The sequence below is a fragment of the Lactuca sativa genome, chromosome 8 (assembly GCF_002870075.4).
Source record: "Lactuca sativa cultivar Salinas chromosome 8, Lsat_Salinas_v11, whole genome shotgun sequence".
In the NCBI taxonomy this organism is placed as follows: domain Eukaryota; kingdom Viridiplantae; phylum Streptophyta; class Magnoliopsida; order Asterales; family Asteraceae; genus Lactuca; species Lactuca sativa.
In genome coordinates, this window is record NC_056630.2 from 125,558,396 (window position 1) to 125,629,247 (window position 70,852).

At 33.3% G+C, this 70,852-nt stretch overlaps 7 protein-coding genes, 2 long non-coding RNA genes and 1 other non-coding gene across 11 annotated transcripts; 4 read left to right on the forward strand and 6 right to left on the reverse strand.

Annotated features, from left to right (window-relative positions):
* Positions 1–5,799: 5,799 nt before the first annotated feature.
* LOC111889256 (condensin-1 complex subunit CAP-D2) lies at positions 5,800–11,635 on the reverse strand. The gene is made up of 17 exons (XM_023885391.3): positions 11,393–11,635; positions 10,959–11,302; positions 10,546–10,706; positions 9,272–10,451; positions 9,009–9,200; positions 8,308–8,928; positions 8,058–8,234; positions 7,902–7,969; positions 7,580–7,802; positions 7,401–7,500; positions 7,213–7,328; positions 7,076–7,133; positions 6,840–6,991; positions 6,548–6,761; positions 6,270–6,470; positions 6,081–6,186; positions 5,800–6,007 (listed from the first exon to the last, which is right to left on the reverse strand). The coding sequence occupies exons 1-17, from the start codon at positions 11,529–11,531 to the stop codon at positions 6,004–6,006; spliced, it is 4,056 nt and encodes a 1,351-aa protein (XP_023741159.1). The 5' UTR covers positions 11,532–11,635; the 3' UTR covers positions 5,800–6,003.
* Positions 11,636–22,081: 10,446 nt separating this feature from the next.
* LOC111889234 (uncharacterized) lies at positions 22,082–24,869 on the forward strand. Its single transcript, XM_023885369.3, has 5 exons — positions 22,082–22,313; positions 22,802–23,009; positions 23,103–23,439; positions 23,651–24,433; positions 24,511–24,869. The coding sequence occupies exons 1-5, from the start codon at positions 22,210–22,212 to the stop codon at positions 24,600–24,602; spliced, it is 1,524 nt and encodes a 507-aa protein (XP_023741137.1). The 5' UTR covers positions 22,082–22,209; the 3' UTR covers positions 24,603–24,869.
* A 771-nt stretch (positions 24,870–25,640) lies between these two features.
* LOC122194427 (dolichyl-diphosphooligosaccharide--protein glycosyltransferase subunit 4A) lies at positions 25,641–25,915 on the reverse strand. The gene has a single exon (XM_042896911.1). The coding sequence runs from the start codon at positions 25,913–25,915 to the stop codon at positions 25,802–25,804; it is 114 nt and encodes a 37-aa protein (XP_042752845.1). The 3' UTR covers positions 25,641–25,801.
* A 238-nt stretch (positions 25,916–26,153) lies between these two features.
* On the reverse strand, positions 26,154–26,532 carry LOC111889235 (uncharacterized). Its single transcript, XR_002849460.2, has 2 exons — positions 26,377–26,532; positions 26,154–26,272 (listed from the first exon to the last, which is right to left on the reverse strand). It is a non-coding gene; the product is annotated as an uncharacterized LOC111889235 (transcript).
* Positions 26,533–30,745: 4,213 nt separating this feature from the next.
* LOC111889250 (beta-glucuronosyltransferase GlcAT14C) lies at positions 30,746–32,443 on the forward strand. Its single transcript, XM_023885384.3, has 4 exons — positions 30,746–31,413; positions 31,506–31,581; positions 31,673–31,788; positions 31,860–32,443. The coding sequence occupies exons 1-4, from the start codon at positions 30,876–30,878 to the stop codon at positions 32,330–32,332; spliced, it is 1,203 nt and encodes a 400-aa protein (XP_023741152.1). The 5' UTR covers positions 30,746–30,875; the 3' UTR covers positions 32,333–32,443.
* A 9,537-nt stretch (positions 32,444–41,980) lies between these two features.
* Positions 41,981–45,336, forward strand: LOC111889266 (uncharacterized). Its single transcript, XM_023885402.3, has 6 exons — positions 41,981–43,561; positions 43,650–43,740; positions 43,833–44,042; positions 44,125–44,207; positions 44,306–44,399; positions 44,474–45,336. The coding sequence occupies exons 1-6, from the start codon at positions 42,113–42,115 to the stop codon at positions 45,103–45,105; spliced, it is 2,559 nt and encodes an 852-aa protein (XP_023741170.1). The 5' UTR covers positions 41,981–42,112; the 3' UTR covers positions 45,106–45,336.
* Positions 45,337–46,954: 1,618 nt separating this feature from the next.
* Positions 46,955–50,111, reverse strand: LOC111889255 (uncharacterized). Its single transcript, XR_002849465.3, has 3 exons — positions 48,953–50,111; positions 47,746–47,874; positions 46,955–47,089 (listed from the first exon to the last, which is right to left on the reverse strand). It is a non-coding gene; the product is annotated as an uncharacterized LOC111889255 (long non-coding RNA).
* A 1,183-nt stretch (positions 50,112–51,294) lies between these two features.
* On the reverse strand, positions 51,295–53,041 carry LOC128127514 (uncharacterized). The gene is made up of 2 exons (XR_008225302.1): positions 52,932–53,041; positions 51,295–51,769 (listed from the first exon to the last, which is right to left on the reverse strand). It is a non-coding gene; the product is annotated as an uncharacterized LOC128127514 (long non-coding RNA).
* Positions 52,949–54,932, forward strand: LOC111889240 (uncharacterized). The gene is made up of 5 exons (XM_023885376.3): positions 52,949–53,583; positions 54,231–54,288; positions 54,377–54,494; positions 54,577–54,694; positions 54,775–54,932. Exons 1-5 carry the CDS (start codon positions 53,068–53,070, stop codon positions 54,823–54,825), a joined length of 861 nt encoding a protein of 286 aa, XP_023741144.1. The 5' UTR covers positions 52,949–53,067; the 3' UTR covers positions 54,826–54,932.
* Positions 54,933–54,952: 20 nt separating this feature from the next.
* On the reverse strand, positions 54,953–58,742 carry LOC111889239 (transcription factor MYB3R-3). 2 transcript variants are annotated; one of them, XM_023885374.3, is made up of 9 exons: positions 58,578–58,742; positions 57,990–58,164; positions 57,589–57,640; positions 57,433–57,490; positions 57,169–57,263; positions 56,969–57,072; positions 56,756–56,884; positions 55,631–56,672; positions 54,953–55,326 (listed from the first exon to the last, which is right to left on the reverse strand). In XM_023885374.3, exons 2-8 carry the CDS (start codon positions 58,136–58,138, stop codon positions 55,634–55,636), a joined length of 1,626 nt encoding a protein of 541 aa, XP_023741142.1. In that variant the 5' UTR covers positions 58,139–58,164; positions 58,578–58,742; the 3' UTR covers positions 54,953–55,326; positions 55,631–55,633. The 2 variants fall into 2 exon arrangements, with proteins under 2 accessions (XP_023741142.1, XP_042752846.1); XM_042896912.2 differs by lacking the exon at positions 54,953–55,326 and adding an exon at positions 55,359–55,513.
* Positions 58,743–70,852: the final 12,110 nt, after the last annotated feature.

A 70,852-nucleotide genomic window follows, 5' to 3' on the forward strand; every position in this document is an offset into this window, starting at 1 on the left:
TATTTTTAACTATTTATATATTAAATTTCTTTAAAACTATAAAATTGTCAAATATTTAAATGGCCTAGTTACTAAATGTTATTGTAATTTGTAAGGTAGTCTCATGGCAGAGAAAATGGATTAGATGGTGCATACTTAAGTAATATTCATGGCTTTCAATACGGGAAAATGCATCTGTAAGTTCTTTTATATTTGTAATTTATGCTAAAAGTTTAAAACTATACATACTGTTAACATGCGACGTGATTTTATAGTTTAAAATTTTCCCTTACATATGAATATTGGCCCATTGATCCACGTTTCAATTTCTTTATGGTTTTGTTGTTTAATACGGCGAAAATTTTGTTTTAGATGATCGTTTAAAAGATAAAAACCCAACATTTTTATATAGACAAAAAAAATATGTCGATTTTTATTTCAAATTTTACTGTGAGTTAAAAAGCACATATTATTATTTAATCATTATATTAGATGTTTTAGTTGGTTAAAAACAACACCGACATGTTCATATGTTAAGTCAGTTTGTTTTTTATGCCTAATCTATATTATCTAGGAAATTTTAGTGGTCCTTGACAATGACTTACCTAAAGTCACAATATGAGTTTTGAGTGAACAACAATTCATTTTTCTTTTGTAGTTAACTTGTCCATTTAATGAACATAATGCAAGATAAAATGTTTGTGTTGCAAATGCTAATAATAATAAGTTATGTTATATTAGACCTTCATGAGCTAGTACACAAAAGGCTTCAAGTTTCATTGAAAGTCTTTTGAATTATAGTAAATTAACATCAAGTTTTTTAATCGATTAAATATCATAAGTGAATGAACTTTTTGAGTTGTATTAATTAAATGATAAATTAATATTTGAGTACTTAGTAAATAGTAATTATAAATTATAAGTTAAAAAAAAATTCGAATGGTTTTGATTAATTGGTTGAAATGTGAAAGTTTGTGGACATTCCAAATGAATATGGTGCAGGAATATAGTCTATCTTAAAATATATTTATTTGGATAACCTTTATTATACAACTAGGCAAATCCTTACGCATTGCAAATGGATATATATTTATATAGATAACTAATAACAATTTATGATTTCTAATTATCTAATTATTATATTTAGATTTTAGACATTTAAAATAATATTTATTAACTAATATTTATCCTATCTTTTTGAATAACGCAAGAAAATCCAAAAATCATATTTCAGGCAGTCGGCACGACGTGGCAGAGGGCTGCCCACATCGTGGCCAAAACAAATTTCGATTTCTTAATTAGTTTTCTGGTTTCATCTTTATGTATTGCTAATTGAACAAGCTACGCTCTGATACCACTATTGAGAATTTTAGGTCATCAATCACATGTACTTGCGGAATTTCACTTAACATTTAAGGGTACATGCAACCTAAAATAAAATATATGGTTTTTCACTATTAATAGCAACATACTTTATGAAACAAAACTAAAGCTTCATAAATCGAAAATCATAGACAAAGAATCCATACCTTTGTGCTTAATTCAAATTAAGCAAACAATCACTTGAAGATCTCTTTGGAAAACCTAGATCGATTGTGTGGTAGCCTCGAATAAGGAGACGGGAGAGATAAGAAATTCAGGTTTCTCTATGTGTGTAGATAGGTGCCGAAAATCCTAGAAACCCTATATTTGAATTTAAAATAATAATATTTTAATCCAATAATTATCTAGTTTCCTTTTATCAATTGGAGGCTTCCAGAAAGTTTGGTTGTTAAGATCCCGATCTTGATCTTAAGAACTTACAATTTGAAGATCCTACAAGACGAAAATGATCTTGATATCACTAAGATCTATATGAAGCAAGATTTATAGTGGGATCTTATGATCCCGACTATGATCTTAAGATCTTAACATTATCTGATTCCACATCTCTAGTTTTATTATATAGCTGAACCTAAAAAATTCATCTATTCAACTTGAAATCGAGCATCACAAGTTGCAAGAAGCCTCATAGAGCATCATCACTTGATCAATTCATCACAAATTAGGCATGTTACTTACACTCATGATAATCCATTTGTGATCTTAAAACTTTAGTTGTGGATCGTAATGATCTTATTTCTTTTTGTAATTGAGATGTTTTCTTCCTAATATTTACGGTTTGCAACAACAAAAATTATGTTTCATGTTTAAAATATTAAAGTTGGCTCCTTATATACATCTTAATCGACATCAAGTAATAATGTATACTACACACCCAAGATTGTATGTGTACATTTGAATATGAGTTTATTTTGGTAGGATCTTCCGATCCCGATCCGATCTTACGATCACGGTTTTGCAACACACAAAACAATCTTATGTAAGATCCCGATCTTGACAGGCTTAACAAAAACCTTATCTAGGGCCTCAAAACCATCCTCTTCCTAGGGAGATTCTAAATCATCTCTTCTATTCAACTATTGAACAATTGTAGCTCAACCACAACACCTTTAATTCATTCTAGTTAACCCAGAATTAATTCCAAATGAATTATGATTAATTCTTAATTAATTATTACTATTTCCAATTAATATATTAATAAATCATTTATATCTCTGCTATAATCAATCCAAACCGTTTACCGGTTATGAAGACAACCCTAAAAGGACTTTAATTTTATTCTGCATATTATATCATTTTAGTTAAGAGCTTAGACATTTTAATCGAACATAACTATCATAAGTTAGAAAACCGAGTAAATGCTATTAATTAGGTGAAAGTGAAAAGTTATATAGGTTTCGAATAAATATGATGTAAGGATATGACCTACCTTGAAGCACATTCATTTAAGTGGTCTTTTTTATAAGTTTCATTAATTCTCAAAACTCTAACAACATAATCTACTATTAATCTACTAATATATATATATATATATATATATATATATATATATCATATTAGTACCATCAACTATTATAAGTTAGAAAACTTTTGAGTAATTATTATTAATTAGGTGAAAGTGAAAAGTTGTATCGACTTCAAATAAATATGGTGCAAGGATATGGTCTATCTTGAAAAACATTCTTTTGAATGACCTTTTTTAAGATTGATAATGATAAAGATATAGATATAGATAATAGGTCACATACAATGTAAAAACAATGTAAAACGAACATTGAAGCGGCATTGGTTCTCCATCATGTCTTTGACCATTCATTGGTAGCATGTTGATGAAATGTTGTCTAGTATACATTGATATCTTTTTATTGAAAGAGATTGCAAACTAACAGATTTTTCAAAACAATTGTTCATGATTGTTAAGGATGGAAAACAGAACATGCATCCGGGAAACCCGATACGTGAACCTAACTTGACCATGGAATCTCCAAGTTGACCGACGAGGATGAGATGGGGCATCTATGGATTAAAAACCCAAGGTCGTGTCTAATACCCTTTGTCCCTAATTCCAGTAAATATTAAAATTTTAAGAAAATGATCTAAAATTTATATTTATATGACAAACATACAATACCTAAAATTTAATTCCAAATATCTCAAGTCGGTTGAAATTATATCTTTCTTTTTTCTTGATTTATCTAGAAATTAAAAGTGCTTTCTTTATTTACCTATTTTTAACTTACATGACTTTTATCTTCTATCAAATGTTTTGTTCTTTTTATATTTTATACTAGCTGTAAAACTCATGTGTTACATGGGTTCATTTAAAAGAAAAATTATATATGAAGTTCTAAATATTTAAAAGTTTGAATTTATAAGAAAATTAGAAAAATATTTAATTATTAAAATTAATGTTTTTTTAAAATTTAAGCAAATAATTTAGATAAATAAACAAAGGAAACTAATTAGGTTTTAATTTATAAATTTAAAATTAAAAGGAAAGTCAATTAATGAAATTGATATCCATTTATTATTACATTTATTATAATTATTACATTTAAATATTGTGTAGAATTTGATAAAATGAAAAAAAAAAAAAAAAAAAAAAAGAAACACAAAATGCCATGTGGAAAAAATTTAATTGAAAATAACCACAAAATGACATGTGGCCAAATTAATAAGAGTATGACATGTGGCAAAAAGATTTTCATTTATTAGAGTAGATTTATTTATTTGTGCTATTAAAGAACGAATACCAAATACTAGGTATCACATATCATAAGTTTATTTTCTAGCATAGATAATTTAAGTAGGTTGTAAAACATTAGTCATGTTTAATAAAATGTGCATGTCTTTTATTAAAAAAAACAACATAATATGTTAGTATCTTGTTACAAATAAATAATCAAAAGTACCAAGTAATTGCAAAAAAATTATATTAATTTTTGGAAATTAACTGATATTTACTTTCAACTTACTTGTTATATATGGTTTCACTATCGATGTTTTAAAAACTGATTTTTAAGTTGAACCGTTCTGATGACTAGTTCCCGGTTCGACCCTCAATTCAATCGATTCAACCGTCAGTCTGCATCTAGTAGTGGTGATCATCGTTCTTCGAGTTATGTATACTTCGGATAACTTGATCGATCAAGTTATTCAATTTTTCTTTGGAAGTAGACTGTTTTTTTAATGACCTAAGTGAAATCGAACTATCAAAGTCCAATAAACCGGTTTAAATGTTTTTTATCAGTTTTATCACACCGGTTCAACCCAGTTTTTGATGAAAACCTTTCGTTTCAATCCGGTCTATAATTTAACATAAAACCGGTCGTTAAACCATTCTCTTCTACGGAAACCGATCCAACTGGCCTTGTTTGAACCAGTTTTTAAATTATTGTTTATTACTTGCAAATTTCTTCAAGTTTTACTTGACGACCTTTCGCCATCTTCATGTGTAGATTTTCATTTTCGTTTTATTGTCTCCTCATTCGAATATATTCAACTTTATTATCACAAATTGACATCTTTTCCATAAATATATTATGTATGGATAACTTCAATGCGAACATTATTTCGAAAATTTTACTTTTCTTATTTATTTGTATTTATTTTTTATTTCCTTCTTATCTGACATCTTCTAGGGAAAAGTCTCTCAACCCTACCTTGAGAAGTGATACCAACTAGGCCTGACAATCGTGTCGTGTTCGGGTTGGCGTGTCGCGGGTTGGCAGGTTGGCGGGTCAAAATATGTCAACCCAAACACAACCCATTTAAATATACAGGTCACGGGTTGGCGGATTTGGAACATAAACCCGTATATGACCCACCAACCCATTTATTTATACAAATTCACAAGTTGGCGGGTTCGTGAGTCAGATTTGGGTTCGTGGGTCCGAATTTTAGATATTTAAGTCTTAAACATCCAAATGAAAATTAAAAACATTTATAGAAACATGTTACAAACTTAGCCTTATAGGTTACAACTTATGACCTTAGACCATCCATCACAAGTCAGAATATCAAAACAGTCAAATGGTCTATGAATAAATGATATATATTATATAATATTTATTAAACATTAATACTTGATACATAAATACATTTAAAAATAAAATAATTTTTTTATTAAGAATATAAACGGGTTGGCGTGTCAACCCGTTTATTTTTTGAGAAACTCATATATGACCCGTTTAATAAACGGGTTGGCGGGTTGGCAGGTTAGCGGGTTGACGGGTTGAAAAACTCAACCCAAACCCATTTATTTCGTGTCGTGTCGCGGGTCGTGTCGCGTGTCGTGTCGAGAATTGCCAGCCCTAATACCAACCATTGTACATCCTTATTACCTCATTTGCATGGGACCAATAATGTTGTTTTATTTTTGCAAGAAATTGTTTTAGAATAAAAAAAACACTAGCTATATTGTTAAAAATGAAGGTGTTACCTCAATAATAAATATGAATTAGATGTATATATTATGGTGAGATGTTCCACAATAGTTTTAGAATAAAAATGAAGTAAATTACAAGCGATTATAATGTTCCCAACAACAGAGTATGTTGACATAAAACACCCAAAATGCATACATTACAAGAAACACAACCAATGCAATAGGAGGCTGAGAAAGCCTCATTCATCAACTAACTACCTGCAAAGCAATAAACAAGTCAAATAATGGGGGGTATGTTGGTAATTTAATAAAAGACATCTGGAATGCTCACCTTCTTCTAGACCTTGTAACTCTCACACTCACACTTGGGACATGAGAATCAGCCACCTTCTTTTCAGATACACCGTTGCTTTTCTTGGCTCTAGTCTTTGTTGTTCCTGCACCATGAATACATTCTTTGTATTTATATTTTATTTCATAACAAAAAAAAAAAAAAAATCATTAAAATTCATATTATTACCTTTTGGAATAACTTGTGGTGATTGGACCTCATCATCAAATGATGATTCTGACTGAATCACTTGACTAGAAGCATCATGTGAAGTTTCTTCAAACTCCACACTTTTTGGAGCTGGACCATGTTCCTCTTTATTAACACCAACATTTTCATTCTCATTCTCATTCTCATTCTCATCCATTGGAGGATCCATAACCTCACCATCTGTTTTGTTATCATTTTAACAATAACAAATCAAATAATTGTACAAAACTTTTAACTAATCAATCACACAAACAAACCTTCATCAGCTTCAGATTTTTCTTTTTCATTTTCATTTTCCTTTTCGAGATTCGTATCAACAATGATGTTCTTGATGGCATCAGCTTTCTGTTGATGAGCAGCTGCATTTCTTGCTGTGATTTCTTGCTCCTTTTTATCCTCGTGAAACTTGCTGATTTTTCCCTCAAACTCCTCAATGCATGACTTGAGTTCTTGTTTGGCAAATTTCTTTCCCTATAAAATAATAAAATGCAGTTACTTCTTGTTTAGAAGAAAGTCTTTGAACATATAAATAGTGGAATTCAAAAGTACCTTATTTATGATGGTTCTAAAATGGTCCATCACGGTTTCATTGGATAGAACATGCTCATAAACTTTGAATAAATCTATCAGTTTCTTGATACCCTTGTCAGTAAATGATAGCTGTGCAAGACAGTATGATATGTTTTCCCATTGCTTAGCATCTGCAATTAAAAAAAAAAAACAAATTAGATTAAATCATAAAAGAAAATGTTAATTAAAAAAAAACAACTGTTGAAAGATTTTACCTGTCACACCGCTAAATCTATGGCATAGCTTTTCAACAAGAGCTTCCATTTGCTTGTCCTGAAAATTTACAAAAACTCAAAACTTTGACTTTATTGTATAACTCATCACTTCCATAAAAACCAATCTGCTTCTCTACCTTCTTGATTGACCCAATCAAAAACTGCATGATGTTGAAGAAAGATTCTCTTTTCAAATCCTGGTTTGATAGCTTTCCGAGAATATCCGGTAATAAATTATATATCGGATTATTCCCTGAAAAAGGTAAAATGAGTAATTAATAATGACACTTCAAAAATGCAACTATTCATAAGGGTTAAGATTTACCTTTCTTTGAGAGCTCATTAAAGAAAAGTTTTGCAAGATTAGAAATCCTTTCATTTTCATCTTCTAGTCGCATTGCCATCTCATTTATATGGCCTTTAACCTAACCAATAAAAACAACCATATTCAAAATGATTTTAAAAACTGTTGTAATGAGTTAGGTAATTAGAAAGATGTAGAACCTTCATCATGTCATTGAGGATGAGATGAGAGAGAACTAAAACAGCATTTGTCCTGACAGAAACTGAAGGATCATGAAGCCTGGAGTACATGTTTTCAGTCCATGGTTCTAGAAGATTTGGAAACCGAACTGCCAGGTCACCAAGAGAAATTGTACAGTTGGAGCGAACAGTTTCTGATGGAGCATTCTCAACCACAGTGAATAGAAGCTGGAGATTTGCCTCGCTGCCAAGTAGATCACACACATTTTTATATTTTTTTAGAAAATTAAAAAAGAAAGACAGAATATGAAATATGAAGAGGGTAAAAAGAAAGAGGTCCTACCAAAAGTTGGCGTCTATAATCATCAATCTGCTTAAGGCAAGCATCCCGGATGCCTGCAATTCAGGATACTGAGATACAGAATGTAAACCATGTTAGCAGCTATATAAAATAAAACTTATAAACCAAATCAAAATAGCAAATGTTCAAATTAATCACCTTCTGCAACAAACCAAAGTTTCTACAAAGTTTTGACAAAAACGGTGCACAGTGTCCAATCAAGTTCTTTTCATTAGAAGCTCCATAAACAATTTCCTTTTCTGCCCTTTCAGAAAGTATGTCAAGCAAAGCATCCTCAGAAGCAGCAACACCTAATTCCGCATTTATACCATCCTCCTATAAAAAAAAAATTTTAAAAAAGTAAAAAAAGATGAAAGGAAACAAAGTAGCTAAAAAGACGAGGTTTCACCTTTTGTTCAGGTTTGTCGACATGTTGACCTTCTGCCATCAGTTTATCTTTCTTTGCTTTCTCTTTTTGGATCTTTCTAACACAAGACTCAATATAAACCAACTGGTTCATGGCAACATGGCTTGTAACATACAGAAACCTACTTAGTTTCGAAGCCTGAACTACAGTAAGGGCATCCGTGTCATTTTGCAACTCATCAACTCCAACAACAGAATGATAAGACTTCAACACCAAATCAGCTGCTAGGGTTTCTGGGGAAGGATGGATAGCATAGATTGTACTGATTGCTCTATCTGCAGCAGCATACCAAATGTGTTCTGGAAGCCAAGATCCAGTAACTAAACTATCCAAAACACCAAACACCCTGCTTCCATGATTAGTCAACAGATTTTTTTGGTCATCAAGGGTCAACCTTTGAAGTGCAATACAAGCTGTTCTTGCAAGCAAAGGTTCTACCTTTGCCCACCTACCAAAACCAATATCTATAATGTCTTGTAGATGAGAACTTAGAACTTCAGGTGATGATTTTGCAGCCATACATAACACAGATAGGGCCCCACGGCTGCGTTCTGCACTTGTTCCACTCACATTGAAACAGAAGTAATCCCACAATGCTGCCACCTGTCACCAAACAAGAACTCTGTCTTATGGTTCATAACTTTATACGAGTAAGATTAGTGATTTAAGATTTAAGACCATACCATGCTAGCAGAGATGTCCCCTTTAGAGACCAATGCACCAATAATGAACTCCAATGCTGCAAGATCTCCAACATTTGAATCAATGGCAAGTGTTATAAGATTTTTAGCAGTTTCGGTTGGGTTCTTTGTTATGTAGATTGTAATAAATGCATTCTCCACAGCTTCATAAATTGATTTGTCTTGGGAAAATACCTTCAGACATGAAAACCAAAATGAGAAGAAAAATACCTACAAAGGAAAGGCTCAAAAGCATTAATGCTTACCAGTGGCAACATCTTTCTAAGACAAGCTTCTGACTCATCAATCTGGAACTGTTTACATCTCATAAGCAATAAGATTGTGTTTTCAACATCAGATGCTGATGAAGAAGCCATTAACTGAACAAGAATCGGCATAGTGGCAGATATACATTTGGAAAATCTCAAGCCTGCTTCAAGTGATGCAATCAAAGTCCTGGTTTGCTCCAAATTCCCAACATCTGGTACTGAACTATCCATTTGAGTGCTTTGCTCTTCCTCTTGAACCATACAGCTGTCAGTCAAACTATCCTGCTTCTTGACGTTATCATTGTCATCAACTATTTCACCATCATCACTTCCAGAATCACTATTCAATGGTATTCCATCCAAAACACTTTCTGATGACACATTTGGTTCTAATTCATTCAACTTCTTCCTGTACTGCTTTAATGTTGCTTCAAATGAAGCTACACGAAGTTGTGGCCCAAAAGGGTTATGTTGCAGCATCATAATGAGTAAATTCAGTGCAGATTTTCTAACTATGGCACTCTTATCCTCTAACCTCCCAGCAGCTACTACAGCAACTTCATTCCATAAACCAATAGATACAGAATGTTCTTCACATAATTCAACCCAAACCTGTAGTACTTTACTTCTAGTATAAGCTGAAACATCCCTAGCACGTTCTAGAAGGATTTCCAACATTGCTTGTTTGGTTCGAAGGCGAATAGACTTTGAACTTACTTCACCTTCAATATCATTAAAAGCTTTAGCCACCAGCTTTCCCATTACTGCAACAAGAGCATTCCTAATCTTGTATGACTCTCCACCAAAATGAGGAACCAATAAACCAATGTTGGTTGAGATTAACTTTGGGATACGATCAGCAAGCTCTACAAGAAATCGCCCAATATTTTCAGCTCCAACAGTGTCTTTCACATAATCTTTTGGGTTAGTTCTTCCTATTTCTCTAATGAGAGAGATTGACAGGCTTCCATCAGAGTACTTTTTCTCTGCCCAAGCAACAGCATCAGCTAAATGTAGAACAACAAAGTCATGTTTATGAAGGATGTGTAGGATTGAAGCACAAGATTGTGCCAAATAGTGGTATTTGGTAGCACAAGTTCCAATCATGCGACATAAAGCTTCCTTTGCATCAGAATCTTTCAACAGTGTAGCGTTCTCAAACATAGAAAGTGCATTTCTACAACCACAGAAATCAGGCATATGTAATTGGAATAATCTTTGAATTTATAAAATAGATGGATATATTCAAGCTAATTAGATAGCTGGCATACCTCACAACAAAGGATAAATAATTTTCATCTGGGTCTGATGAGCCAAAGAGTGATGAGAGGTTGATCTCCAGGGAATTTGCAATCAAACTTAGTATACGTCCCCTTTGGGCCTCCCAATTCCAAGAGCTAGAAAGATGTTTCTTTCTGTTACTTGGCAGCACCTAAAATAGAAGGATGTTAATCCTCTTAACGGAACATACATCTCAGCTTCTTGATGAAAAAGCAAACACAAATCTAAGCGTCTAAAGACAATGGGCACTACTAAACCTAACGTGAACCGAATCACAGTTGTATGCAAATACATGTTGATCTTTTTAGGAAGAAAAAAAAAAGTACATATTGATCCTAACGTTAGGAAACAATAAGCACCGATAACACAATCAGCTATTAGTAAAAGATATAGATAGAAATACTTTGGTAGTGTTGCTGGAAGCACTGTTTGATTCCTGGGCTAGGACAACATGGATAAGAAAGAATGTATAAATCTTGAATGCATTCCGATGAGAATTAACTCGACCGAGTACTCTACCACCATCATCAGAATCGCGACCGTCGTTAGTCGGTGATGCTGGAACCCTAAAAAGAGAATCGATGTTCGGAAGCAAAACACTGAAGTTTGACCGGAGACTCTCGACTATATTCAACTTACAACCAGGAGTTAGGTCACCAAAACACTTAATCAATGAGTAAATCCGGTCGAATATTTCTTGCTCTTCAACACAAAACAGCTCTTTGTCGGACAAATCAAACGACACGCCTGCAATTCAAAATTTGGGGGGGCATTCAATTCAACTTCATTGAAATAGAATGAAATGGTTCAAGTAAAGCAGGTAAACGAAGATGGTACCTTTGACGAATTCTTCCAGATCTGAAGGTCGGAGAGATGAAATAGAGGTGAGGTTTTGGACGGATAGATGACCGGCGTCGTCTCCGGAGTCTTCTTCAAGGACGATTAGGTTTTGGGGAAACACGAACGGAGGAGACATGAGGGAATCTGGTGAAGAGAGAAATGAGATATTTCTGTGTGCTGTATTTGAAAGGGGAGATTTTGAAACGCTTGCAGGAGCGGGAAATGAAATAATGTAAGAGGAAGAAGAAGAAGAGAAAGGTGAAGTTGCTTAAAGCAACCTTTTAAATTAGACAAAACTTCACAAATGCTACATACGGTTTTCCAAAATCTGGAATTCAGTCCTTTAACTTTTTTTTTATCTTCAAGAAGGGTCTGATTTAAAAACTTTTCACATATATTCTTTTTGGATCGATTATGTGCTTTTTGTTTTTCAGAAACAAAAATTTTTGAAATCTGTGGACCATCTCTGTAATTCTCTACAGTAGAAGAGGTGAGACCAAACGGCTAAAGACTTTATTAAAATAAACTGATTCAAATAAGAAGCGTATTTGTTTTTTTTTTTACATTTGCATGTTGTTGTAGATATTAAAAAATTAAAATAAACTGATTTTATAAACTGAAAATAGTTTTTTAATACCAAAAAGTTAATAATGTATGACATTTTGGTAAGAATTTATGATATTTTATCAAAAAATAATGAGAATTCAACAATATATATATATATATATATATATATATATATATATATATATATATATTAGCAAAAAAAAAATCATCAAGAAATTATTATTATTCAATATAAAAAACGAAAAAATAAATCAACAAAAAAATAAACAAAAAAAACGAAAAAAAAAATGTGAAATAAGATAACAACAACATGGAAAAAAAATTGGAAGAGACAATATAACTGTTACGCCAAACAGAACACGTACAGAGGTTTTTTACTTTGAATGCTTCTAAAAAACACACAGTTGCGATATGAAAAGTGTAGTGCATGTACTGCTGTGACATCCCCATTTTCACGGCCAGAAAAGACCGATTTGTTTATGCTTTATTTTGGAAATCAGAGTATCCTTTAAAAAAAATGTTGCGAAATTTGTTCCCAGAAAACATGATAAATATATTATCAAAGCATTTCCGAAGAAATGTATTTTATTCATTTTAAAACATTGGGATGTCATCATCAGTACAGAAACATAAGCATAAACATACTTTACATTCATTTATATTAATGATCTACATTTCCTTAATCTCTCAGTGTAATGTAACTTCATATCAACATATGTGATACAAATAAACTCGAGTGGGTCAGGTTGGGAAACTTAGTGAGTACATAGGGTTTTCAACCCACAATAATATAATTATGTTTAATCATTAAACAATCAACCCAATTACCCATCATCATTATCTTTTTTATTTCTTATGGATCTACCATAAGAATCATTTATCATTCACCCATTAAGTCCAAAGGATTTTCCTAAGGAGTAGGCACAGCGTCCATCGTTGCCAATGACATAGTTGTCAGTATTATCTATTAAGCACAGCTGTCAATATTATCATTTAGGCACAGCTGCCAGAATTGTGACATTATCTATTAGGCGCAGCTGTCATGGCTATGAATTATGATGTTCTCTATTAGGCGCAGCTACCGATGCTATCCTTAAAGCGCAGATGCTAGGATGTTTAGAGTATATCGTATATCAAAAACATTTACAGGTTATGACGCAACTGCCAATGCTTATCTATAGGGTACTAGGTCCATTGTTGCCAATGTTCACCTATATGGCACTATGTTTATACTGTCAATGCTCCTTTATATCAACTTTCATTCCTCATCATTCATCTACCCATGTTTTGCCCAACATATTTTGTAGATATAAAATACATATACAGTTTAAATCATTTAAAACATGTATAAAATCGTTCATCCAGCATAGATAGCAAGTATACAGATAACACATAGCACGTAATTTATATAAAATACTTCATATATATGTGTAATATGAAAGTAACTATGCACTTATTTGTCAAAGTGATGATTCCAAGCTCAGGCAACGCTTCGCTTCTAACGATTATATTTTCCTTCGATAAAACCTAGCATTATTATCGCTAAGTTTTAGTCTAATCTTTATTGCGACTAATTATTAGTCTAGATTCATCATTAACTCGAAGTCTACTTTCATGATCTATGAAGTGAGGAACAACTAGGTAGGATCATATCGGAGGTAGGTCCCGTTTGGTATACGAAGTATATTGTTTGGAAATCTCACTTTAAACACCTCACTAAATCACAGCCTAGACATCATCCCCGTAAGTAGATCAATCAGTATAATGACTTTGAATCATTGATAAATCTTATTTATAGGTTCATCATAGTGATATTAAAGTAGAGTGGGCATAACTCACTTATATTGGAGTTTAGCGAAGAAACCGGACTCTGCACGGGCAGAACTTTTGAGCCGAAAACTCTTCTTCCCGGGGTCTTTTGGCCCTCTGGGACTCGCTACTAACTCCTAAGAAAAGCTAGAGAAAAGCCTTGAGGCTTTGGGGGTACTTGGGAGAGAAGCTGAGAAAAGGTGTGAAGAAAAATGAGGAAAAACGCCTCTATTTATAGGTTGTCAGCGTTGAGTACGCTGAGCGTACTCAAGAATTACGCTGAGCGTAATGGGTTTTTAAGGGTTACGCTAAGCGTACTCAAAATTACGTTGGGCGTAATTTGCCATGTGTCACGATCTCATGCAAAGCCATGGGGAAGAAGGTGATTGCGCCCACGTGTCACTCGCTGGTTACTCTAAAAACTAATTATCTTCTAAAATATGTAACTTTTGCATACGAGCTTCGTTTTTTACGTTCTTTATATCCGCGCGTAGGCGGAACCATACTCTACAACTTTCATTTAGACTCCATCAGTTAATTAAAATTATTTTTAACAGACCTGGACAAGTAAAGTCCGTTGAAAATTCATAACTTTGTCATCCGACGTCCGTTTTCGTCTGTCTTTTTATCGTTGAGATCCTATTAACGAGATATTTGATTCTCGTTTAAATTGTATCAGCTAAAAATCGTTCGATCTAAAATTCGAAATTCAGGTTATGCATTGCTATGCTAAATCATAGAAAAATCATAACTTCCTCATATGAAGTCAGATTTTGACATTCTTTTTATGTACATTCTCGGTTTAACATATACTACGAATTTTGTTTAGATTCCTAAGGCTAAAAAGTAGTTTATCAAAAAATCACTTTTTACGATTCCCAGTACCATACAGGTTTTGCCGTAAAACTTCGACAGGTCATAACTTATTCGTTATAACTCGGATTTCAGCGTTTGTTATTTGTAAGGAACCCTTGTGACATATACTATAACTTGGTTAATATTATTTAGTCTAAATAATATTCTATTAAAAATTCATTTTTTTACGCTTATTGTCTATAAATTGACTAGCCCGAATATGCAGGCGTTACAACTGCACCGCGCAATAATAAGAGGTCTGAAGAGGTTATTTACAAAAAAAACAAACAACACCTTACTCACTCTACACTTTTGGTCCATCCTGAGTAAATCACGTGAGGAAAAGTACGTTTTTTACACTCCTTAGGATAAGAGGAGTGGTAACACTCCTAACACCATGTCACGTCAGATCTTGTATGCATGTATTAAAGAGAATTTAACAATAATTTAATCATTAATTAAATTAATAAGGGCATATTAGTAATATTACATATATGTATTAATTAATATCCAAATTTATCCATTGATATCCCTTATTGTGGGACCAGTTGTTTACGTATTAAAACCCTAGACATCGAATCACGACTCAAAGGAAATTGATCTTTCTTCCTCGCAGAACAATCAATTGTTCTTGATCTATTTCTGATCAATCATCACCATCAGCCACTTTCCAAAACGTCTTTGTTCTCATTATTGTAATTGTCGTCGTACACCAACACCAAAATGTAACATCTTGTTTCGAATTATTTTGTGATTTAAGGCCCGTGGGCCTTGATCCGAGTATGAGAAGGTTTTTAGGGTTTGAGGGAGAAAGGTTTAGGCCCTTTTGGGATGTGGGTAAGCTAGGTTGTGTGATAAAAGTGTTCGGTTTGTGCTTTAGAGCCCAAATGTATTGTTAAAGGCATTTGTTCAGGCTTTTCATGAATTTTAAATATGAGTTTGAGTGGCCTTCAGGAGGAATAAAGTTGATAGAATTTTATGGCTTCTCGTTACCTTTTCGTGGATATAAGGATCGTCAGAAACGATTTATAACGAAGAAGTTGTGGCCTTCGGAAGTTTTGTGGTTTAAGGCATAGCCGAGTACGCAAGGCGTACACAAAGAGTATGTTGGGCGTACTAGTGAAGAAGGCAGTACGCTAGGCGTACTGACCAGGATGGTCGCGAATGTTCTTCGGAGTAAGTTGGGCGTACGCCAATCATACCTGAACCTTATTTTAGGGTCTTGGACCTTATTAAAACTCCTTATCTCATAAACTAACCCTAATATCTTCGGCTTTCATCTCTTGAAACCCTGGAAATCGACCTTAAGCCTCCATTTGAGTGATTCTTGAGCTTTTTGGTGATTTAGTGAAGTTTTGGTGCTTATTGTGGAAGAAGGAGTTCCTTGAGGGAGCATTACTTGGCTTGGAGCTTTTGGATCCAAGCCCTAATCATATTGATCTAGCTCCAGAAAGCATAAAGTTTGAATCTTGGTGGCTTTCTCATCTGGATCTAGTGGGGTGATGACTTTTTATGTTTGTACATTAAAGAATAAGGAGCCTTGAAAGATAATAGCTTAAGCATCTAGCTTTTAGATATGAGTTATACACTTGTTGGTGCATCTTCCAGAGGTATCAAGTTCGAAACTTGCTCATTGTTGTGCTAGTTCTTGTTTTGAGTCCATTTTTAGTATCTTATGTCCCAAACTTGGAACTTTATGAGTTTGATTGTTACTCCCGTAGATCCGGACTAGTCAATTTAGAGACGATAAACATCAAGAATGACTTTTTATGGAAGATTATTTAGAAGGATTAATATTAACTAAGTTGTAGTATATGTTACAAGGATTTCGTACATATAAAGGACGCCGAAATCCGAGTTATAACGAAGAAGTTATGACCTGTCGAAGTTTCGCGACAGAACCAGCACGACACAGCGCGACGTAAATAGTGAATTTACGTTAGAGCGATATTTGGCCTTAGCGAGCTAAATGAAATTCGTATAATACATTAAACCGAGAGCGTGCATAAAAAGAACGTCTAAACCTGACTTCGTATGAGGAAGTTATGATTTTTCGAAGTTTCAGCATAAGCAGTATGCAACCCGAAACTCGAGATTGAGGTTGAGTGATATTTAGCCAAAACTTTCTAAATGAGAATTGAAGATCTCATCAATAGTAGTCAAACGATAAAAGACATACGAAAACGGAGTTCAGATGAAGGAGTTATGAATTTCGAACGGAGTTTTCCTGTCCCGGCCTACTAAAAATAATATATTAATAGTATATTGAGATTAAATTCAAAATTAGCCAACGGAGTCTAAACGAGAGTTGTAGAGCATAATCTCACCTTCGCGTCCATATAAAGAACGTCGAAAACGGATTTCCTATGCAAAAGTTATGAATTTCTGAAGTTCGGGTGAGATGCTCACCTTGGGAATTTTCGAGATGTAGAAGAAGAAGAAGAAGAACAAGAAGAGATTTCGATCCTAGCTTGTGTTCTTGGTGAGATTCTCGAAATGGGGGTGCTCTAGGGGTCATATACACGAAAATGAGAGTGTAAGTGGAATGATCTTGGCATAAACATGAAACAAAACACTTTGAGTTTAACATGGACTTACCAAGTTCTTGAAATTGGTTGAAGAAACCCCACAAATGGCTTGCACCCACACAAAATTTTTGAGAGAAGGAAGAGGATGTTCTAGTGGGTTAAGTGAAGAAAATGAGATTTGTGGAGTGTGTGTATGTGTTCGGCCTGAAGTTAAGAAAGGGAGGGAGGAAGGAGTGTGTTGACTTATGGAGAGATGATAGGATAGTTACCTTGATACATGCAAGATTAAGCATGTATATATTGGGGGGGGGGGGGGGGGGTAATAAGGAGGTGACACCCTTATTATCCACCCATTTTCCTTTTTTTTTTTTTTTTTTTTTTTTTTGCTTAAGGCCATAACCGAGCAAAGGGGTTTTCAGCCCAAAAAGATGGCCTAAGAAGGATGGTTCTGATTTTTGGCTTGGCCCAAAAGAGTTTTCGGTCCAATAGGAGGGCCTAATAAATGTTTGCGGCGTAACAAGGCCCATTGAAGCGCTCTCGGCCCAATAGTGGTTTTCGGCTCATTAAGGCTCAATAAAAAGTTTTTGGCCCAATATAGAGTCGAATAGAAGTTTTCGGCCCATTAAGGCCCAAATATGGGTTTTCAGCCCAACAAGACCAGTTGGAGAAGTTATCGACCCAATAGAGCCCAATAAAGAACTCTTGGTCCAATAATGGATTTGGGCCGAGAATTCATGGGCTTAGGACCAAAATTAAGCGGACTTGGCTTATTGGATCGAGTTTTGGACTTGCATGAGGTTGTTTCGGCTTGAATCATAATGTGTGAACGTAGGAACTTAAATAGCATTGTAGTTTGAATTTCACTAAATATAATGTTGAAAGGTTACATAGAGGAAATTGTCTTGTCCAATGATCAACATCTTAACCCTAATTTGCTAGTTGTGACATATTGTGTAGTTCTTTTCTCATTCTTTGTGCGTCTAAAGGGGATCCTAAAACCATTTTTTTGTTTGTTTGTTGTAGAATCATACACGAAGCACAACAAAATTTTGTTTTCTTCATTGTTACTTTTAGTCATGACGGTAGTAGTATCAGGTAAGTTTTTTCCTAATTGTTCTTTTTACTGGAATTGTGTTTTTTTATCCTTTTCCCATGATTTCATGAATCTTTCTCTTGCTTTTGGTGCAATTTCTGGTGTTGTGAAGGTGTCTGGTGTTTAATACAGCTTGTTGAAGGTGTTTGACATTGTATTTAAAGATAAAGTTAGGACAATTGGATTATGTACAGAAGGTGTTCGATAAAATACATAAGAGATGTTTCAAGCCAAATTCTCGGTAATTGACTAATTCCATATTTAAAACATAGTTTCCAGTAATTTTAAAATAGCATGCTTGTGAATGATTTGACCAGTTGTGTATGCGGTAATTGACTAATTCCATATTTAAAAAACATAGTTTCTAAGTATTCTGTCATATTCTATGTATTCTACCAGAATATATATCAAAATTTTGAAGAATATAAGCATTATTAAACTTGTAAGTCTTAGCAGGACACCATTAGTGTTTGTTTTTCACTTTTCCTCTCTTGCAATGTATTAAAAAACCCAACCGATGTTGTTTTTTAGAAGAAATTAGTGTATTATGATGTGAAAGTTGAGTATGAGGTGTGAATGGATTTATGTGTAATCTATCAAAATTTATTTATATAAATCCATTATGTCAGAATGTCTTTAAGAGTGTTTGTTAACAACAAATATATTTCTTTATCTGGTAATAATAACGAGTAACGCATTTTATTCTTTCAAAATACCTTCAAGAAGGAATCAAATATTGATCATACAAGAGAAATACTTGGAATGAAGTTCAAAAACAAGTATATTTACGAAGAATTACGTTCTTACGATAATACATCACATTTTTGTAAGAATAGTTGGAATCAAGTCGATTATTCGAACCAATGAAGAAGATCAAGTGCGTCTATTCGATAATTATATAGTTAAGAATGCAGTTTTTAAAGAGTTTTATTCATTTTTTTTATTACATTCTGTTAAAATATGTGTGACTAAATTAAAATGTATAAGACTCTTAGTTTGTAAGAATATGTATTAATTTGTATTTAAGTTCGGATGTCTATGAATAGATATAAGAATATTATTATTATTCAAGTGGGGGTTCAAAAAAATGATTCTTTAATAATATTCTAATAGAATACTATTCTGATAGAATCACGGAACATCATTATAACAAAATAATATTCCGATAAAATAAAATCGGTTTATGCTTACAAATTACGTTTGAAATTGAATTAATTAGAAAAAAATCAGATTTTTTAAATCAAGAGCATTAATTATCCCCTAAATCTTGAATTTTCATTTTTTAAAATTGTCTTAATTGACTAAAATACACTTATAATGAATTTAGATGGTATTTTTGTATTATCTATAATTTAATAATATTTATTAATCACTTACTTAAAATAATTAAAATGAGTGGTCCACAATCAACTATACATGCACACAATACTTATAAAAAACACAATAACCTAACTATATATATATATATATATATATATATATATATATATATATATATATATATATATATATATATATATATATATATATATATATATAGGGTCCGGTTCCGGTGAGGACTCGTAAGGACACCTTAAAAACTTGAAAAAAATAAAAATAATAAAATCGAGCATAATATTATATCGGAGAGAAAAAAAATGGAATTTTTTGGATCATTAAAATTGAATCATGAATCATAAAAATGACATTCAATTTTAATGATCATTTTTTTCAGTTTTTTTTTTCTCTAATATAATATTATGCTCAATTTTATGATTTGTATATTTTATTTATTTATTTTTTCAATTTTTTACGGTGTACTTACGAGTTCTCACCGAAAAAAAAAATCATCGCATACTATCATAGGTGGGTCCTTTGACCCACCTAATTTTTTAAGATTTATTATATATTATATACAAAAAAATATTAGAACTACCTAAAATAATTAAAGGGCATACCTTATGTTGGAAAAAAGATGTCTTAGTTAAAGCAAAATAGATATCTTTGAAACAAATATAATTTTTTTCAAAACGCATATATTTACAACCTATAGTTACTCAAATATCGACCAATTATATGAAATATGTGAGAGACAATCCCTTATATATAACAAGATGAGAAAAAACTTTGAAACACCTTTGCGTTTGGCAGCTATAACTTAGCTAATAATTTCAAATTTCGTTAGTCGGAGCGTCATTTATTATAAATTGGTGTATGCAGTTGTTTTTAATATATATATATATATATATATATATATATATATATATATATATATATATATATATATATATATATATATATATATATCAAAACCAATTTTTTTGAAAGGGGCAGTTAATTCGGTTTAACCGGTGTTTTTGCAAATCGGGCGGTTCCCCTTGTTTGCTAACAAGTAGTTTTTTAATATTAAACAATGGTAACCTAAACGTTTCTCGGTTCAACTAGGTGAACTGCCGGTGCAGTTTAGTTTTAAGTTTCATACTAGTATTGGTCCGTTTAAACTGGCTTAGTGAACCAGGTGATTTTATATTCTAGACTCGCCACTGCCTCATATGATTATGTTTCTTTCTCTTTGTGTGTGTATGTGTGTGTGTGTATATATATATATATATATATATATATATATATATATATATATATATATATATATAAAGTTAAAGTGAGACGATCTAATTTTGTAAGACTATAATACCATTTTTTTCTAGTGAAATATTCGAATATTCTGGTGTTCATAAAATTTAAATATGTGTAATATTCTAACATTTTAAAACAATAATTTTAACATGTTTTAAAGTGAAATATTCTAAAACATATAATATTAAAATATATTGCATATTTTATTTTACTTTTACTAACAATAGAATATTAGAATATTTCACTAAAAAAATTTGGTCTCACGGTTTCACAAAATTATGTTCGTCTTAAATGAACACTTACCTATATTTATTTATTTTTGTGATGTTATGTTTTAGTTAAACAAAGAATATGATATTTGAAGTAAGATTATTTCAACTATATACATATAGATATATAGATGCCACAGTTGAAGACTAGGAGATAGATCAAAAAAGTAAGCAAGAGCATTTTTTCTGTCCCAAATTTTTTTTTTTAAAATCTTTTGAATACCTGTAGTATGTCTTTTCTAACTTAAAATAAGACATTAAAATCTAAATAATTTTCCTTCAAAACTCAAAAGTAATGTAGTTTGCTTTGTGTAACGAATAAATCTTAGGATATCTACATTAGTGACCCCATTAAAAAAAAACTTTTCAACTATGGTGGAGCTCGCTTGTTCAGAAAAAAACCGAAGACATCCTTTCACTCGATATGTCTATCTTCTCATTTTAATAGTATATTAGAAGAATAGATAGAAGTGTAAACTGTAAAGTAGAATGGTTGAGAAAGAATTCTATAATCCAAAAAACTTATATTAAAAAAGTTATTTTAACTTCAAAATCTTTCTTATTCAACCCTTTATTCGACAAATACAATAATACATATATCTCCCCTATTATTAGTGAACACCATTTGATATTCATTATTCAGGCACTTGGGAACCAAAAAGTGAGATGGAGGAATCTGTTAAAACTAACACAGTTAACTGTTCAACCATAAATCCATTAAATGATAAATCAGCTGCCATATGATGTTTGACCAGTCAACCAAAAATTTACGTTTTAACCAGAACATTTTTTTTTTTTTTTGTCTATTTTGGTTAATTGCTATATCCATAAAAGATAAAAATATGTCACAAGGTGAATATGTTATTACTTTTTACATTTTTGTCAAATATGGCACAAACCCCAAAGTCCTTAGGAATATTGTACACAAATACAATGATACAAGATGGAAATTAAGCATGTGGGTATGTACCTAAAAAAAGAGTTTGTGTCTGAATTATTCATCAAACCATTGCAGCACTACCCCAAAAACCCCCACTCAAGCTGCTGCTTCCACTATTCTATGATAAATTCATTTCATTAATGGCATCCAATACCGATGATATCGCCGCCGGTGCCGTCAACCTGGAACTCGAAGCCATGAGAACAGATGATTGCTCTTGGCAACCTTGCGAAATCTACTTCAGGTCTGAAATCAATGTCTTTGATCTGTTTATTTTCATTTTTCGTCATCAATTCCAGTGATTCACTTACTTATTATGGAACGCGATGATCTTTTCAGCTGGAAATAGTTCACGATAACGATCCTAGTAGCTTTTACTTCTTAATGATCGATTTATATCACTTCTGTTTGATGTTTACTTGATGTTTCTAGCTCGAGTTTGATTTTGACATGGATAATCCAAATCTACTCGAGTTTGGAATCAAACAAACTAAATCCGAGTTTCGCTGCCTAAATCGGGAAAGTTCCCTAGAGATATTATTACTTTCCAATTCCAGATGACACCTTATTTGGAACGAAAAGGGGGGTTTCCACATTGAGTGTAATCTTACGAAATCAGAAGAATTAACAAACATTAATAGAATTTAGTTGTTGAATTTTGATCTTTCATCTCAGCATTTGTTTATATTGTCGGATTATGATAAGTTCAGCTACTTCTGTTATCATCTGCAGCCCAAATGGCGGTGGTCTTGTTGTAAAATATGAGGATAACGATTCCCAAGATACATTAACGAGTGAAAAAGAAGCTCTGATGCGAATTCGAGCCCGTTCTCTTCCTCTCCAAGACGATGACTGTGCTCACATCAAACCAGGTGAGACTGTTCTTGTCAATCGAGACTCAGAATCTGAAGGAGCGTTCTTTGATGCAGAGGTAGAAAAGGTATATTTTCTTGCACTTGAGAATTCAATTTCTAGAGTATTTGATTGTTTGTTTTTCATCCATCCATGATCTAATCATCTGCACCATTAACAGGTGATACGGGTGAGACATTCAAAGAGGACGAAATGTAGATGTAGTTTCATGATTAGATGGCTGAAAAAAGATGTCAATGGTGGAAGTTTAACAGTTCCTTCTTCTTCAGTAATGAGATTGGCTAACAAAAACATCAATAATCATCCAACAATTTCAGCATTCATAGATGCAGTGCAGCTGAGTAACTCAAGTGACTCAGATATGTCTCCACAGATGGACATTGTCGGTGACTTTGATCTGGATCTACATGACTTGTTAGAAAAACAAATTGAAGGAATCAGAAACTCAGTTCATGGTTCCAAAAAGAGAATTAGAGATGAGATTTCTATGTTTGAAGGTAAACTCCATAACCAACATACATACACACATACATACATGAACTAAAGAATCGAGCATGATGCATTTCAAACACATATTAAACTTTAGAATATTAGATTATACACATAACAAGCATTCCTGTTGTGGTTACTTATTTCCAATAAGAACATACATATCTGGTGATTATTATTAGTTATTACTATTTACTAACAAACAAGTAAATAAAACAGATGTTTCAAAGCCAAATGGAAGAACACTGCAAGTCGAAATTTCAACTGAAAAAAATCATTCAAGAAGGTCAACCCGGAGTCAAAAGCAAAAGGGTGGACCAAAAAAACAGGAATCACCTGTAATCCCACCTCCAACAACTGAAGGAGAGCTTTCAGACAAAAAATCCCCTCTCAATCCTCTAGCTGCTCGTGCAGCTCTTGCTTCTTTAATGTCACATAAAAGCCTTGAAATTTCTGTTGATGTCAAGGAAACAAAAACCTTCAACTCCTCAGAAACAGAATATGCTCCAAAACCAGAAAAATTTGTCAAGAAACTTTTTTTGCCAACTAGTTCATCTGAATTGTTGGAAGAAGAAGAAGAAGATGAAGATGATGATGATGATGACAAGATGAATAATACTGAAACATCAACCAGGTCAACCCGTGCAAAAGTTCAGAAGGTCAAAGTCAATGTTACTGTTTCTGGTAACAAAGTGAGTGATTGCAAGAAGCGTACGCGTTCAGCGGTTGGGAAAAAGGAAGAAACAGAGACTATTGAGACTACAACAGAAAAGGATACTACTACTTTTCATGTGCAAAAAGACAAGAATACCCTTTTTGCCACATCATCACCTTATAACGAGGTTAAGAATTCGATTGATGGGAGAAGGAGTAAGCGTTCAGTGCTTAACAATGAGGTATCAGAGCCAACAACCAAAGAAATTGAGACCAAATCCACTCCGGGTCCCACTGCAGTAAAGAACAAGAAGACCAAGACAACTGGTAAAACTCAAGATTCAGGAGGTATGTGGATAGTTTTGTCATTTCATTTCATTTCATTTGTTAATTAATTTTAATTATCGAAATTGAATATTTGATAGGGAATGTGATGAGCAATGGTGGTAAGAAGGGTTTGGTTGAGTTGAAGGCACAAAGGGTGCGGTGTTCACCAAGGTTGAACCCTAAGACATGATATGATGCTCAAAACAAGGCGTACTCTTTTGTTGTATGTTTGATTAATGATTAATTATTTGCCACTTTGGTATGTATGGCATTTTCCTCCAAGTTGCCATGAAAAAGGGGCAAACCTAGGAGTGGTAATATAATATAATGCGATAAAAGACTATGGCTTCATGGTGATCATCATTATCTCTCTAGCGTCTTATGTTGTTGTATTGTTATCATGTAAAAGGGGCTAAACTTGGGAGTGGTGATATAATATCATGAATTTTGATAATCATTTATATTGGTTTCTCCTTTTGTTCAACATTGTGATTAGATAGATATAGAAAGATTTATAGTTTGACTAGTAAAGATTAAAATAAATATTGATTCAATAATGAAGAAAAAAGAAGGAAAGATAGGAAGGATTATCACAAATTTGTTTGAATTTATCTAATGTTTACTCATACCTATTCCTAGTGAAATTGTAACTGACAGGATTTTTGAAGGAAAAAAAATTGTTTTGGAGATATTTTTAAGACACCAGACAAAATTACATAAATGGTACATGTGCTCGTGCTTGGTCAAACGTACTAGGTGTGTATAAGTTTGAAAATTTATCTATTTTTAATGACTGCTGCCCACTGTAGCACCTCATTTTGCGAGATTTGGGGAAGAAAATTGAAAATTCCATTGTCCCGACCATTCCTTGAATCTGAGACTTCACTTATGGGGTGCCCATAGCCCAATCTTTACTCGGTGAGCCACAATCTTGCCTGTGTTTAAATTTTAATGCAGTAGGTATTTTGAGACATACAAACTCAAATTTCCCGTTCCCAAGTCCACAATTTTCTGTTAATTTAATTCGTAAAGTCCGTAATTATCCATCTTCAGTTTTACTTTTCACTTCTGAAAACAAGATAAACGACTTACATTACTAGATCCATGATTGATTTTCCTTATTTCTTAGACGACACAATATCTTACACTTAAAAAAAAAAAAAAAGAATATATAAGTGATCTAAACACATACAAATCATTTCCAACATATATTCGCTCAACACAGACAGAGATAATGGTGTATTTTGAACAAAGAAATTGAGTTTAAGGTGCACAAAGAAAGAAAATTGACCAAACTAGTTCATATATTGTCTCACATCATGCATTTTCTCAAGGTCTACCACTACATCATATCAAAACATAATCCAGTTACATTTCTGGTCCTATCATCTAGTTTCCTGCATACTTTGGATCTGCCATCACAAAATGATAAGCGATAACCAAAAAGAATATGAAGATGCCCAGAGAATTGGCAAAGAATCCCAGGTCCTGATCGTTAAACATCTGTGTATAAGATACAACAAGAACATATATCAATTGTCATCACAAACATGACTTGCAACAACAACACACATCATTTAGGGTTTGTAAATGTAAATCCATTCTAAAATCACTTTCGTTTCATCATTTCCCAGGCAGTTTGGAGAAATCACATCGATAATTCAGTCGCTCTACTCGCAAAACCCTAAATCCATCCACAATTTCTACTAATCCAAATCCAACATCATATGCATCCGTAATACTTACCTAACTTATATCTAAATGCAAAACTTGAAATACAAACATATTTAGATTAACGAAAGGTAGAAACCGATGATAATCATATAGATATCATCATATCAACCCCGATGATGCGATTACCTAAAAATAGAAGAAGCTGTAACGTAAACCTAATCGGAAATTATAGTGATAATTGTAATAAGGAATCATGGATCACTCGACATCGTGATAGGAAAAAACCTGACATTGGCAATCTTCGAGAGCGAACTTCTACTTCTTCGCGAGAGCAGGTGCTATAGCCTGGTAGATGGAATGCGGAATCAGAGTGTTTACAAACCCGATCAAAATGTTAAAAATCCTCCTCATACAAGTCCAACCTTCGGATTCGGAGCCATTGAAGTGGTTATTTGGATAATTGGATTACCTGTATTTGGGTCATTCGAATAGTTTACTAGTTTAGTGGCCCAACTTTTGTTTCAACCCATTTAAACTTTGGACTATTTAATAATTTAATTTGAATTTAGTTAATAAATTAAAAACATATAAATATAACCATTTATCTAAACTATTATATAATAATACATAAAAAAATTAATGGCATCCCACAAATAAATGAATAACCACTATCGTTAGATGTTAGCAGGTACCACAACAACATGGATTTTACCCATAAACGATATTATTTTCACATTTGTATTTACATCTTGCATCAAACCATTTGTAAAATGGGTTCTACAATAAGCCATTTCACAATGCCATCTCGTAGTCATGTTTCTCTTAGTGCCCTTTCCACAATACTAATACTTCTGCGGTGTGGAACCAATTTTACCATAATGTTTCTGATTCAACGGTATCAAGAGTTGTCATTCATTCTTGAGATCGAGAGTTCAAGTTCCAGAGACATGTTTATTTGTGAGTAGTTTATGAATAGAATATATTTTCCGTTCAAAAAAAAGTTTACAGTGTGGAACCTATTTCATAAGGTCTGTTGTAAAATTTAAAAATGTTGAAATGACATCGTTTGTGGATAAATCCCTCATTTGCAGTAATTTAACTAAAAATAAAACGAAATCGAATAACTCAAATTAAAAAATGGTATAGATAGTTCGGTTGACCAAATATATAAACATTATGGATATTTATGGATGGTTAATCGAGTTAACTCATGTTTTGGTATGTCATCTGATTATCCTTGTTTAATGATGAGTTGTTGGTCGTAAATTTAAATACAAAATTTGTCTTCTTCGTAACTAAAAGGGCCAAGTGTTTTTTTTTTTTTTTTAAATAAACGTATGTATTGTAAGAACATTAAAATTCACAAAATAGAAAAGTAGGAAAAAAATAACATACTCATTATTCTACTTGAATGCTTTTTAGCATTATAATATAAAAAACAATGTGGAATGATCATTAATATACTACTAACAATATTGGTAATAGTTATAATTAATAAAAGTAATATGATAAATTTTTGAGTTTTTGATTATTTGAGTTTGAAATCAGGTTAAGCTCTTTTGAAATAGATTTTATTGAATTCAAATTAAAACATATAAGGAAGGAGCTAGAGCATATAAAGATTGAATTCAAATTCATCTTGAGCTTTTTATACTTCATGTTGTATATAATGCCTGTATATGTATAAGTTTTCAGGACTTGATCTTTGTCAGGATCATAGTTGAGCTTGAGTTCGTGTTGCTTGATCAAACATAATTTTAATAAAAGTTTTATTGCATATGGTTTAGCAAATCAAGCTTGATTAGTGGAATATATATATATATATATATATATATATATATATATATATATATATATATATATATATATATATATATATATATATTGGTTCTTTTAAGAACGACTAGTATAAACACCATGTGATCCTATCTATAACTTCATATATTTGTCCACTATATGATTTGAATTTTCATTCTTGTGGCCGGTAGACACCTTTCCAGTAGTACACCTGATCTGATATCACCAGGCCAAAGACCATGAATTTAAATTTATAAGTAATTTTGGTTGAATGAAATTAAATAAAGAGGGAATATAATATATGAGATAATTAAATAAATAGAACAATTAAAAGTGTTATTACACCTAGGGTCTATTTGATTATGTGCTGATTATCCGGTCAAAGGTTTTTCTCTGACTCGGTCGGTCAGCTTGTTTGATGAGAGTAAAAGAAACTATAAACTCACTCAATTATGCCTGAATCGGTCATGAGGTAAAAAGATGCTGACCGGGTCTATTTCCACAATTAGGCCACCTTTTACATCATATACTACGCTTCACTCTTTGACGACTCCTATTCCAGGTGTCGACTTCTCCCACCTCTGCCCAACACCGATTCCACTCCTTATTGTCTCTACATCACCTTCCTCTGCCACTCCTTTGCCAATGCCTTTTTTCCTTCATCACCATGGATTCATTCCCAACTAAATTTTAGAAAAGCATGTGGTATGTAATTTGCTCCATATTTTGTTATTTGTAATTGTTATATATTTGCAATATTCATTCATGTGGATTCTTTTACGTGAGATCATAACTTCATGTGTATCACACAAATATTTCTACTGTCGTTGTTGTTTATAGGCTTTTAATTATTTATGTTTAAATTGGATTTTACATGATATTTTGTACAACTACTTATCAATTTTATCAAACAAATACATTTTTTCGGTACAAAAGAGAATACAAGGGTAAAATGATCCTTTTTAGCAGTCAACGCAACTAGTTAGATACGTAATCAAACAACATAGTTTCAATTACAGAGAGACAGATACAATCAGAATTTCAGAGTCAGTCAAACTCTGACTTAGTCAACAACTATAAAAAACTCATTATGTATAATGTTTAGTTTGTTTCACGAATAAAATATTCTTTTTTAATATATATATATATATATATAGATATATATATAATGTTCTATTTTAACTATAACTATATATTATTCATATTATTGATCTTATCTATCAACGTCTTGCATATAACCATTTTCTCCCAAGAATATCATATTATAACAAAGATCTATGAAAATTGCAAATTTCAATTATTTTCAAAACTACCTTTTATAAATAAATAAAAATCAAATAAAATTATTATAGAATATGTCCGAAACAGTTTTTGTCTGAAAAAACATTTACGAAAATTTTAAATTTTGAAAATTTCAAAAATATTGGTTATAATTTGATGTATTTGGAAAAAGATATTATGTGAGCGACATTTTTTTTTGTGCGCCTAACAGGTCAAATACCTACTATTATTTAATCATGATTAATAAGATAGAGTTTTGACTAAAATGGTGTTATTAAAAAAAATATTTACCAATTTAGTATAGTTTTAAAAGTATTTACCAAACTAGTGTTTTTTTTCTTATATTTTTTTTAGTTTTTCTTATTGTTTTTATTTTATTTAAATATTAGGTTTTTTTAATTTCAGTTTTTTACATTTTTTTAAATATCAAAATTTTATTTTCTTTATTTCAGTGTTTTTCTTTTTTTAACATATGTTTAACATAATATAAAAACACACACAATCCCATGCACTATTCGTCAATTAAAAATAAAACCTTTTAAGACAATTACGGACTTCCGTAATAAAAAAGGCACCTTATTACTTTTTCTTTTGTAAATAGTGATCAAAATAATAAATAGAATAAATAATCTTCGTGTTCATGAAACCCATCCTCATTACTCAAATTACCTACTAGGTACAGTGAAGAAAAGGGAAAAACATTCTAACTAGATATATTGTGCCTTTCTTTTTAATACTTTTATAAATATTATGTCTAATATGGCTATATAGGTTTGTTTGTTTTTATATGTTTCAAAAGATATTGGAAGGGATAGTTTTGCTTTCGATAAGTTTTTTAATATTAAACTGATTTAGTCTTAACCAAAATATAAATTTTGATATATATGTAAATTTTATAATTTCGGACGGATATATATAATTTGCAATTTATAAGGATATTAAAGTATTATTGAAAGTTGGCAATGACTAACATAATTTATTAAAAGATCATATCATTTTTAATATACGTTTAACATAGATGTTTTGACGCCATTTAAAAATTAAACATTGTATTAATGTTAGAAAGATTTCTAGCGGAACGAAATTTTTTTGTGTTTAATGCTATTATTTGTGACAGATGACAATAAGTATCTTATTTTTAAGTGATGATAATGCATGAAATTATGTGTTTTCTTATTGTTTTTATACTTTGTTAAACATATTAAAAAAAAAAAAACAAAAAACAAAAAAAGTAAAAACTGATATTAAAAAAACAGTAAAAAGCTGAAATAAAAAAAACCCCAACATTTAAATAAAATTAAATCAGTAAGAAAAAACACAAAATAGAAGAAAAATGAAAAAAAACACTAATTTGGTAAATATTTTTGAAACTATACTAAGATTGATAAATATTTTTTTTCAAATAAAATTATGATAGATTATGTTTTTAGTTTTTATATAAAAAATATTGGATTTAATTAAAATCCCTGACGGTATTTGCATTATCGGAAATAAAGTATATTGATAGATAGGTAGTATTATAAATTATCATTCAATATCTTCAAAATAAAAATAAAAAGTAAACAAATAAAAAACATATCAGATAGTTCCATTATAGTTTCCCCATTTTATCGTACAAAAGAGGAACTACTCGTTTGGGGTAAGGAAAGGAAATAATGAGTCAAAGTGTTTGTCTGATCGTCTTCCCCACTCGATTCTGTTGATTCCAAATATGACTACCAAACGATCACACGTTCGATTTCGATTCACTTCCCATCAAAGATTCAACAACTATCTCGCCCCTTTCTTCCTCTTTTTAACCGCACTCTCTCTCATCCTTTTTCTCGCTCTAAGATCATCCCCACATTCAATTTCCAAAACCCTTTCAAACTCCGACGCCATTTCCAATTCAATCTCCGACACAGCCAATAACTTGCCTGAGGTTCCTCGGTTTGCTTACTTCATCACCGGTACAAGAGGCGATGGTGTTCGTCTGCACCGGTTGCTCCGGGCGGTGTATCATCCGCGAAATTATTACTTGTTGCATCTGGATCTGGAAGCTTCTGATGCAGAGAGAGTTGATCTCGCGAAGAATTTCAAGGAGGTAAACAATGTGATGGTGGTTGGAAAAGCTAATTTGGTGACTTCTAAGGGACCTACCATGATTGCTTGTATGTTGCACGCTATTGCTCTTTTGCTGAAGCAAGGAAAGGACTGGAACTGGTTTATCAATCTCAGTGCTTCAGATTATCCTCTTATGCCTCAGGATGGTTAGTTTTCCCAATTTCAGTGATCTAATCTCAGCTTCAATATGATGTTTTGATTTTCGACCTCGTTCTCTTTTTGTTGTTCTAATTTTCAGACATTCTCCACATTTTCTCCTATTTGCCAAGGGATTTGAACTTTCTCGAGCACACAACCAACATCGGCTGGAAAGAGTGAGTTTGCAGCTCATAGTTAGATCTCCTTCATCGTTTCTCAGATAAGATGTTCATCGATACCTCAATTTCTTACCTTATATCTTTGCAGGTTTCAAAGGGCAAGGCCAATCATAATTGATCCCGGCTTATATCATTCAAAGAAATCTGGTGTTTTCTGGGCCAAAGAGAAACGATCCATGCCTTCTTCATTCAAGTTGTTCATGGGTGTGTACTTCTCTTACCTTTTGTATGATTTTATAAAACAAGATTTTACCTTTTTTTTTTTGATGCAACAGGCTCTTCTTGGGTTGTTCTTACTAGACCCTTCCTTGAGTTTTGCGTTTGGGGATGGGATAATCTCCCTCGTACTCTTCTTATGTATTACACAAACTTCTTATCATCTCCTGAAGGATACTTTCACACAGTCATCTGTAACCATAAAGACTATCAGAACACGACTGTGAACCATGACATGCACTACATCAAATGGGATAATCCCCCAAAACAGTACCCTGTAAATCTCACAATCCAACACTTTTCTGACATGGTTGAAAGTGGAGCTCCCTTTGGGCATTCTTTTGCCCAAAATGACCCGGTTCTTGACAAAATTGACCATGAGCTTCTGGGAAGATCTGTTGACCAGTTGGGAAGATCGGTCATTTATTTAAAGGCAGATGCTATTAAACCATCTATGAGTTCAAAGAGACTTGAGAAACTTGTATCTCATCTTTTAAGTACTGAAAATTTCAGGCCTAAACAGTGTAAGTAATGTAGTTGTGAGTGTCCTGATTCTTTGATTTCTTTCTGTTGTAGTTGTGTTCTATTATTTGTGAATATGGTTGATCAAGTTTGAGATTTGATTTTGTTAGGGGTAACTTCAGCCGAGTGTCAATATTTCATTTTTGTCCTCCATTTTCGTTCCAACCATATTGCGAAGTTCAAGTATTTTATAGAACTAAATTTTGTGTTATACTATTTTGAGTAAATTATAGTATTTTATATAACTGATTTTTTATAAATTTAGAAGCAATTATTTATTTATGTTATTTATGTATTACAAATTTGGTCTTTATTTTTCAGTTTCTTAACAAACAAACTTAAATTTAATATTGAAAGACCAGATTGTAGCACTATGACCATAAAAATATTGCAATACATGAAAATAGAAACTTGGACCAGATTGTATGGAAAATATAGTTGACACACAAAATATGGTGAAAATTAATAGTTGATGTTTTCCTGGGATTTTCTAACATGGACCTTAAAGGCATATATAAAAAGGATTAATAGCTGGTGTTTTACTAATGTTCAGACTTTTTTTTACTTCTTTTCAAAAAACCTCTTTCTATTTATATCTGAAATATCTATTTTAAAATGTTTAACTTCACCGTTTTTCAATAAAATGTTTGATTTTATGTATTAATATCATATACACTTCACATATACTATTTTGTTTAACTTTTTGTTAAATTTTATGCATTAATATTACGAAACTTTCAATAATTTCCTCACCATTTTTTTTTCATTTTTGAACCATATACCTTCAAATAAATTTCTATGTAATGTTGCTGCCACTGTTGTACTCTTGTGTTTGATGCTTGGTTGCTTGATGCCCTCTTCAAGGATTATGCCTAGGTAAAATTACCAAGTCTTGTTGGTGCAAATCATTCACTTCTTTTTCTGTCCACCAAGTGTTTGATAAAATGTTTAAATGAAGTTTTCAAGTGTTGCAATCAATTTTGGGCCCAACAAGATGTAGAGTTCATACTTTCGTGTTTGTGTCAAATCTCATGACTTGTAACTCCGATTAAGGCGATTCAAAATGATTTGAAAACTAGACAAAATTTCGGACGACTTTTGTGTTTGTGCCAAAATGTGAAATCCAACTCTCATGACGTGGTGATCATCATTCATCTACCGGGACGTGGTAAATGGAAACTTCATGAGCATTGACTCGGCTTGGAGAATAAGGGATATCTATGAAGACCATGACGTGGTGTCTATCTACCATGACGCGGTGACCAAATTTTAGGTAAGTGTATGTATTTCGGACATTAAGCCGTTTCCAGAAGTGAGATGCCAGAGAGCTGCGACAGTTGACGAAGAAAAACCCATCTAAGAACCCTTGGAAGGCAGAATTCAACTGGAGATCAAACGATAAAGAGATTAAAGCAAGGATTCGCATCTACACATTCAGTTTGGTTAGTTTAATGATTTTAGCCTAGTTTTCATTTTGTTTATGTGTTTTCCAGCTGTGAATATGGATTAATAACCCTTCCTTTCATTTAGATTAGATGAATTCCTGAATACTATGTGTTGAATTCTTGTTTGATGGATTGATGAAGTTAGTTATAGCTTTAAATATTGTTTGATAAATCTAAACCCAACCTGTGAAAGTTTCTATCTTTATTGCACCGTCTCAAAATTGTACGGTTAAACTACATTTTATTGCTTGAAATTGATTTACCTAGCTATTATGATCATTAAATTGTTAGAGTTAGTGATTAGTCATATCATAGTATAGGTGATAAGTTAGTTGCTTAACTGTGTTAGAGGGCAATATTTTATCATAATGTTTGCTTGATTACTAGACTTGACCAAAGAATAATAATCAGAGTCCAGATTACCTTTAAAATCAATTTAGTGTCCTTAACTTGCATTATTATTGGGGTTAAAGTTATTGAATTGACTTATGCTAGTTAGTTTAATCATGACGACTAGTAATTTTTATTTGGTAACTAACAAAATTAATCTATTATCTTGAAATCAACCATAGGAAATAGGAGGGATTCAAAGCTAAAAGAAAGTATTTTTTATTATTGGTTTTAAATATCGTCTTTCTAGTCATTAATTAGGTATTTTAATTTAAATTTTTATGAACTTGTAAAATCAGATAAAACCCCATATTTAGTTGTTTTTCTTAGTTTAACTTTTTATAACACCACTTCCAGACGTGTGTATATATATATATATATATATATATATATATATATATATATATATATATATATATATATTTGTATTCTTAGCAATCAAGACCTCAATATGGGATTTTGGGTGTCGACGACATGGTGGTGAAGACACCACGACGTGGACTCACCCAATGAGAATGGACATCATTTTAAACACCATGACGTGGCACAGTCTAGGCCATGGCGTGGTGGTGGCCAACATGCAAGCCACAACTTTTCCATCTTTTAAGCCTATTTAAGGGATGTTATGGCTAAAGTTTTCTCATCCTCATACTCCATCACATCCTTTCGACCTAGAGCAAATCCTAGGCTCTATTGTTGACATTTTGAGTTTTTGTAGTGTTTTGTGGTGCCTTGAAGAAAAAGAAGGTGCTCTTGGTGCATAGATCCAACAATCAAACCTCCTTATCACATTCTTACATGCATTCTAGACTCTTTTAAGTCCACAAGTCTTTATCTTTTGTGTGCAATCCTCCTAGATTTAGGTCTAGAAGCTTGTTCTTCATGTTCTTGATGTTCTGGATGAATGAATTCCATAAAGTTGGCAAATTTATGGATCCTTGAGGTCCCTTTGTGGTTATATGTTCCAGATCTAGTGTTTTATGGAGTTCTTGATCTTATCCACAAGTTTTGAGTTCATTTCTTTCATTTTTTACCTAACTTGGAAATGACATGTATTGGACATGCATGTCCATAAAGCAAAGATTTTTATGATGCATTTGGATGTAAGAAAGCCTCCTGGAAAGTATGGACGATTGGCGTAAGGGATTAAGAGCTTAATCCATTTAGCTGGCTATAGCAGGTGCCACGACGTGGTGGTTTAACCTCCACGACGTGGTGATAGGTGGTCTTACAACTATTTTGTAATGAAACTACCACGACGTGACCTATGCTTGGTCACGATGTGGTGGTTATCTTAGGTTGACTTTGACCGTTTATTTTAACCATTGACTTTTGAATGGGAAGGGTTTTTAGGATATACATTCAGAATGTTCCCTTGATTGTTGTATAAGTGGCTCATAACATTAATCTTTATTTCGTGTGAGCTTTGTTGATTGTCTTCTAGCTTGTATGGTGAGTTTTCTCATCATACTTTGTACTACGGTAGGTATCTTTTGTGTGTAGGATGTTGATATGTTGTAGTGTTCTATTAGATTGGTAGATCTGTTATGATTACTTGTGTTTGTTGGTTATTGTTTGTTGTTTGTTTGCATATGTCAACATTTTGTGTGGTTGGGTTGTGGCGGTCTTGCTCTGTGTTGTAGGCCAATATACCCGAGCGGTCCAGTTGATATTATAGGCTTAAGGAGAACGGTCCAGTCATGTGCTATAGGCTCTGGAGAGCAGTCCAACTATATATTGTAGGCTCAGGAGAGCGGTCCGGGTGTATTGTAGGCCTTGCGAGGCGGTCCAGTCAGACCGAAGGCTCATTTGTGCATGTACTGTATGTGTAATTTTTATGTGGGGTGTTTTGAGGAATTCATTAAGTTTTGGCTTATAGTTGTGGATTTAAATATTTTAGGTACTTTTGTGGATCAGGGGAAGGCGAATGCTTGACTATACACCTCATCTAGTGGTTGATATGTTTTTGAGAGATACTATGTTTTGATATTATGATTTTATAATATGGTTGTGAAAAAAATATTTTGATGACTTATGTTTTTATGGAAAAATGGTTTATTCCTTTTTAAAAAATGAAAATTTTGTACTATGATTTTTGGGATGTTACACTTTTTCTTGCTTTCTAGTTAAAGATGAATCTTCATAAAAACAAGGTTTGCGGTGTGTGTGTGTGTATGTATGTATGTGTGTGTGCGTGTGGAAGATTTGGAAGTTGTGCATCTCACAAGCATTTAAAAATGTGAGCCCCCCTCTTGCTCTTTTGTGTATGATTGGTGAAAATATGAAGCTTGTAAGGAATTAGAATGTTTTTGTTGAGAAATTTAGTGCTAAGTTGAGAAAATGTAAAGTGAAGAATCTCCCATTCGGTGGAATTCATACTCTTATGAATTTGGTTTTAATAACATTCCTTTATATTGCTTTTTGTTATTTCGAGGACATAAAAAGATTATTATGTTACTTGATAGTATTAGAGAGTGATTTCTTTGGGTGACGATAATGACAAGAAGAAGATACCTTGGGTTTCTTGGAAGTTGGTTATGCGGCCTACAAAGAACGGGGGTCTTGGTGTGGGATGTTTGAACTCTTTAAATTTGTCTCTCATCGCAACATGGTGGTGGGGGTTAAATATTACTTGTAATGACCTTTGGTGTATGTGTAATAAAACATTTCAAAACCTTTTTACGAATGGAAACTTATTGTTGTAAAGAGTATTCCATGAGTATGGTTGTGTATCTCAAATATAAAAGAGATCTTTGAAGGTCTTGGCATCTCTCTTCACTGCCGTTTCAAGATGTTTATGGGTGTTGATAATATTATACTTTTTGGAAAGGTTATTGGTATAATGATATGCCTTGTAAGGATAGAGATGCAAAAAAACTAGGAAACTTGAAGTTTTAATCGATTCTATTTCTCAGATTCATTTTACCACTGATGTAGATGGGTGGAGGTAGCTTAGAGATACTAATGAAACCTTCTCGGTCAAATCTTTGAGAGTTTTGATGGCTGATTTGGATCTTTCGGGTGTTGATTCTTAATTTATTTGGGTCAGTTGGATCCCTCTTAAAGTAAATTGCTTCGTGTAACAAATGCTCAAAAATAGGATCCTCCTTTCTTTGAATCTTATTAAACTGGGTGTTTTTTGTGCCCTCGAACATGTGTTGCTTTTGTGACATCGAGGCTGATACAATAGATCATGTCTTCCTTGGATATGAGTATGCTACAATTTTTTGGAAGTGGTTGGTTTCTTGGTCTTCACTCTTTCACTCCAGTCCGGCTATTGCTTAAGATCTCCTCTTGATGCTTGATTCTGCTCAACATAGCAAAAAGTAACATGATTTTAAGGTGTTCTTTAATATGCACTCCTCTGTGGTAATCGTGGAAGGCGAGAATTTGACTTACTTTCAAGAAAGTTAGAATTCTTCTTTCAAGACGTCGGATGAAATTCAAAGTATGTCATTGAGTAAATTACACGATACGTCCCTCGTCCAAGTGTCAAATTGCGCATATAGTCCCTATTTTTAAATATTAACTCGGACCGTCATTCGTATCATTAAAAGTTGAACGTTACATCCCTCTCAGACATAAAATGACTATCTTTCCCTTTTCTTTTTCTTTTTCATTTATTTTTAATTGTTTGAATTTATATAATATTTTTTTTATTAATTATCATTCTTAGAAAATAAACTTCTTCTTAAACTAGTTCCAAGTTCCAACCCCCCATCCATCGACCACCTCCGACCAGTGGTCATCTCCGACAACCAACCACCTTCGTCCATCAGCTATCTCTGGCCTCTAGTCACCTCCGACGAACACCACATCCTACAGAAAGTGGAAATTAAACCCGAAGGTCAAACCTGAATCTAATCCTACATCTGAAAGTGATTTGAAAATAAGCCTTCTCCCCTAAAACCCAGCTAACAAATCCCATAAATCTTTCCAGGGAGGAGAGTTGATGGTCCTAGCCGGTATCTGGAAGACAAATTCTTCTCCGACGTCACCTCCCCCCCTCGGTCTCTTCCTCCTCCTCCTCCTCTTTCTTCTTCTTCTTCTTCGTTTTCTTTAAACCCTAGGCGACCTTAGATCTAAGGGTGTGATTTATTTAAGGAAAGAGGGAAGGCAGCAGTTGGTGTGATTTAATTCTCCAGCACCACCACCCAGAAGCGTTCGAAGAGACGAAGTGTGATTCAATCCACAATGTGCAAATCCGTGATGTGTAGAACTACGAACGGAGAAGCGAGATGAGTTGTTTCACAAATGTAGATCTACAAACCCTAAATTGTGCGAGTTGGCAACACATAGTGGTGATAATCGAATGTAGAAGATAATAGTGATGTTGGAGATGGTGGTAAGCGAACCTGCAAATCAAAGACGATCCAATAATTGCATTGATGGTGTTGTGCAAGTGGAGTAGTATCTCCGACGACGATGGTGGTGGCGACGACAACCCCCCTCTTTCTCTCTCTCTCTCTCTCTCTCTCTCTATATATATATATATATATATATATATATATATATATATATATATATATATATCCCCATAGCTTTGGTAATAGAAGAATGAAGATGAACTAGAAGAATATGAAGGTTGTGGGTGGAGGTAACAAGTTAAGGATTTTATGGTGGTGGGCCCTATTTTTGTCTTTTGTCTTTTTGTTTTTTAATTGTCAATAATAACAAACTGAAAAAATAAATCAAAAAAGAAATGAAAAGGGTAACATAGTGATTTTATGTCCATCAGGGACGGTCTGAGTGAGAAAAAAACATTGCAGAGATGTTCCGAGTTAATTTTTGAAAATAGGAGTTGAACGTGCACTTTGACACGTTTATATGGGACGTGTAGGGTTTCAAAGTACTCCATGGATGATGACAATGGTCCCCCTTGATGAAGTGTAGGTTAAAAACCCAGGACTTGTCATTTCCCTATAAATAGTCATGTATTATTCATAATTAGAGTTAAGAGTGAGGCAAAATGTAGCCGCCACATTGTGAGGTTTCTTGTAAAGTTAAATTCTTATTTCTTAAAGTGTAATCTGTTCCTCATAATTGAATAGATCGAGTGATCATTCGACATATCTTCATATTTGTGTTTGTTCTTATTTTCCGCATCTTGTTCATCAAATCACAATTAGGGTTTTAATTCTAATAAGACGGTTCGTGTAATTTACTCTATTTCATTTAATTGGGTTAGACATACATTGAATCTGGATAGTTGTTTGGCAACAATGGTGTTTTTCTCATTTGTTAAAATACTTCTTGTAATCTCGTTTTCTACCTTCTTGTTAGCCTTTTGTTTGTTTTAATGATATTTTCCTCGTTTTAAATAAAATGTAATGTTTGTTTTAGAGTTTTTAATGTCTCGTTGTAGGTTGTGTTTCGCGCGTTACAACTAGCTAATAAATTAGCTTAGTCTATCCAAAGTGGGTGTGAACCCACGTGTGAGTTTCTTATGTGGCATACATGTAGCACACTAACCCGCCGGTGAACATCGCCCTATGGACCGTTGGTTTGGCTGTGGAGTGACTTCAAGTGGTTGTGAAGACTTGACGAGCATTTTGATTGGTTCTTTCTTTTTCTCTCATATTTTCACTCCTTCTCTCTCTCCTCTTTTTTCGCCCTTCACTACCAACCCACCAGTAAACACCATTTCCACAACCTAGTGGGTTGGTTGTGGAATGGTAAAATACCTACGTGGTGCTGAGTTGGCCGATGGTTTAGCTGTGACCACTCCCCACAACCTTATTTTTTGAGTTTTTTTAAGTTATCATGTTTGACAAACAAAAACGTAGCTTGTAAACTAGCTTTTTAAAAAGCTAATTAGACTAGTTTTTATGAGTTTTTAAAAAAAATTTCAAATATACTCCTTAATTAATTATAAAAACACATTTTTTTAAATGTCATTCTACTTCATTTTATATCTTTTAGTTTTTCAGTTAGTTTTATCAAACATCATTTTTTATCAGTTAGTTTTTCAACTATCAACTAGATTTTTATTTAACAAGTAGCTTTTCAACTCTCAACTATCTTTTTAACTAGTACGTCAAACATAGTCTTAGAGTGTATTTGACAAAGCTTTAAAAATAAAATTTTGATTTATTACCGCTTCCATACCTGTATAAGTCAAAAAGAGTGTTTGATTAAAATCTTTTTAAAAAACAACTTATAGCTATTTGGAACCTTCAATAAGTTATTTTTTTTATTTGGAACTTTCAATAAGTTATTTTTTTATTTCTATCGTTCATAGATTTGACAAATATACCTTATAACCTAAAGCTACATCCACACAAAAACATATACTACGCTATAAAGTTAAATCATTTTTCTAGATCGTGACGATTAGCTATAAATAACAAAAGCCATAAGCCATTAGATATAACAATTAAGCAATTGTATCTGCGTGAATAAGAAAAGTTATACATAAATAATTAGCTATTAGAATGATACTTGACTTTAATTAAAAAAGAAAGTATGACAAGGTTGCTTGAATGTGTTCTCCGGAACCACTTTCTTAAACAAAGGGTCCTCCTATTCGCACGAAAAGAGTCGTGTAATTGTTTTGGTATTAGTCCCTTGAAGTTTGAAAACCTGATAATCTTTTATATAAAAATATTATTATATAAATTCTCAATAATCCCTTTATTAATACACAATGTTCATATTTGACCTATACTTTTTCGACTTTTAAAAATTTACTATATCAACCTAGTCTATTAGAGTATGATAATATTTAAAAAATATATACATTATTTTTAACCTATAATTGTATTAGTCTAATTCATTTGTAAACTCAATCAATAAGTTTGATCCTGATAAATGAAATAACCTTTAAGACTCAAGACGAGCCAGAAAAAAAAAGTCTTTATTATTATAAATTTTTATTTTTAAATAAAAATATATAATAGAAAAATTAGATTTTGTGCAGCTATTCACTTTGCCCATTCCCAACCCCCCCTTCCCCAACACTCCCATGTCAATCAACATTTAAAAATTAGTGTTTAAAATTAATTAGTATTTAAAAAAGTTAACATTTAGAGTTGGTGTTTAAAAACTCAAGTAGTCTTTAAAATTAACGTTTGCAAACTCAATTGACGTATTAGAACTCAATTAGCGTTTAAAAACACAATTTGCATTAAAAGAAAATAAAACTTTCGTATGTTTAAAATTATACAAATATTGAAGCGTCATAAAACCTTTATAAAATTAGTGTCATAAAACCTTTTTTAAAATTAATGTTTGTTTCTCACATGGGAAATCTATTGGAATTTCGTTTTTTTAGTATGTATATCAATAAAAAGATATAGATAAAATATATTTTGTAGAACTTTTGGATAAATTTGACTGCATTAAATATAATTAATCATTTCATTCGTGCAAAATGCATTTAGAAATCCCAATAAGAACTTCATTGTTAACTGCATACAAAAAAATGAATAGTAAAAAGTCATTTACCCTATAATATTTTATTAATGATAAACAAACAAATATGAATAGTAAAAAGTCATTTACCCTATAATATTATATTAATGATATTTAAATAATGGATGTGTGGAAAATATTTCAAATAAGTAAAAGGTAAATTTTGAAATACATAGTTAACTAGAAGGGTGACAAATGAAAATACATATTATGTATTTCAGTATTTAAATTTAAAAATAAAGTTCGACTAAATAAACATAATCAATCAAATCATCGTGCGTGTATATAGAATTACCTTTAAACAAAACAATATTGTGGAAAAACTCATGGTTAAGGTTTGCATGTCTTATTAAAGAGACGTGAAAAGTAGTGATCACGTCACGTCATGGATCCACCATGATTTCCTCTCTTCCATTCTCTTTTGAGTTCTGACTTCTCTCTCCCTCTTCCACATTCTCTCCAAAACACATCATATCTCTTCCGATTCTAAACGATTCCAGATCTTCTGCAATTTTGATTTGTTGCTTTACAGATGTGTAAAAATGGCTGTCGTCAGGAGAACGATGACGATGAACTGGGATGGTTTAGGCGACCTCGACGACGATGAAGACATATTCTTCGACGCACAACGCCTCTCCTCCGTTTCCCCACAGGATCTCGCTTCATCGTCATCAGATGAAGAATTTGATGACAGTCGGATGTCTTTCTCCTCCGCCGCGGATTACGGCGACTTGGCGGAAATTCAAACCGGTGAATATGATATGTGGATGGCAGCGCCTGAATCGATCACCGACAGGAGACGGAGGCTTCTAGAAGATATGGGATTGAACAGCAACAAAGATCTGTTAGCTGGGTTGGGTAGCCCGATAACTAAAGCTTCGTTGAGACCAATGCAATCTACAAAAAGCAAGGCTTCATCGGAGAAAGAGTTGTCGGCGAAAGACGATCAGCGGCAGGATCCTTTTGAAGGCTTGTATGGAACTCTGTTGCGTTCGTTGTCGGATGGAGGTATAGATACATCTTTCATGGATACGCAACGCCGGAAAGATGAAATGATTGGTTCGATTCCGAAAGAACATCTTACTCGAACTCGAACGTTAGCCACAAATCACAACCCACAAGCAGGACAGATGGAATCCAATTTCTTGATCAAGAATTTGGATAATGGAAAGGAATTCGAGGTTAAAGAGTGTCACAATGAAGGGAATTGGAATAAACTAAGAGATGTTCAAACGGGGAAGCATATCACAATGGCAGAATTCGAGAAGAACGCAGGGCACTCGCCGAAAGTGAAGGAAATAATGCAGAAGGTGATCAACGACGACAAAAATGCTTCTGATGAACGGAAATTAACGCCGGCTAACTCCTCAATCAAAAAGAGCTTCAGGAAAAGCAAGAAAAAAGGTGCTGCCTTGTTTAAAAACATGAAATTAGGATCAATGGGCAGTTCGAAGTCGCAAAAAGAGAAGGATGCTAAAATCACTAGTTCTCCTTCAATCAATGGTAATAATCCGACATTGATAAGCGAAACCAAATCACAATCACCTTCGCAGTGGGTAAAAGTTCGAGTTCATGCGAAACCATATAAGGAATTCACAGCATTGCATCTGAGTCAAGAGATTAAGGGTCATGAAGGATCGATTTGGGCAATGAAATTTACATACGATGGTCATTATCTAGCGACTGCCGGTGAGGATAAAGTGATCAATATCTGGGAAGTGCAAGACTGCGATCTCATGTCAATTCGGAGTGGAGATGATCTGAGTTCCATCAGTGGCACACCGGTCCACCCAATGGCAATGCCTAGTCCTGATGGAAGGCCACCGTTGCCGGATGCTGTGCCGGAGAAGAAGAAAAAAGGGAAGAAAAAGAAAGGAATCCCTGACTATGTCCACGTACCTGAAACTGTTTTTGGCTTATCAGAAACACCATTCTGCACTTTGGAAGGTCATCTGGAAGATATCCTCGATCTATCATGGTCAAGATCTCAGGTCAGTTTAAAATTCACCTTTTCTTTTCTCCTTTCATCGGAGTTGGTAGCATATATAATGGAGGAATTTTATCAATGGCATGATGCAGCTCCTCCTTTCATCTTCAATGGACAAGACAGTAAGGCTATGGGATATCGAAACTAAAAACTGTTTAAAGACATTTTCTCACACCGATTACGGTATGCATGGCATAATAACCAGTTTAATTAATCGGAAATTAAAGAAAATCTTTTATTTTTTTGACCATTTATGTTATGCATGTGAATGGCAGTGACTTGTATACAGTTCAATCCGGCAGACGACGACTACTTCATAAGTGGTTCACTAGACTCTAAAGTACGAATCTGGAACATTCCAGATCGGCTTGTAGTCGACTGGATCGATCTTCATGAAATGGTAACATCCATTGGATATTCCACTGATGGCAAGGTTTCGGTTGTTGGTTCCCACAAAGGGATCTGTCGATTTTACAATACATCTGGTATGAACCCTATTCCTAATTAAAACCCTCAATCTTGCTATATACTGTTCTTCAGTTTGAACTAGTCTATTTTCGATTTTAGAAAGAAAACTTGAGTTTAAAGAGCAAATCGAGTTGAAAACAAAGAAGACGAAGCCACAGCCTAAAAAGATAACCGGTTTTCAGGTCTTTAAATTGGCTTTAATTAATTATATATCTTGATGTATTGTTTTTTTTCAGAAAAAAAAAAAAAAAACAAAGTGACATATCATATTAACGTACAGTTTTCTGCATGGAATCCATGTGAGGTACTTGTCACATCTGCGGATTCGAGGGTTAGGATTTTAGATGGAACAAAAGTTGTCCAAAAATTCAAAGGTAAAATCATATATAGTTTGAGTTTGAGAGTTTTAGGTCAAACTGATTGATCGTTGACTATCGGTTACCCACAGGTTTTAAGAACATTAACAGCCAGTTTTCGGCTGCTTTCAGTCCTGATGGAAAATACGTAATCAGCGCTAGTGAAGATTCACAAGTATACATATGGAGGCACGAAGAAACTCGATCAAAAAACAAACGCGCGATGATCATGAAATCCTACGAAAACTTCCCATGTAAAGAAGTTTCCGTTACAGCACCATGGCCGGGAACCAGCAGACTCGCACCACCAGTCGTTGCTATGCACTCTAAAAAACACTCAAAAAAGTCAACCACCACACTGCCGCCATCTACCGCCACCTGTTCTACTCCTCCACCAGATGAAAGTACTGGGCATAGTAAGAGATCGTCGTCTCTGCCACCTGTCCCGAAAAGGAGTAGTTCCTCGGTGGAGAGCATGGAGGACACAGAGCAGAGTTCCCATGGTGACTCGGGTGTCGAGCCATGTGAGTCATTCAGCACGGCGACTGGTTCATCAGGTAGGTTGGATGAAGTCACAGCTCCTTCACCAAACACTAAATCTTCGGGTGGCCACAAGACCATTCAAGCAACAGCTTGGGGGTTCGTGATCGTGACTGGAGGGTTGAGTGGTGAGATCAAGGTGTTTCAAAATGTGGGTCTGCCATTTAAGGTTGGGCGCTTGTGATCGATCTCTTTTAAACGTATGTATGTGCTCCTAAACGCTTAGATTTTGTAGTCAGTCAGGAGGAAAATTTAACGAATTTTTGTGCCGATACATGGCCTCTCTAAACTGAACCTTGTACATTAGATCCTATCCTCGAGACTCTTTATAGAAAGTTGTGATACATGTAAAATGTGAATGTGATGTGAAATGAAAGTAAATTAATGTCATTTAGTAGAATACAAAGGTGATCGACTTTCTTATTCTGCCACGCTAATTCTCAAAACTCTTGCGATGGTGAGAATCTTTCGATTCAACTTTTGACAATTTTGACCCTAGTGTTGCTTTGGTGAAATTTAACATTTTCGGTACTGCTACATTCATGCTATGCGATGGCTTTCCCTCTTTTAATTTTGATTTAGACCATTTTTCCCCTTGAGTTATTGTGGCGAATTTCATCTGTTTTTCTGGAGGTTACTATAAGCTTTTTTTTGCAACAGCTCCTGATGATGACATTAAAAAGTTAATAATGACATTTTACAACAACTTTTTTTTTTGCGAATTTCACCACACCACAAAGTGCTACAAAGTAGAAACAAAATTTAATTAATCTTTTTAGTTACTATTTTAAATTTTAGTAATAATAATATTAAAAAGCCAATAATGACATTTTGCATACCAATAGCATAACCGATAATACTGAACCGAGTGATAGCAGATTCTGAAAATATGATAGTTGAAAGAACAATCAATATTCAATCTTTGAGGAGACTTACTACACGATTCGTAACTGCTCATGTTCTTCCAATTACTAAGAAAATTGACAAGTTTACTATTAAAGCACAAAGAGCATTCTAGAAGAAAATCCATAAGTCGAATTGAATTTGGAAACTTCCATGTTACTCTTCTTCAACAAATACCCTTGGATAGATAGGAATGCAAAACCGTAGGGGCAAAAAGGGGAACATGAACAAGGGTATCCGTCACCATAACATTCATATGTAGTAATGAAGAAAGTAAATTAATAATACCTACATTGACCTATTTAATACAAGCTTGTAATAGGGTTTAGAGTTAAACCCTTTTTGTAGAAGGATGTGAGTTAAAACTAACCTTAAAGCTTCTACAAAGATGTATGTTACTTCGTAAAGTGTCAATTACCTGCGATGCGAATCTTGAGGAAGAAGGAAGCCTGTAACTGTAAATCTTTACGTGTGAATTACATTACAAGAAAATTTTGATTTAGCTACGAAAAAATTCCGTAGCTAAACCTAAATAACTACAGAAGTTGCTACAGAATTTACCAATGAGATTCCGTAGGTATATTTCTTGTAGCAAACTGTTTAGCTACATAATTATAGTTCCATAGCAGTTTTGTTACGACGTTAATTCCGTAGCAATTTAACTACACCACACTTCCATAACAATTCCGTAACAATGGCGTGCGTAGCAAATTCGGTATCCATTTGTTCGGTAACAAATTCCATAGCCATTTATTTTGTAGCAAATTCCGTAACCATTTGTTCCGTAGCAAATTCCGTAGCCATTTGTTCCGTAATAAATTCCGTAGTCATTTGTTTCGTAGCAAATTTCATAGCCATTTGTTCCGTAATAAATTCCGTAACCATTTGTTCCATAGCAAATTCCGTAGCCATTTGTTCCGTAATAAATTCCGTAGCCATTTGTTTCGTAGTAAATTCCGTAGCCATTTGTTCCGTAGCAAATTCCGTAACCGTTTGTTCCGTAGCAAATTCCGTAGTCATTTGTTTCATAGCAAAAATAGGTTCCAAAACAAATTCATAACGATAAAAATATTCAACAAAATCCAATTAATATTCGTTGAAATATATAAAAATGCAATAAATTTAATTTTAATAGTTACATAGATTTTTATAGATATATTACATAACTGAAAATCCTTTTACATGGTTCCCTAATCATCAAAATTAAATATTCATTACAAATATTATCACAAATAACCATAGATGCTCAACAAAAATGGCACAACCTGCAAAATCAAATTTATAAATAACTTGATTAACATTCAAAACTCTTGTATGAAATCATAGCATCTTACTTTCACTTTAACCTATAATAGCAGCCTACTTTCCTTTTTAACCCATCATAGCATCTTACTTTCATTTTAAACATGTAAACTTACCAAAGTAGATTGCTATTATTTGTAATACTTTCCTTTTTAACCCATCATAGCATCTTATTTTCAATTTAAACATGTAAACTTACCAAAGTAGATTGCTATTATTTGTAATATATATTGACATTAACATAACTTTCCTTTATGACAATGATAGCAATGCACACACAAACATCTACAGTCCAATGCACACATAAAAGTAGCTAAAAAATAACATCAGTTCCTCTATTCCTATGTTTTTTCAACCTGTTATGGAATTGTTGAGTTGTATCAGCTAAAAAAAATGAAATTGAAGTCTTTTATTAACCCATATCGACTATTTCAGATAACAGTTCGTACTATCTATTTTAAAAAACAAAAGGATCCATTTTTAGCAACGATTTTTTTTAAAGAGTCATACTTTCATAACACGTTATCATTTCCTCCAAACAATTTCAAAATTTAAATTTCAAACATTTCATTAATCTTTAAAATCTAAAACCAAAACTATAGAAATTATAAACTCTAACCTTATATAGTCATATCCTTTGATGCGTTGTAATTGGACCAAACAATTTTTGAAGTCTTCATTTCTGCTCTCCTCTCTTAGCGTCAGTTACAGGTACGCATTCTTTGACATAATGCACATCAAAACATACCTGAAACATAAATTTAAAAAAAAAAACAAATTCAAATTATAAAAAAGGACATGTCTTTGCCTAATGTTTGATAATGAATGGCAATTGTCTCAATATTACATCTATCTTTGAGTAGTCACATAGAAGCTTTGTATTTATAACAACATTAGTAAGATCCATAAGTCTCATTATGGGAACGTGGCTCTGAGTCAATGCCTATAGAAATAAGGGCAAAATGGTCATTTATGATTTTCAGAACTAAGAATTGATTATGTTTTGCTTAATTTTAGGATTCAAGTTTAAGATAATGAGATTGATTGAATTTGTTTTGAAAAAAGAACCTAAAAAATACCAATTTACCCTTCAAGAGAATTGCGTGAGCATTCCCAAGATTATCAGATTTCAGAATATCAGGAAGCTTCAACAAAATCTCTGCTTTGTCAATATCTACATTTCCCATTGCAAGACAAATATTGTTATTCAATGTTAATTCTTCTCATTGTATTTTGCGTTAACATATTGAATTTTTCTCATATAATATTAATTCTTCTCATAGTAATTTTTACATTTTTTAACTTTATTTACACAATTGAAAGTAAGTTGCTCATTACCTCTCATGGACAAATTGTCACAAACATATTTCAACATACAAAATACAGAAAAGAAAGAATATAAATCAAGTTTTTTTTTTTTTTTTTTTTTTTTTTTTTTTTTTTTACATGTTAGGGCCTAAATTGAATAAACATACAAGGCCCACAAACTATCAGCACCAACTCCGTGAAGAATTAGCAAATGAAAGGGTAGTAATGTCTTTCCATAGATTTAATTAGGTGCAGGAAGTTGGTTACAAAACCTATCAATTGGAAAGAAAGTTAGTTATAAAGGGCATCTTCAGTTGAAATAAGTTTTAACCATCAAAAGTGTAGAAAACATTTGTAGTCGTGTCATATATGTTGATAAAACGGGCTGTAGTACAACTTTTTGCATCAGAATGTCCTCAAAATACAATCAATTTATTCCCGAATCAACAAAAAAATTTAGAATGATAACAAAAAAAAAAGAATAAGGGAGTCAAGTAAAAGGATATATTTGGTCATACCTGTTGACAAAGCATAGCATCCCTGGTTGCAGTTCTATATTAGTAGAATTTCCCAAATACTGCTCACCACTTGAAGTTCCACCTATCTAAGAGGTAATGAATTTTTATAAAAAGATGAAAACCTTCTTTCAAGCATTTTACCAAACAGTTGGGTTGTCTAATACGGAAGTAGCAAAGAAACAACAAATCACAACAACCACGTATTACCTCCTTTAGGTACTAAACAATTTCAGCTGAGTTATTTTAATAACATCAAATTTAATATGAAAAGGCAGATATTTTTTAGAACAAATTATAGATTTTGCTGCACTTTACAACCACGTACCGGATTCATCATATATAATGTCATATAACCATATGAGAAGGAATGCCTAACCCCAAATCAAGTTATTCAAGCATAATCCTTATGTAAGATGTCCACGTTATTTGGCAATCACACTAAAATAATCCATTTGAATTCATAATAAACTTGAATCATACGGTAGCAAATCATGAAGGACGAAAAAGTACAAAATGAGTTAAATGAAAACCGATCGAAGGAACTTTTGTACCCTTGAAATTGAAATTGATCTTCGGGGATGCTATCGATGAGATTCATTTGATAATATAGCAAAAAGATCGGCTAAATGAAGGCTGGAAAAGTCACTGAAATTCATTTCTTAATAATCATTACATGGGTAACAAAAGCGACATATCCAATCAACATCAAAATTTAAGAACAATAGAACTTGATATTGGATATTGGATAGAGGTGATCGAATTTCGACGAAAAAAACCGATTCCGATCCCGATCGACGACGACGCTTCCTTGAAAGACTGATTCTCGTCGAGATAGAGAAAGAAGTAGGAAGCGGTGCGTATTGTGGAGTGACAGGGCAAAAGAGATGAATAAAAGGTTTTTTTTTGGAAATCAATGCAAGAAGTGGTGACAGAAAAATTGTGGATGAAAAGAGGAAAACGCATATACTATACTAATATACTATAGTGTTAGAGTAAGGCGGTGGAAGCGGTGGTGGGTGGAAGCAACCCGTCTTCAAACCAGGTGGTATCTCAATACTGGCCATAAGAACATTGATTTTATTATATATATAATATAATAAGAATAAATAAAAAACTTTATAATAATATGTAAAGATATTAAGTTATAATTAAAAATCATAACACAATTAAATTGATAACTTTATTTTTTTTTGGTAAAATATTTTTTTATATTTTACTACGGAAGTATATTCCGTAACTAATTGACTACGAAATATTTCGTAGCCACATAGCTACGGATTTAGATTCTGTAGCTATTTTGTAAATTCAAAAACAACTTAGATACACAAATAACAGTTAACATTTCCGTTACAAGTTCTGTTTTAGATTAGCTATAGATTTTTATTGTGTAGCAAATTTTCATCATAAAGTAGCTACAAATTTCTATTATGTAGCAAACTAGGTATGTATTTTTATTCCGTAATCGATTTTGTAGCCAACTAACTACGAAAATTGATTACGTAACAAGTTACATAGGAAACTAGCTACAACCAACAACCATGCGGTATATTTCATAGTAAAATAGGTACAAATTTTGATTTTGTAGCAACAATTCAAGATTTAACTACGGAAATGCAACTCCGTAGCTATTTCCGTAGAAAAATAGCTACAGCCAGCAATTTTGTAGCATATTCCGTAGTATAATATCTATAGATTTTGATTACGTAGTAACTTTTTGTAGTTATTCCTATTTTAGCTACGGAATGTAACTCTGTAGCCATTTCCGTAGTAAAATAGCTACGAAAAGCCATTTTGTAGCACATTCCGTAATAGAATAGCTACGGATTTCAATTCCGTAGCAAGTTATCGTAGCTATTTAGGATTTTTCTTGTAGTGTTATGATATATCCTGACATTTAAAGGTAAGGGCATTATTGTCCATTTAGTGTGTTTTGTCAATTATAATGATTTAAGATTATAAAACGAATTATAAATCAATAAAAATCATTAAAAATAGATTTGGATAGATATGATATTTTAAAATATTAAGAAGGATAAATATGATATTTAGATGTTAAACCGGATAAATATGATATTTTGATGTTTAATAAGGGCTTATACCAAAGGGTCCTACTATTTGGACCTCATATTTTCTTAGAGAACCTCCTTCATTATGATTTTTCAGGTATAAATATACTTTTTTCTGATTTTTTAACTTTGAAATTAGTAATTCTTACTTTTTAATTGTAACTTCTTTTTATAAATTTCGTCGTTCAAGACTATCATTTGCTAATATAAAAATCTATTTATTTAATTTATGCATAAATCACCACATTTTATTTATAAAAACTATAACATTAATAATATCAAAATTCAAAAATAATTTTGTTTTGATCTTTAAAATTTACATCATTCAACTACAATATTATTATTACCCACTACTGCCAGAAACATAACACCTTCTTTACCCACCACCAGAAACCTAACACCTCCATAAACCACCGTCGTAACTTCATCCGATACGACCATAGGTGGTGTTTCCGCCAATATCCCGCAATAACAGAAAATGAGAGAGAGGTAGACAGAGTGAGAGCAAGAGAGGGAAATCGATGGAAGTGGTCCGACCACCGGTTGTGGACTCTGTTGTTATCGGACGTCATCCTCTCAGGTGGCTCCATCATCGCAACATCCCGACGAATTGCCACAGACAAACTCGATTGAGAGATAGAAAAAGTCGATGCTGATCGATAAAGAGAGGTAGAGAGACACGATACAGCTAGAGAGGTGGTGGTCCTCAGGCGGCCATCAATTGCTCTTCGTCGGCCGACGATAGAGGCGGCTACGGTTTGTAAAAGGAAGAGAGAAAATGGTGAGAGTGGGTAACGAAAGATTAGGGTTTTAGGGCTTAATTTTTTTATTTATAGATGGGTTGGGTTAGGGTTTTAAGAGTATTAAGTTGAGCTTAGAAATAATAGGCTTTTTTTAGTACGTAAATTAAGCTTTTTAATAAAAAATATCATTTTTGACGATTTTTTATAAAATTTATTATACCAAGTTGTTTTAGTATTACAATTTAGGAAGAATTTCATATATGCCCTTCTTAAACATGAAAATATATAAATTAAAAAATATTTATTTTTAAGTATAAATATATTTGAATTATTTTGATATAAATTACATAGGAATTCTATTTTATTCTTAGTATATCATATTTATGTATTACATAGGAATTTTATTTAATTCTTAGTATATATATTTGAAGTCATTTATTATTATACCTTTATATAAAAATGATTTTAATAAATTGCATATAAAAATAGAAAAAATAAATATATATTTTTTTTATTTAAGATATTTTATTTTATAGATTCGAAGAAAATAAACATATTTTTATTTTAATATTTCTTTTTTTATGAAAATGGTATTGTTTTTTTTCTATAAATAAATATAATTCTTTATATTAAACCTTTTTTTATTTTATAATGATTTGTATTATTTAAAATAAAAATATAAAATAATCATGAGGGTCCAATATTATGTAATGATAATTAATAAAATGAGAATTATTTTGCAATGATTAGTTTATTTAAGGAAGAAAACAAAATAAGAGTCGACTAAAAAGACATTTTATTTTGACATCATATTTGATTTTTAAGGTTTTTTTTTGGGTTGGCTAAAAAGACATTCTATTTACCATATAGACGCCCTAATTTAGTTTTGAAATATTTTTATTGGTTGAAATTATATTGTTTTCCGAAAAAGTTGATTACAAGTAGTTAACTATAAGTTGATTTTTTAAAAAATAGTCAATAGGATGTTCAAGAGGTGTCTTATTAGCTACATTTTTTTTTGTTGAATTTATATTATTTTTTTAAAAAATAAATTATAAATATTTTATTATAGATTTACTTTTAATAAAAATTAAACGATATAATAGATTGGTGTTTAATAAAAATTAAATACCAAAAGTAATTATCAGAGGATAGTCAAAATAGGTAGACCTGTATAATCATTGTGGTGTGATTGTGCGCTTGCCGTAACGTTTATGTTAAACGGGAGGACGCCTCAAAGTTTGAAAATTTTGAATTCTCAGGTGGCGGGCTTTTGCTACAGAGTTCTCTCTTCCGTCTCAGAGAGATGACCTCTCCGATATGCCAAACCCTAGATGACAACGACCTTGACGACGAAGCTCTGTGGGCCGTAATTGACTCTGCTGCCGCCTTGTCGTCTCTCCCCCCCGCCTCCAAACCTCTCAAACCTCAAAACAATAATAGCAGTCGCTTTCATTCTCCCAAAATCACATTTCCGATCATCTCGAAGTTCACCTCTCCATCCCCGTCATCCAGCAACACAAAACCTAGATATCACTCAATGACCGACGGAGAGGTATTGCAAGTGGAGAGTTCCATCGACCGACCTCCGAAGAATAAGATCGCCAGGTTTTCTCTCTGTGAAACAACTTCTCCTCCCGCTCCTCTTGTTATGGTGAAGCACGTGCAGCGCACGCCTACCACGCCATCCTCGTATTGTTCGGAGTCTCAGATTCATAGTCCTGTAGATTGTTCCTCCGATTGCTCGGTGATGACACATAGCTTGTCTGGTCGATTTCCTACAGTTGCTCTCTTCAAAGAATATCAGAATGCTGCTATGGCGGTAGGTACATATTATAATAACCTTCCTCCCGTTTTTGGTTTGTTTTGGTTATTGCTTCATATACACATGCATATAAAAATATTCCATTCGATTCCAAAACATGAAATATAGGGTGAACTAGTTTTCATGTTGGTAACCTGATATACATTCTATAAGAGCTGTGATAACTGAACAAGTTAATACCTTACATAAAAGTGTAAAAGAGTACTATGATTGCAGATTAAGAATAGCGAAGCTTAGCCAGGCAATTCCTTACTTACTGCAGATATCTTGTACCTTCCAATCAAAGTTAACATTGTTGACCAAAATGAATCACTACTAGCATCATATGGTTATTAGGATGAGGTCATGTAGTAATACTTTTAGATATTCTTCATAAAGGAAAGCTTGCAACTTATACAGAAGATCCAACCAAGGAAGTTTTGCAAGGGGTAACTTATTATCGCATCTTATCCATCAAACAGAAAACAAAAAGCATTTGATGGTAAATCTAGTAAACAAAATAACAAAAGGTAAGAGTGTACATAGTATTCACATTGTTCCAACCCATTAAAGACTACATTACTCATGTTGCTTATCACGATTACTTTTAGTGACATTTACTGTATTGGTATATTGTTGTAACAGAAATTGACATATGTTTGCAGATTTTAGAGAAGGGCGACTATACTATGATCTCTGGGAACCCTTTCATCAAAAAATCTGGTAAAATTAATCAGTTTCCACCTCCCTAATTTATTTAAATCCTCATAATGTTGCTAACTCATCTACATGGAAAAAAAAAAAAAAACAGGGTGGAGAAAGATATCGTTTTATTTCAACATCTCATATGAAATTAAAGAAAAGAGTATAGAATTTGATGATAATCATAATGTGCAGCGTGCTGAATTCATAGTTCGGGCACACATGCAGTATGTTTCCTTGAGTTTTTGTTTATTAAAATTGAAAAGTTGGTTGCTTTTTTTTTTCTGTTAATATTGATTATAAATGTAGAGGGGGTAGGTTCTCTGATGGATGGGGATCATGTGAAAGACGTGAGAAGAAATTTATGAAACCAAATCATGATGTTCCAAGCACTGCTGAAACCAGGGCAAAAAATAAAGCATGCCAGGTGGATTTCTATTTCTCCTTCTTGCTACTTTCAGGGTCAATTTCGGAATAAAAAAATAGTTCTATTTTTTTTGTTTGCAGGACCTGCTAGGTATTGGAGAGTATCGTCCTGGTGTTAATAGTCAAAGATAAAACCAAGTTTATATCATATGTTCAAACCAATTTTAAAAATTGTGGTGAACAGCAAATAATATTGAAAGACTGTTGAGTGATTATAAAAGCAAAGAATTTCATGTGTATATGCATAATTGCCAACACATCACAAAACATGGCCTCACCATAACTTTTCACATTTTGATGAACCTTTGTTGTACATGAACACATTTTCAAAATCTTAAATCTTACTAAAAAAGTGGCATGGGTAGCTAATCTAACCACAAGTCTTTGTGACTCATCAAAACCTCTTTAAGCTACCTAAATTCCAATCTGCTCTTCAAAAAAAAAAAAAAACAAAGATCATTAAATATATTTTCTCTATTTTGAAGCATTCAGTTTTGGTAATATTTGCAGAGATCTAATATCTCTTTAACTGCTTTGTGCAAGATATGTGTTTGAGAGCATCCCTCCTTAAGTACAACGTGGCAGCAATCCTTTGTAAACAATTTCAGAAGTTCAAGAGTAATCCACTAATATCTAAAATTGAACAAAACAAACATAATCAGAAATGATAAAAGCAATCAAGAACAACAAAAACGAAAGACTTGTTATATATAACATAGACTTCATAATTGAAAGGCTAGAGAGAAACTTGCTATATTGTAACTTCATTGCAAATTAAACAGCATAGTAGTCTTGTTGCAAAATAACCATCTGAAATCATCTAAACACTCTCATTTCAACAAAATTTAGTCTTTATTAACAGTTAGTTAGTTTGCAACAAAATCACAAGTACAAGATTGATTGAACATTGAGGACAAAGTCCTCAAAAGAAACTTACATGTTATGATGCATTCGAACAGGCGGCATTGGTCACAGAATTGTCTTTCACACCCAAATCTGCAGATCTTGTTTCACTCTTACACAACTCCTCATCAAATCTGAACTCAAGCTGTTTTTCCACTGACTTTGAAGTTGACTTTCGTTTATACCTTAATCGATAAGGGGGAGATGCATTATATGTCGTATTCACAGTACCTACACCATGTGATTCCGATTCCGATTCCTCCAAATCATTGTTACCTTTCCTTGAATTATCAGCGCTCAAAACCCTTGCCACATCATCACCCTTCGGAATCTTGTGAAACGAAAGAGACGACTGGTCTTTTCTCTTTCTCAATATCGAAGGCGTATTTGGAAAACTCTTGGCGGCAATTTTCAAGATTGATTCCGGGGTTTGAGCATGTAAGCCGCCACTGCCACACTTGTCGGCATAAGGCGGAGTTGAAGAGCACCGAGGTGATATCATTGGAATTGAATTGTAGTCACGGGAATTCCATGGCATATAAAGAACACCCAATTCCGTCGGCATGAAACTTCCAATTTGTGGCGGCTCATAATACAAAGAACCATACGTCGGAATCACGGACTGAATCGGAGTCGCATTTAACGTCTCCTGATTGATTCCATCCCGGACTGGAATCGGAATCGGAATCGTACTGCAACTCTCGAACTTTGGAACAAGATTCCGACTAAGGTGACTAAGATCAATCTTTGAAGGGTGTGACCTGATTCCAACGGCTTCGGAATCAGTGGATCCGGATTGGAGAAAAGCTGAGGAAGCATCTATGTCTTGTGAAGGGGTTGAGCATTCTATGTTATTATCATCATCCATGGAATCTGGTTCTACCTTGCGTTGTTCTGCGGGTCCTGGTGATGACCTGGCGGTTGTAACCGAACAAGTTATCAGTTTTCCGGTTGAACTTATTTTGCTCATGTCTCCATCGTGCTTGGAAACAGTTGGAAGGTTTCCAGTGGCTAAATAAAAATCTAACTTTTTCTTTAAAGAACTATTCCAATGATTCTTTATTGCATTATCAGTCCTACATGGGAACAAGAACTTTGTAAAGGAATGTGCTTTTGGTAAAACTATAAGGTGTAAAGTGTAAATTGTAAAAAGAATCACCTTCCAGGCAATGCCTTTGCTATTTCAGCCCATTTGTTTCCATGCACACGATGTGCATTCATAAGGGCTAATTCCTCTTGCAGGGTCCAAGCATCCTTTTTTATATCTGGATTCAAATGATTATGCCACCTGAAACATTACAAATTTAAACAATTTTTTTTTTTTAAGAAAGTCATGAAAAATACATTCAAGAATGTAATTCTTTCATTATACCTTTCGCGACACTGTTTCCCAATACGACCTGGGAGAGACTTTGCAATCAGAGACCATTTTGTGGGCCCGTATCTTTTCACAAGTTCAACAATTTTTTCATCCTCCTGCAGCCAGAAAAAAGAAACCAAGATACTTTTTTAATCAATTGTTTCAAAGAATATATGCATAAAAAGTATAAATCCAATTAGGTGCAAACAAACCTCTTGAGTCCATGGACCTTTAATAAGTTCTGGATTAAGAACCTTTTGCCACCGATGCAAACACTGGACTTCTGATCTATCAGGAAAATATTCAGCTGCAAAAAACAGCAACATTCTTAAGTAAACCCCCAAAAGTTATCAACATTAGGGTATTAAGAATTCTTTTAAGTTTATAAAGAGGTCTAATAAATCTATGTAACATAGCATTCTAAGCATAAATTAATAGTAGATGCTATTGGCAACATAAACGAAAGAGTCTCACACCTATTTTCTTCCAGCATTTGCCCTTGAAAACACCAACAGCTTTTTTTAGCGTCTCATCCTGTAAAAAACCACAGAAATTTCATAAAACATAGTATATCTTTGACAAAATTTTGCATGTAAAACAACACCATATTGCACAAAGATCAAACTACATACCTCCTCTGGAGTCCATCCCCCTTTTGCTCTTCTGATAGGTCCACTTGTCCTTCTATAAATCCAAATCATATTCTTAGTGCAAGAAACCAAACGGTAGTACCAATTCAAAGATGAAATTAAAACAGACAAACAATAAATAAACGTAGGCATTAGATTATGCAATAATGACTATATATCTCACATAGTGATAAAAGTTCTTTCAATGTTTTTGCATCCTTTTGTAATAATATTACCATACTAGACACGAATGGTAGGTTTTAAGACATATATCATATCATTTTCATATATATCTTCAGAAGGAGTTCAATTTCAGATATGATAAATCTGATATTCAATGGGTACACAATAATGCAAGTGTATAAACCATGCATCAACATTGAAGTAAATCAACAGAAGCATACCGATGAGGTGGAGATGTAGCAGTTGGACTAGAAGTTCGTGGGGATTTTGGCAAGACAATGCCGCTACTACCTTCAGAGATGGATGAGCTAGAAGCAGCTGCCGATTGCTTGTTCTCAAGGCATCGTTCCTCCAACTCCACCTTCCCCATATATATAATTCTTCGTAGATACAACCCTTTAAAAGTACAGAAACAATTATTAATTGTAATAAAACTAAAACCCTCGCAACGGATATATCAGAATCCCTAATTACCATAAAAACTCCTTCAGTTTTCAACAATAAATATCGACTAGATAGAATCAGATCTAAGAAGTAAAGACAAATCAGATCAAAGAGGAAGTAACTGGCCAAACCCAATTCAATTCCACTCTCTATAAAAACGATTCAAACAATCACAATTCAACCACACAAAAACCCTATAGAACAAAAATCCAAAGAAATAGAACTAGTTGAAATCAACAAGCAGGAAGTGATTCATCAGACAAAAGGAGAAGAGAAGAGTCGACGAATTGATACAGGTAAAAACGTCTTGAAAGTTACATGAGTTTTGACTAATAATCCATTCACATAAAGTAAATTAAACATACCGTTGATAGCAGAGAAGTGAAGCTAACGAAGAACCCCTCTCAAAGCCCAATAGAAACCATCTGTAGAGAGAGATGGTTTTCGTTTCGAAAGGAGAAACCTTTGCCCGTTGAAAGATCGAGATATAGAGAGAAGGGGAGAGAGAGAAAGAGAACAGAAAACGTATAAATTTTGGTTTGTATTCTAACGAATATAATGGATGACTGACGTCGCCGTTTAACGACGTTAGCCGGAGTTAATGGGTAAAACGCATTTAAAACCTTAGCCGGAGTTAACGGTCAGTGACGGTTTCTGTTAACGTTAAAAGTTAATGGGTATAAAAGTTTGAACCTCAAGAAAAAAAAACGGCACTCAACTTACTAAGAACCGTCCGTTAAATGTCGAGCACGTTTTGCAGCCGTCGGATGTTTTTTATTGATTGTTATCGACCAGCCACGCTATGCATCCTTGTTACATTAATTTTCATTAAATATGTTTTTTCTAAAGAGCTACATTTAAAGATATATATATAATACATTATAATCAATTTAGTTATTAATTAAACCAAGTTTTATATTAGGTAATCGGGTATTTTGTTCAATTAGCCTTTCCAAAAAAAAGTATTTTATTCAATTATAAACTTATAACATATGTCATATATGTTCTTAAAGGTTGATTGTTAAAGATATCGAATTAGGTAGGTCGAACCGACAAGCCTGAGTCGGTAAAGACAAACTGAACCGACAAGCCAAAGTCGGAAGCCAGACCAAATCCCCAAGTTAAACCGAGTCAACTCACTTAGTCAAACTGACAAGTTAAACCGAGTCACACTCAATTAAATCGAGTACTGTTAATATTATCTAAATTACTAATATTTATATTAATAATACGTGTGTTTTACGTAGTAAAACTTATTATTTTGGGAATTTTTTTTGATAAAGTCCTAAATCTTTTTTTTTCAGAATTGAAAAGTCTCATTATTTTAGAAAAATCACATAATCTATCATTTTCTTTTAAAATACAAAAAATGGTTTTTTTTTCGTTAATTGGGACAAAATGTTAAATAATCGGGAATTTTTTGTTCAAGAAAAAAAAGATTTAGGACTTTAGCAAAATTTTCCAAAATAATGAAACTTTTCTACATAAAACCTAATAATACACCATGGTTTAACCGAAATTATGGTCATGTGGATATTTCGAATGAGCCAAACCTATGTAAATTGTTGTACTCAATTAGTCTAGAACCAATACTTAATTAGTCTAGAACCAACGGTGAGGAACAACTATCACTATGACATAAATGTTGGATTAGTGTCTAAGTCCATAACTATTTTGGTATGTACTTGACCCGATGGTGCATGGTCCTTTTGGGTTGCCTTCACCAAAGCAACTTGATAGGATGAATAATGGAGAGAAAAGATTAAATATGATTTATTAATATATTATGAGAATAATATATTAAAGGAGAAATCATATTGTTCAATTAATATTAGTCAAGAATTAAGTTTGTGGTTAAAAGAGATTAATTAAACTTAAGGGACTGGAATTGTAATTATAAGATAATTGCAATTGGGCTATGGATTACCTTATAATATAAGGTTGGACGAATTCTATGGGGAAGCCCATTAGAAATCGTCCAAGGCTTGTTAAGGAAGGAGTCCATGGGTTGCTTAGGGCTTAAGCATCCAAATTAGGGTTTCCTTCTTAGATAACCCTAATAGCCTCACTATTTAAAGGACCCTTAAGCCCCAAAAATGTGGTGAACAAGATCCTTAGGGTTTCCACACGTTTTTGGGCAGCCTCCTTCTCTTCTCTTCTTCATCCTCTTGCTCTTGGTGTTTGTGAACCATTAGAGGAGTGACATTTGTGACTCTAAGCTTTCTAAAGTCAATACAAGAAGGATTTGAGATTGTTATTGCTACATAACAATCAAGGTATGATCTAAACCCTAATTCATATGTTATATTGATTATCATGTATTAGATCTAGGGTTGGAAGTCTTGGATGAATTGCATGTACAATAGAGAAACCTAGATCCAAGCATTAGGGTTTGTATGAGCACATAGGATGTTCTTATGGCTAAAACCCATCAGTGGTATCAGAGCCTTGATTGGTTTCTATTGTATTGATGCCTTGTATGTTTGTTCAAGTTGCAAAAACGTTTTTAGAGCTCCCTGCCTAATGAACTCGGCGAGTACCACAGTGTACTCGGCGAGTAGGCCTCAACTCGGCGAGTTCGAGCGTCAGATGGAGCTATTTTCGGGATTTCTTGCTGTTTTACTCATGGATACTTGCCTTATCTGTTTTAGATCATTAAAATCCGATTTTATACATATTTATGAGTATATCCTTGATTAAACAAAAGATAATTACCAATTAATTAGATAATAACTTCCTTATATGATAAAGTTTGATTATTTGTATTAATTGGGTAACTTACTTTGCAAGAAATTGAAATTAGGTCAAATATAGATAATGATAAAATAAATTGTTTAATTTATATTATTTGTTATTTGATCCTTGTGTTATGAAAAGTTTCAATTTTTCCCCTTTAGGTTTTATAGTTTAAATTTGAACTCAAAAGTTTTGTTTTGAAATTTAAATAGTTGAAACCCTAATGTTTTGAAAAAGGTTTCATAACTTGCCCTCAAGTTTTGGAATTTAAATTTTGATTGAAAAGTTTGATTTTGGAATATTTAAATTCTAAACCCTAATGTTTTGAAATGTTTCAAAACTTGCCCTCAAGTTTTGGAATTTAAAAGTTGATTAAAAGTTTAATTTAGGAATGTTAAATTCTAAAACCCTAGTATTGTTTTGAAAAGTTCATATCACACCCTTATGGTTTTATTAATTAATTAAATTGTATAATTAAAAGAGATTTAATAAATCCATAAAGTTTTGGTGTACAATTTAATTAAATTAAAAGTATAATTATTAAATTAGACCACCTAGTATTTTAAAAGTGTAAAATACACCCTATACTATATATAAAATTAAAAGTCTAACATTATATATATGTATAAGTAAAAGTCTGTCTTACCATTAGTAGGCCTCATTCACGAAGCTGGTCTATAAAGGGTGTTTAAGGAAATTGCCTATAAAATGGCGATTGAATGGGTATCCACTCTTACCCACCGCACTCTTGACTAGTGGATGGTCATTAGCCGAACGGGTAGGATAGGACATAAACCTTCCATTATAAGTATAATGAAGTATAAAAGTAACTAAATGCTTTCATCAAATTCCCAATCTTAGTTACTTAGGCAAAAGTGAATTGATGCAATTCCATGAAATTACACTTTGTGCCCTTGCGAAGACGTTAGTGGAGCGTGTGTGGTTAACCGACACACTAAATGGTTCTAAGCAAAGGTAGCAAAGGGTGACTCAATGTTTGTTATAGTTCGGTGGAGTGTGTGTGGTTTACCGGCACATCGAATAGGTGACTGTAACATGTGAGGGCACCATGTAAGTTTGCATGGTTATTCACACCCGCTTTGTGATCCTCGGCATCCCAGTCACAAACTAGAGGGGCATATCGAGATTTAAACATGCCATTGAAAAAGTTCAATGAATCTCAAAGGATCTAGGAGTTTTCAATACATTTAAGACTTAATCAATGTTTCATTTTTCATGGTGGAAAATTAGTGAATCGTCATTCACTTACCTTCAAATGTTCTGCAATTAGGGTTACGGCATCCCTCTCCCGAGTTGTGGAATATTGTGTTGGGTCCTAGCCTTAATATCTCATTTGGGTGATTTATTAATGACTCAATTAATCAACTAACTTGAATTTGTTTTCTCCCATTTTGTAGATGTCAAAGTACGACAACTATGGTCTTCCTAAATCCCGTGGAACAAGCATTCCACATGAAGATGATATTCCACGATTCGATCGAGGAACAAGAAATCATGCTTCACTTCCTTCACCTCCTCCCGTTATTCTCCCTAACCCACAGGATCGAAGAATTGAAAGGTTCAATGTCACTAAATCCCTATTGGAAATGAAACATGAAGATGGTAAACCCGTGTGTGCCCACGTTCTAGGAATGAAATCACACATCGATAGGTTGATAATGTTGGGTGCGTCATTCCCGGATAAGTTGGCTGTGAACTGGGTTTTGCAGTCACTTCTCGAATCATATAATGAGTTCAAAAGAAAGTATTATATGATGGATCATAACGAAAACCTCATTGACCTAACTTACATGCTCATTGCTGCTGAATCAGAAATGATTTGGCAAAGCAATGGAACGTATTTGTTGGGAAAGTCAACCAACCATGTTTTCGAGGACATTCTAGGAGAACCGACCTGCATTTGCTGCCAAGAGAAAGGGTGTTGGATGCAAGTCTGCCCTAAGAGCCTGAAAAGTCCAGAAGATGGGAGAGTCAAAGAGTATGGTTGTGCTTTAGGTAAAAGCCACTATCTAACTCCATTAAGTTCCTATTCATTGATTTTGGATACATAATGTGATAAGATTGCATTTGAATGTTTTGCAAGATCAGTGAAAAGAGAGGAATCTTGATGGAAAAGCAAGCTGAGTCTAATCACAAAGAAATGGATCTCGATCGCATGGGCTTGAAGATTAGATTTTGAGCTTGGAAAGTTATGATAGAGTTGTTAGGAATATTTATTACATAATTTTTTTTTCAATTGATTTTGCATTGTAAGGACAAAATGTTTTCTGCTGCTTTTATAAATAAAATAAATTTTGGTTTGACTCATTTATTTATTTATTTATTTCCTTGCAATGAAATCGTTATGAAAAATTGATGTTCGCATATTTCTACAACGAATGGACGTGATTCTTATTATGATAATTGTGGAATGTCGAGAATTTGCCAAATAAGGAGAGTTTCTCATCGCCCAAGTTTCAATTGGACAGAAATTTGGAATCACGCAACTTGGTTGCATGATGAATGAGAAATTTCATATTTGGAAATTAGACTAATTCGTTGACAAAGTGTCAAGTGAAGGACTAGGAGATCGAGTATACAAAGTTGTGTGTTGATCAAGTCCACCACAAGAGTAACAAAGATATTCGTCATGATTTATCAAAGTTTAGTAAATATGATTATACTTATAAGATTAAGTGTAATTCTGAATTGATTGAGAGAGTTTAAATCAATAGCAGAACGAATAAGAAGAATCAAGTAGGCAGAAAGATAAAAGTTTCTCTATTCTAAGAAGAAGGGAGAGTACCTTTTATTATGTTTTATGATAGGTCTTAATGATTAAGAACCATATCTCAATTGAACCTCGAAGTGAGTCTTAGTGCAATTGTATGTCTAAGAAGAGGAATCGAGAATTGAAGAAATGGTTAAATCAAGAAGCCAATCATAATTCGTTCCAGAACAAGTCTTAAAGTTAAGATTGTGACATTGAGTGACAAGTCTTAAGAAAGTTTATAACATTCATCAAGTGTAGAATTTGGAAAAAGTATTTTCTTATTTCGTACATTTGAAATTGGAAAGTTGTGATGTCTTGGATAAGACAAAAACCAACTAGGACCAATTTATGAAGTGTTTTGTCTTGATAAAAGCTATAATAACTCTTGAATATTTGTTTGTCAAGAAATGCTTATTAACAAAAGAATCTTATATGTCAAGGAGTCAGTGGGAGTCTTAATGGTCTTGAAAAGTTTCAAGAACTAATCAAGAATAAACCTTGTCGATCATCACTAGCACACGAGTTGAGGTTTACAACCTATCGTGTTGACACTATCTTGTTTCTGTGCCGTTCCAATTGAGTTAATTATGCATATGAGTTCTATGAGTTCTCAATTGAACGCATAAAAGGCAAGCACCTTGATCAATGAAAAGTACATTGATAAGATAGGGTGAGCTGCTTAACTACTTGGAAGACATGGTGGGCAGCCGTGTTACCATAAGGCAAGAAATCAAGATTGAGAAAGTTCGGTCCATATGAGTTTGAATTTGTCGCAAACCTTGGTTTTGACAAATTCAAATGGATAGAAACACATACACCATTAAAATCTAAGTGTCATAAGATTCCCTCCTTCATGAAAATGACTGTGAGGAAATACTTTCACTAAAAGAGATTTTAAGAAGATAGTGATTGTGATAATTGGATTCTCGAATTCGATTATGGTTACGGTATCCATTTCCATGATTCGAAGTGTAAGATTTGGCAATTAGTCTTAATTGTTTAGACACACATATGAGCTATCTAAAGGAAAGGTGTATAAGCTTAGATAAAGGATTATCAAAGCATTAGGTATTAGAAATATGAACTTAAAGAAATTCAATAGGCATTGTTTTTCTGAAAGTTAAGCTGTTTCTGAATACATGTCAAAGCTAGTGGCAGCATAAGTGTTATAATAATCATCGTGATAGTGGGAGCATAATGTTCTGATTGTATGATTATTAAGGCAAGTATTGCAAGTTAGCAATATTAATTATAGAAAACAAGAGTCATACTTTGCAAAGTTGTAAGGATGTAAAGTTGTTTTGCTATAATTAAGGGAGAGAATATTATGCTTCATTTCAAATCTAAAAGCTTAGGTTGTGGAATGTTAATAAATTTAGTCAAGGATACATAGCACATTCTTAAATTTCGATTATGATTACGGCATTCCTCTTTATATTTCGAATTGTGAGAACGTAGCACGTAAAATATTATGGCGGAAGATTGATAAAGTATCAAATCTTTATGTAAGACATTATGCATCGTGTCCCATACGCTTCGGGTATAGGATCGATTGCAAATGCTATAATATTTGACCATTCTAAAATTTTCCAAATGTCTAGAGCATTTAGAGGGAAAAGGACAAGAATCGGTTTTGACTAAGATAATCAAACAACTATCAAAGGACAATCCAAAGTTCGCCGATGATTAGTCGCTTGTGAGTAGTTGGAAGTATAGTATTGGATGGACCATATCGACATTATTATGAATAGAAAAGATTCTATTAAGAATGAGTTGTCATATGGAAAAATATGGAAATGTTTCCATATTGGGAGTTGGATATTGAGAATCAATGTCTAGATTAGAAACTTTTATGCAAAAGGATGTTCAAAGGAATGTACTTTGAGTGAGAGATATCACATCTATGGAATTGTCTTGTAACAATCTCCGATAGATGACTTTGTAATTCATTGGCAATAGTCATTGTGACTTTTGTGCTATGACATTACAAAAGGGGTCATTGCATTAAATGCTAGAATCTAACATATTCCACAAGTGGCAAGAATTTGATATTCTTTCACTTGTGAAAAGGATTAGGAGTTGTGAAATGAGTATGATTGGGAATGTGTTCATTTGATCTATTTCACAAAGTAAGAAGCATAGGTAAACATTGTGTGCATGCTAGGAGCATGGGACAAGTGTAGTAATAATTCAAGTAAGAAGTTGATTACCCGAAACAACAAATAATGAGTAATCGATATGGTGATAAATAAAAGGTGTTTTATTTATACTCAAAGGTTTGAGGTCATATGGGATTAGTATTATTCTTGTGTTTCACTTTGCATGTTTTGACTTCCTGAATAATTTAATTGTTTTAGAACAGTCAAATTATTCAAACGGGCCACAGTCGTTCATATGTTGGAAGTAGATATGAATGAAGACTATCGTGAATTGGTGTGTGGATTGTCTAAAGAGCATTAGACATAAGCAAATGTTTGCTGCAACATTCATGAGTGCTTATGAATATGATTTGAGCATTGGATTAAACACACGCTCACTTGGATCACTTCATGGATTTTATCACGAGTGATTGGTGAGACGATAACATCTTATATTCTTGAAACCGAGATGTGTGAGTTGTATCTTGCGAGTTGGTTGCACATTGATAATATGTAAACGCACCAGTAACTTGGTGTTATAAAACATATTGTTGTGTGTGATTTGGTGAGTGAGTGCAAGCAAGCATTGAGTCAAAGTTTATCCGTTCCTTTTATCCAAAGTAGGATAAAAGCGATATATGTGGGCCCCTCGATGATTTAGTGATGGCACCTAAGCACTTGGCCAAGCCGGGACTAAATTGATGTGTTCAAGTATAGTCTGTTGTCAGTCGTCATAAATCTGAATTCGGGAAACAACACATAGACAGAGAGAATGATTTAGATCCATGTCTCAGTCTATACGATATGTAGAATGGAGGAATATATGATCCCTTATCTTAAGGACACGCATATCTAATAAGATCAGAGTTGACAGCGGCTTTGGAAAGCTACGATTGCAGATCAGGATCTGAAGTCATACGCAGAATAGTTATTAGACTTATCCAAGTGGGAGACTGTTGGATTAGTGTCTAAGTCCATAACTATTTTGGTATGTACTTGACCTGATGGTGCATGGTCCTTTTGGGTTGCCTTCACCAAAGCAACTTGATATGATGAATAATGGAGAGAAAGGATTAAATATGATTTATTAATATATTATGAGAATAATATATTAAAGGAGAAATCATATTGTTTAATTAATATTAGTCAAGAATTAATAAGAATTAAGTTTGTGGTTAAAAGAGATTAATTAAACTTAAGGGACTGGAATTGTAATTATAAGATAATTGCAATTGGGCTATGGATTACCTTATAATATAAGGTTGGACGAATTCTATGGGGAAGCCCATTAGAAATCGTCCAAGGCTTGTTAAGGAAGGAGTCCATGGGTTGCTTAGGGCTTAAGCATCCAAATTAGGGTTTCCTTCTTAGATAACCCTAATAGCCTCACTATTTAAAGGACCCTTAAGCCCCAAAAACGTGGTGAACAAGATCCTTAGGGTTTCCACACGTTTTTGGGCAGCCTCCTTCTCTTCTCTTCTTCATCCTCTTGCTCTTGGTGTTTGTGAACCATTAGAGGAGTGACATTTGTGACTCTAAGCTTTCTAAAGTCAATACAAGAAGGATTTGAGATTGTTATTGCTACATAACAATCAAGGTATGATCTAAACCCTAATTCATATGTTATATTGATTATCATATATGAGCACATAGGATGTTCTTATGGCTAAAACCCATCAATAAAACCCTTGAAATTTACATAATTTTAATAGTTTTATCCTAACATTTTTTTTACCATTAAATTAACAATCGTTTGCAGCAGTTAAAGATCTTTTTTCATCATCTTTATTAACCATCTGAAATTCGATTTTCAAATGAAATATGATTAAGCCCCCCCCCCCCTCTTTTTGATTAACAATCTTCTCAACAAAAACAAAATCAAACAACGACAGTTCTTAATTGTTGACAGTCTAGATAATCAAAAGATATAGTTCAAAATAAATTATATGAATTTACGACTTGAAGTAGAATGTTGGAATCGATTTAGAGGTTCTGCTTAATGTTGATTTTGAGGGCACTGACATCTCCTTGTTCTTTGCAAACAAAGGGAGGAGAACAAATTGTTAATTAGAGCCTAGTTGCTCCTTGTTAATGCCAAAGTGTTGCCTATGCTCCTCGATTTTTACATGAGCGAGATCTTTAACAACAACATTAGCAAAGAGAATATTGTTAATTTAAGCTTAGTTAATCATTGTTAATGCCAAATCATCAGGTGAGAAAGGGATGAGAAGATTGTTCTTCAAATCATTTTGAGAAGGGGGTAAACAGAGCTTGTCCCTCAGTGGGACCCTATACGTCTCTTCCATCATCAACACATGTTTCTTTGGATAAATGAAAAGAACCATGATGAACATGGATTTTCGGTCCCTCTTTTGCATGTTTTGGTAGCAGAAAGACAATCACACCCAAAGAAAACTGTGCTATTAATAGAAAGAATCATGATCCGTGGTTTAACCATAAGTTTTATAGTTTTGAATGAATTATGTTGTTATTTTGTTTGATTATCTGTTTTGTTGAGAACATGAAGAACACCTTTTGATCCAACACCACTAGTGTACCTATAACACCCGGTTTCCAGAACGGATTGGTTTGGGCTTCAAGGAGTCAAAGCCATGGTTTTTGGGTAAAACTAGGTGTCACAACGTGACCATAGAGAGGCCATGACGTGAAAATAGATTAAATGAAAAAACTGCTGATTTAAACTGAGCTCACGACGTGACCCATAGGAGCTCACGACGTAAGATGCGTTGCAACCCAAGCCCATGATCTTTTAGGGTTTCCTTCGTATTTAAACCCCATAAACTTTATTTTTTAGGGCTCCTTAATATCCTCCTTCGTCCTCAAACACAGAAAAACCCTAACCCTAGCCTCTCATTGTGATTCTTTTAGCTTTTGGTGGCTTAAAGAAGAAGAAGAGATCATAATTAGAGGATAGTTTAAGCTTGGAAGCTTCATTTACATCTCCTAGCAACATTATGGACCATTGTGAGTAACCATGATTCAATATTTTTGATTCCTTGTTGCTAGATCTAAGGTTTTATGCATGTTTATCGATGGTTCAATGAGTTAGAGTGTTAGGACTCCATAAAGTTAGCAACTTTATGGGTCCTTAGAGTCGCTTGGTGATTATATGTGATGGATCTGAAGTTTGGATGATGTTTGAGCTCATGTTCAAGGTTTTGATCTTGATTTCTTCATAAATGCCCTGGTTTGAGCTCAAGTTTTTCATTGGACATGCAAGACCTTAAAGCATCAATTTTTATGGTCTTTGGGGTGTTAAGAAGGCTTCTAGAGAAGATATATTGGGGGCTTAATGGATTAAGAACTTTATGTATCAAAATGTCATTCAGACTGATCTCACAACGTGAGGCTATGCATGTCATGTTGTGAATATCATGAGACTCGGTTATTTTGTCCCTTAGTGGCTTACAACATGAGCTATAGATAGTCATGTCGTGATGGGCAGTTAATAGTTGACTTTCGTTAACCGTTGACTATTGACTTTTTGACCAGTTTGACTTTGGGTCAAAGTTGAAGGATTTGGGTTATTGATTAAGATTCTTCCTTGTTTTGGTGCTAGATGACTCATGGTAGCAAGCAGTGCAGAAAGGAAAGGGCGCTGCAATGTTTCTAGGTTCTTCAATTCGGGTGAATTTTCCTCACTATATCTGCGAGTCGAAGGCACCAATGCTAACCCACTAATTTTGGTTATAATTTAGTAGAGGGATGCTATAGAGATTGTATGTAGTCATGTAGGATAGTCTTATGACTCTTGATCTAGGCTTTCTTTCATGTTCCTTGTTTGGTTATGGCTTTAGAGTAAGATCATCTGTCTTAGTGTCTATCTTACCTTTGTGTACATATGGTTATGCATTCCTTGGAGTGTTGGTTATGTATCCTTGTGTATAGGATGTTGTTTGTTGATATATATATATATATATATATATATATATATATATATATATATATATTCGTCCATTTACCGACAATTTGGCCATTTCCCTATGGTTCGTCCATTTCCAGACGGTCCGGCCATTTCCCTATGGTTCATTCATTTACTAATAGTTTGGCCATTTCCCTATGTTTCGGCCATTTCCAGACGGTTCGGTCATTTCCCTATGGTTTGGCCATTCCCTAACAATTTGGCCATTTCCTGATAGTTCGTACATTTTCGGTTTGCTCCTGTCCAAGGCAAAAAGTACACCTTCCCGCAAACACAGAAAAGAGTATTCGAGCTGAAGCTCTGCCCGAGAGAAGACCGGTTCGTGAAGATATCCCGGTTTCATCGAAGAATACTACTTTAAGAGTCGTAGTGTTGTCCGATAATCGTCTTATCAAGTGAGTGCATAGTCCCTTTCATGAACATGATTTTAATATAAGTATTGTTTGAATCTATTAAATATATGTGTTGTGTGAGTTATTTGATGATGTCTGAATTATGTGTTAAAGTACATACCTGATTTTTTATGATAACTTAGGTTAAAGAGTAAACCTACAGTTTGTTATAATGGTTATGGGGTAGTATCTCTTTATGAGTACGAGCAAGATATATACGGTTAACATCCTCCTTCGTCCTCAAACACACAAATCCCAATATATCAATACATAAAATCCCTCAGTGTGTACGACTCATGTTGGCGCCTTCCCGCGATCCTCGCTAGTACCTAAAACACATATCACATAACTCCATAAGCATAAAGGCTTAGTGAGTTCCCTAAAATACCACATACAACACATACGCCACTCGAGGCTACAGTATGACCCTTCGGTCGATGTGTCTCAGCGGGACCCTTCAGTCCCATAGCTCGTTGGACCCTCTGGTCCGGTCATAGCTCGTTGGACCCTTTGGTCCGGTCTGTATTGTTGGACCCTTCGGTCCGGTCTATATCGTTGGACCATCCGATCCGGTCTATACAACACATAGCATACATATATCACAATGCACATAATCTCATACATACACATAGCACACAAGACCCTCCGGTCTACACAT

Coding starts and splice junctions, on each gene's coding strand:
- LOC111889256 (XM_023885391.3), bottom strand. CDS start 11,531: ATGTCTCCTCCGTTCGTGTTTCCCCAAAACCTAATCGTCCTTGAAGAA. Junction 10,707..10,958: donor CTTCCAGCAACACTACCAAA/GTATTTCTATCT, acceptor CTTCTATTTTAG/GTGCTGCCAAGTAACAGAAA. Junction 7,134..7,212: donor TGATTGGGTCAATCAAGAAG/GTAGAGAAGCAG, acceptor GTAAATTTTCAG/GACAAGCAAATGGAAGCTCT.
- LOC122194427 (XM_042896911.1), bottom strand. CDS start 25,915: ATGTTTAACGATCAGGACCTGGGATTCTTTGCCAATTCTCTGGGCATC.
- LOC111889250 (XM_023885384.3), top strand. CDS start 30,876: ATGACTACCAAACGATCACACGTTCGATTTCGATTCACTTCCCATCAA. Junction 31,414..31,505: donor TCCTCTTATGCCTCAGGATG/GTTAGTTTTCCC, acceptor TCTAATTTTCAG/ACATTCTCCACATTTTCTCC. Junction 31,789..31,859: donor TTCATTCAAGTTGTTCATGG/GTGTGTACTTCT, acceptor TTGATGCAACAG/GCTCTTCTTGGGTTGTTCTT.
- LOC111889240 (XM_023885376.3), top strand. CDS start 53,068: ATGACCTCTCCGATATGCCAAACCCTAGATGACAACGACCTTGACGAC. Junction 54,289..54,376: donor CCCTTTCATCAAAAAATCTG/GTAAAATTAATC, acceptor AAAAAAAAACAG/GGTGGAGAAAGATATCGTTT. Junction 54,695..54,774: donor CAAAAAATAAAGCATGCCAG/GTGGATTTCTAT, acceptor TTTTGTTTGCAG/GACCTGCTAGGTATTGGAGA.
- LOC111889239 (XM_023885374.3), bottom strand. CDS start 58,138: ATGGGGAAGGTGGAGTTGGAGGAACGATGCCTTGAGAACAAGCAATCG. Junction 57,264..57,432: donor CAAATGCTGGAAGAAAATAG/GTGTGAGACTCT, acceptor TGTTTTTTGCAG/CTGAATATTTTCCTGATAGA. Junction 56,673..56,755: donor GCAAAGGCATTGCCTGGAAG/GTGATTCTTTTT, acceptor GTTCCCATGTAG/GACTGATAATGCAATAAAGA.
- LOC111889266 (XM_023885402.3), top strand. CDS start 42,113: ATGGCTGTCGTCAGGAGAACGATGACGATGAACTGGGATGGTTTAGGC. Junction 43,741..43,832: donor ATTTTCTCACACCGATTACG/GTATGCATGGCA, acceptor TGTGAATGGCAG/TGACTTGTATACAGTTCAAT. Junction 44,043..44,124: donor TCGATTTTACAATACATCTG/GTATGAACCCTA, acceptor TTTCGATTTTAG/AAAGAAAACTTGAGTTTAAA.
- LOC111889234 (XM_023885369.3), top strand. CDS start 22,210: ATGGCATCCAATACCGATGATATCGCCGCCGGTGCCGTCAACCTGGAA. Junction 22,314..22,801: donor CCTTGCGAAATCTACTTCAG/GTCTGAAATCAA, acceptor TATCATCTGCAG/CCCAAATGGCGGTGGTCTTG. Junction 24,434..24,510: donor TAAAACTCAAGATTCAGGAG/GTATGTGGATAG, acceptor AATATTTGATAG/GGAATGTGATGAGCAATGGT.